The 72,089-nt window shown below is 40.2% G+C and overlaps 1 protein-coding gene across 1 annotated transcript; it reads right to left on the bottom strand.

The window, feature by feature from the left end:
* Positions 1-27,334: 27,334 nt before the first annotated feature.
* Positions 27,335-69,042, bottom strand: LOC114663977 (C-C chemokine receptor type 4-like). The gene is made up of 2 exons (XM_028817953.2): positions 68,976-69,042; positions 27,335-28,588 (listed from the first exon to the last, which is right to left on the bottom strand). The coding sequence occupies exon 2, from the start codon at positions 28,577-28,579 to the stop codon at positions 27,506-27,508; it is 1,074 nt and encodes a 357-aa protein (XP_028673786.2). The 5' UTR covers positions 28,580-28,588; positions 68,976-69,042; the 3' UTR covers positions 27,335-27,505.
* Between the last annotated feature and the right edge of the window lie 3,047 nt (positions 69,043-72,089).

The following is a 72,089-nucleotide window of genomic DNA, read 5'->3' as shown; positions in this document are numbered from 1 at the left end:
GTGGTCAGAGATTGTGCGCTGCTCTACGTAGTGAATAAGCAAAACCTATTTTTCTATTTACACACGTATTTCCTTTCTTTTAGATCATGTCTGGCTCTGCTGTTTCTCATCATAAGTGCATAAACAACCCTGATTCATTTTGTTATATCTGTGGCAGTTTCACCATTCCCAGTCAAAGGGCGAACATCAGCACATTTGTAGAGCAAGCCTATTTGGCATAATTCAAAGTTAAACTTGGTGATCAAGATAAGTCTTGGGCCCCTCATAAGGTGTGCAAACAGTTTGTTGAGGGTTTACGGATGTGGATGTGTATACCTATGTTACTTTTGTACAGTGAAAACTTCAGGATATAACAAGAAAAATAAATGATAACATAGAGTATCCTAGTCTACCATCGGCTATATGCCCAGTGGCTCATTCAGAAGAAATCCCACTGCCAGTTTTCATTACACTACCCTCTCTTGAAGAACATGATTATGGAGATGAACTAGGTGACAACATTGATGAAGAGTTTGAAATTGAAGAGGACTCTGTTTGTAAGGGATTTGATCAGCATGAGTTGAGTGATTTGGCACGTGATTTGGGACTATCGAAGAAGGCTTCAGAACTCCTAGCATCAAGACTGCGTGAGAAAAACTTACTTGAAAAAGGAACAAAGGTATCTCACTTTCGAACCAGAGAAATTGCATTTCTGCAGTACTTTAGAACTGACAATGGCTTTCTGCAGTGCCATAACATACCTGGTTTAATGGAGGAATTGGGAATTCCAATCTACAACTCAACTGAATGGCGACTATTCATTGATAGCTCAAAGCGGAGCTTAAAGTGTGTCATCCTTCACACTGGCAATATATTTGGGTCAGACCCAATTGGCCATTCAGTTTCTTTTTGTGAAGAATATGCAGACATAAAGAGAGTCATTGAGTTGTTGCAATATCACCAACACAATTGGGTCATCTGTGTTGACCTTAAAATGGTATGCTTCCTTCTTGGTCAGCAACGCGGATATACCAAGTATCCCTGTTATCTGTGCATGTGGAACAGCAGAGCTCGTGAGAGGCATTGGGTGGAAAGGAATTGGCCTCCAAGATCTGCCCCAAAACCAGGTGATCCAACCATTCTACATGAGCCACTTGTTGATAGAAAGAATATTATATTCCCGCCTCTGCACATGAAACTGGGTCTGATGAAGCAGTTCGTTAAAGCTTTGCCAACTGACTCTTTCAAGTACCTCATTTTGGCATTTCCTAACCCGTCATTTGAAAAAATAAAGGCCGGTGTGTTTGATGTTCCACAGATTCGGCAGCTCATCAAAGATGAACATTTCAATCAGGACAATGTCAGAAGTCGAAAAGAATGCTTGGTTATCATTCAAAGCCATTGTCAGGGACTTTTTTGGAAACTCACGAGCAAATAATTACACAGAAATTGTCCAGAAATACTTGGAGAGCTACAAAATGCTTGGTTGCAATATGAGCATCAAGGTGTATTTTCTGCATAGCCATCTTTCTAATGTCCCGGAAAACCTTGGTGCAATCAGTGATGAGCAAGGTGAACGATTCCACCAAGATTTGAAGGTCATGGAAGGACGGTATCAAGGTAGATGGGATGTACATATGATGGCTGACTATTATTGGAGCATCCAGTGGGATTGTCCTAACACTGAACACTCCAGGAAAAGCTATAAGCATACATTTTTACCTTAACCGCTTACCCAATTAATTTTCAACTGTTTTACTGTCAAAAAAATGTCATAGAGTAACAATAAATCCTTTGTATGAACAAAAGAAATTTAAATAAACAGTACATTCAAGTTATTATTTCATTATTTTTTCATTGTATGTAAAATTTGTATGTTTTTTGACAAAAATGGAGGGTACCCTTTATCATAAAAACTGGATGTGATAGCAAAAAACTGGGATAATTTCTGGATTCACCACCCAAAAGTTAGTAAAAAACAAGTGTAAGATCTGACTCAACAAAAAATGCATTCCCCAGTGTTATGATAATCATCATTAAAATTATTATTTGATGGGTTAATTTTTAACGGTGCTGTGCCATGGTCAACAGATGCCACCTCTTATTGGCTGTCACTGCACATTTGATCTTTGCACTGTCTTTGTTTAACCGTTCTTCCTTTTCCTACTTACGTTCACACTTTTTATATCCTATCAGGGTGTCATCACATTACTTTGTGCAGCCTAGTTGCAAAAAAACAAAAAAAAAAAAAACATAAAATAATTTAAATTCAAAGGTCATAAAAGAACAGCAGAGGAGCAGCAGCCCGTCCTATGGCCTCCAGGGTTTTTGTACTCGACTCCATGTTATGATTAATTTCCTGTTTCGCTTTTCTCGGTTTTATTGTCTAAGTTGTACACATTAGATTAGTTAAAAAAAAGTCCCCATTGTTCATGCATTTTACTGATTTTGCAGTTTTGTGCAATGTGTGCGGGCTGTGGGTGTATTTGCATGATCTCTCAACTGATGTGAGCTCGGGCACATCCACGTAGTCTCGTTTCTATCTGTAAAGATAAAACTGTGAAAATAAAAAACAAAGAAGAAAAAAATCACAATTTAGCATTAAATAATAAAAAAAAAGAGTTCATGTAAAGTGAGGAGTATTTACACTGGCATCTGGCTGGCACATGAGTTCCTCCTCCATAATGGTTTATACAGTACGGTAGGTACAACCTCACCAGGTGACTGAATGGTCGCCCTGCTAAAATGAGATGCATACACACCTGACTAAGGGTCCCCAATGCCCTCCTCTTTAACCCCTGACCATGTGGCCCAGCTACATTAAGAGGAAAAAGACGCTGCATTTAAATAATGCTTTACATAGAGAGAGGGGAGCCACTTAAACCACCACCAATGCACAGCATCTACCCAGGTGAGGTGACAGCAGCCATTTTCATGTCAGTAAACTCACCACATATTAGTTATTATATAGTGAAGGGGTGAGAAATCAAGCAAAATTACAACTTTTATTGGCTAACTTAAAAGATTACAATATGCAAGCAAATCAGGCCCCTTCTTCAAGGGAGATGTAATACAGAAACTGGAGTTCCCTCTGTTTATATAGACACTAGGACAAGTAACAACCTTGGTAAATCTTTAAGTGAGACATCTTCAATGTAAAAAATTAACAGACCTTTTCAGGCTAAGAGTCATTTACCAAGAGAGGAGAACAATGTATGGTCAAGATCTTTGGAAAGGCAGTCAGAATTTCAGCTTTATTGCACAGCGTAGGAAGCAACTGCAAGAGCACATAAAGTCTGTCTCAGTTCATGACATGAGCCCTGAGCGTTCGGTGAGCCCCAAATTTATTACAATATTTATCACAATATGTCCCCCCTTCACGCCAGTTTCCCAACATCTACTGTACAGGGTTGCTCATGATGATGACCTCATTCAGCACCTTTTCTCACCACAATAAAATACAATACAATACAATACAGTTTATTTTTGTATAGCCCAAAATCACACAAGAAGTGGCGCAATGGGCTTTAACAGGCCCTGCCTCTTGACCGCTCCTCAGCTTTGACTCTCTAAGTGGACAAGGAAAAACTCCCAAAAAAACCATTGTATGGAAAAAATGGAAGAAACCTCGGGAAAGGCCGTTCAAAGAGAGACCCCTTTCCAGGTAGGTTGGGCGTGCAGTGGGTGGTCAAAAAGAAGGGGGCCAATACAATACAATGCACAGAAAAAAACAAATCCTTATTACAGTATAAAACTAAAAATTTTAGAAGTACGGAGCAGAATTTAACAGTAGATGATATCACATAATATGATTTGACAATCACTTGGTGTTGCAGACCTTCTCATAACAATACCATCACCCCCATAGTCTTCACCCTATATAGTCTCCTTCCTAGTAGACCTTCTCATAACAAATCTCCTTTCCAGTCCATCTTATCCATCTTACCCCTCCCTTCGTCTCCCGTCCTAATCCTGAGCTGTTAAAGATCGATGGCCTTCTGGTTAATCAATTCTGAGGCCAGGTTTATACTTCACGCCACGTGATGCGTGCTCCAGCCGGCGCTTCTGCTACGCAAGCGTTGTACTGTTTATACTTGCGCACTTTACGTAAATCTGGAAGAATCCACCAGGTGGCAGTGCAAGATATCATCACGGTGAGAACAGGTTCGGCTTCGCTGTGTTGTGAATTTCCTGGAACAGCCATTAAATTCCGATGACACCTTACCGCATGTAAGAAAGGCGCTATATTGCGCCCGACATGACACAGATTGACACGGAGGCACATGTAAAAATAAAGAAACTATTTATTTTTCTTCAGCTGGAGGGCACGTCTCCCCCGTAATCCCTCCAGCCATAACACAGTCCCAAACACAGTACACTAAGCACTTTCACCACAAAATCACGCCTTCCTCTTCCACCACCACCACTCCTCTGCAAGCTTTGTCCTCCTCCTCCTGACTCTGGCTGCTGAGTGGTGGTCGCTGACTCCTTTTATAGCCCGCCTGGAAATGCTCCAGGTGCTTGATCGCAGAGTTCCGGGTGTGACAAATACGCTGCCCACACGGGCTCAGGAGTCCCAGGTACAGCACCCCCTGGTGGTGCTTGCGGGACACAACAGGGCTGCATCCAACTCCAAGTCCAATGGAGCCCTGCGGGAACCCAAGGCACCACTCCATCCCAGGGGGAGCGGCCATCTAGCGTCCGGGGGGGGTATTGCACTGTCCCGGGCTGCTCCCCCTGAATATAGTGTGCAGGGGCGTCCCGGCTGGGCATGGACCCCGGCCACCTGCAATACGCAATATCTCTGAAAAGGATGTTTAATGATTGAATCCATCAATCCAGGGATGTGTCCATTCCAGCAAGCATTGGGCACGAGGCTGAAACAATCCCTGGACGGGGTATCAGCTCATCGCAAGGTGAATACAAACACAGACACTGGCATCATTTTAGCGTCTCCAAATCTGCATATCTTTGATAGATAGATAGATAGATAGATAGATAGATAGATAGATAGATAGATAGATAGATAGATAGATAGATAGATAGATAGATAGATAGATAGATAGATAGATAGATAGATACTTTTTTAATCCCAATGGGAAATTCACATTATCCAGCAGCAGCATACTGATACAATAAATAATATTGAATTAAAGATTGATAATAATAATAATGCAGGTGAAAAACAGACAATAACTTTGTATAATGTTAAATATTAACGTTTACTCCCCCGGGTGGAATTGAAGAGTCGCATAGTTTGGGGGAGGAACGATCTTCTCAATCTGTCAGTGGAGCAGGACAGTGACAGCAGTCTGTCGCTGAAGCTGCTCCTCTGTCTAGAGATGATCCTGTTTAGTGGATGCAGTGGATTCTCCATAATTGATAGGAGCCTGCTGAGCGCCCTTCACTCTGCCACAGATGTTAAACTGTCCAGCTCCATGCCAACAATAGAGCCTGCCTTCCTCACCAGTTTGTCCAGGCGTGAGGCGTCTTTCTTTTTTATGCTGCCTCCCCAGCACACCACCGCATAGAAGAGGGTGCTCGCCACAACCGTCTGATAGAACATCTGCAGCATCTTATTGCAGATGTTGAAGGACGCCAGCCTTCTAAGGAAGTATAGTTGGCTCTGTCCTTTCTTGCACAAAGCATCAGTATTGGCAGTCCAGTCTAATTTATCATCCAGCTGCACTCCCAGATATTTATAGGTCTGCACCATCTGTACACAGTCACCTTTGATGATCATGGGGTCCATGAGGGGACCTTTGGAAGGAAACCGGAGCCCACTGTGGAAACCCAGTAGGAAAACCTGGAAACTCCAGGCAGGGAACACCAGTGACGTGACTCCCTGTGAGACAGCAGTGCTACCACTCCACCACCGTGTCACCCCGATGTGTGTAATTATTAACAGTATTCATTATTTAAATGAAATTAATACTTAATACATACTTTAATGCATTTCATTGTGAAAGTGATATCAAGTATAAATCTAAGGATTCTAAATGTCCAGAGAGTTGGAATATCATACATTTAATGTGCTCAGTGTGGCGATCTATTGCTGTCAGGTCAGGAGGAAGCCCCAGAAAAAAAAAAAACGGCACAAAAGATGGCATGTGAGACTTTTAAAATGTATTGTGTCATTATGATGGGGAATATGTGATGCTTGAATATAAAAGCACTAGGAACGCATTTGTATGTCGGCATTTTGTGGTCAGCAACACAGGAACGCTGCAGAGGACTGTACTTTCTCCGGTCCTGTTCAGCCTATATACATCGGACTTCCAATACAACTCGGAGTCCTGCCATGTGCAAAAGTTCGCTGACGACACTGATATCGTGGGCTGCATCAGGAGTGGGCAGGAGGAGGAGTATAGGAACCTAATCAAGGACTTTGTTAAATGGTGCAACTCAAACCACCTACACCTGAACACCAGCAAAACCAAGGAGCTGGTGGTGGATTTTAGGAGGACCAGGCCCATCATGGAACCCATGATCATCAGAGGTGACTATGTGCAGAGGGTTCAGACCTATAAATACCTGGGAGTGCAGCTGGATGATAAATTGGATTGGACTGCCAATACTGATGCCCTGTGTAAGAAAGGACAGAGCCGACTATACTTCCTTAGAAGGCTGGCATCCTTCAACATCTGCAATAAGATGCTGTAGATGTTCTATCAGAAGGTTGTGGCGAGCACCCTCTCAGTGGTGTGCTGGGGAGGCAGCATAAAGAAAAGGGACGCCTCACGCATGGACAAACTGGTGAGGAAGGCAGGCTCTATTGTAGGCATGAAGCTGGACAGTTTGACATCCATGGCAGAGTGACGGGCGCTGAGCAGACTCCTGTCAATCATGGAGAATCCACTGCATCCAATGAACAGGATCATCTCCAGACAGAGGAGCAGCTTCAGCGACAGACTGCTGTCACCATCCTGCTCCACTGACAGACTGAGGAGATTGTTACTCCCCCACACTATTCGACTCTTCAATTCCACCCTGGGGGGGTAAACGTTAATATTATACAAAGTTACTGTCTGTTATACCTGCATTGTTATCACTCTTTAATTTAATATTGTTTTTTTATCAGTATGCTACTGCTGGAGTATGTGAATTTCCCCTTGGGATTAATAAAGTATCTATCTATCTATCTATCTATCTATCTATCTATCTATCTATCTATCTATCTATCTATCTATCTATCTATCTATCTATCTATCTATCTATCTATCTATCTATCTATCTATCTATCTATCTATCTATCTATCTATCTATCTATCTATCTACAGAAAGGTTTTTCCCTTGAATCAGGTTGTAACGGTTGTCTTGAATATGTGTGTGTGTGTGATAGATAGATAGATAGATAGATAGATAGATAGATAGATAGATAGATAGATAGATAGATAGATAGATAGATAGATAGATAGATAGATAGATAGATAGATAGATAGATAGATAGATAGATAGATAGATACTTTATTAATCCCAATGGGAAATTCACATGTGTGTGTGTGTGTGTCACTGGCAGTTTGCACCTTTCCCCATTCCTGATAAGGCCTGCCAAAAGTACATGGGGAAGGGTGCAACTGGCTTGGAAGGCCAATCAGACTGCACGGGGAGGAGCCAACCTTATGTAAATGTCAGTCAGTCAGTCAGTCATTTCCCAACCCGCTATATCCTAACACAGGGTCACGGGGGTCCACTGGAGCCAATCCCAGCCAATACAGGGAGCAAGGCAGGAACAAATCCCGCAGGACACACACACACCCACACACCAAGCACACACACTAGGGACAAATTTAGGATCGCCAATGCACCTAACCAGCATGTCTTTGGACTGTGGGAGGAAACTAGAGCACCCAGAGGAAACCCATGCAGACACGGGGAGAACATGCAAACTCCATGCAGGGAGGACCCAGGAAGCAAACCCAGGTCTCTTTACTGTGAGGCAGCAATGCTACCACTGCTCCACCATGCATATGTGTGGCAGGAAAAAGATGAAGAAAGAGAAGAGAACGCCAGACCGAAAGGAGAAGCAGACGCCATACAAGAAAAAGGCAAGAGGGAAAAGCTATTCACCCTGCATGGAAAACATCAAGTGAAGGTTAATTTCTAGACAAATTATTTTCTTTTTCTGGTGAATGAAGTGAAGGCATTCGGGAGAGGACCTGACGGGCCAGCACAAGGGACTGTTTAGCAGTACGTTTCCCTGAACAGGAGGTACAGCTCAGCACATCATTCCCCACCACAGACTGTAGATCATCCCTAACAGTAAATATTTAAAGGACTCTGAATGAATTCAATTATTTTAATCTCTTTCTCATATTTATGTATTAGTGGCGTATGTGGTTGAGTGTTTTGTGCTGTGAAGTGTGTGTAATTTCTTACAGTAATCATTTTGTTCACTTAACTCTGCCTGTGTTTCTGTACTTGGGGTGGTGTAGTAGGGAAGTAGTGTTGGTCATTCACATCCCAGATCATTTCTTTAGTTTTTTTCCATTCTTTTTGCTGCTACTCTAGGACGCCAAAGCATTGTCACACACGTGCCAGTAGGAGGCAGCTAAAGGGCTTAGAGAATAGTACTGACTCACCCGACCAGGGGGCGACAGGGTGCACTAACTTTCTTTCTGAGTTCCCTGCAGGCCTTTCCCGGGAAATCCCGCCAGGTTTCGGTGCCTCGACTCTGAACATGTCACTTCCTGTCCCGGCCCCGAGGATGACGTCACTTCCCCGAGACTCCCTATAAAACCTCACTCCCCTCCACAGGAGGGCAGTTCTGTTTTGGACTCTGATCTGTGCACACCAGTGCTATCACTTGTTTTTTCAATTTTGCAGCCAGGATACACAATATACAGGTGGCTGCCCCAAACCTTGCTATGGCTCTTGTTCGAGTTTGTGACAGCATATATAATCATGCTGGCTCAGGGAACGGTATAATGTTATGTTTATTTTTAACAAGTGCAATGTGCTCTTTGCACACACATGACAAACCATTATCTGTCAAAAGAGTATTTTTAGGAGACGCTTCAACTACAGACGGTTCATCGCAATCAGAAGCTTGGTGTCTGTCAGACCAGGTTAACAAGACCACCTTTGCAGTTCAAAATCAACGCCCCTACTTTGATCTCCACTGTTATGAACACTCAGAGCTCCAAAGTATGTAAGTCCTGACAGCTCCAAAAATTACCTCCAAGAAGGCTACACCGTCAAAAAAATGCAACTGATATACATAAATAAAACCAAAATGTGAAAAATGATGTACATAATCAATATAAATAAATTCATCAAAACTGAACAAGAGTCATGAAACATGAATTTGAACCCATGGCTGCGACATGACATAGAGAACTCACTAAACCAGGGGTCTCCAACACGTCACTCGTGAACTACCGGTGGCTCAAAACCTCTTTCCAAGTAGCTTGCCAAAGGGTTAATGAATCCTACATAAATTTGAAAACTTGATTAGTCAAATTAGTGGTGGGCGATCTTTCCAAAAAATCATATCGCAATCTTTTTAACACAAAATCACGATCCACAATCTCTCTTTTCAATGTGGCATACACTTAAGAGAATATCCAGACTCAGACTCATCAAGACCTAAGTAACACTTTATTTTAAATATCAAACAAAGTTAAATTAAATTGTTCTCTCGTTCGCTAGCTAAGCGGAATTAAGAACCACGCCCCAAAGCTGGCGCGTGAGTGAAGATGGCCCCGTCCCCCTCGGCCCACTGCGTGTTTCTTAGATTCACACAAATACATCGGTACCGAACTCTGATAAATAGAGAAATGAGAGAAGTTGCAAAATCAACCAGAATGTTCAAGCAAATTATAGAAGAAAACCCGATCTAAATCCATTACGTAGTTGTCTTGTGAAAAGCGGACAGACAGACAGACAGACAGACATTGGATTTTATTTATTATATATTAGTAAACCTTCAAAATAATGTGCAGTTAAAGTCTCAACAGCATTCTCAGCATTTCTGGAGCTTAGTAGAGCCAGATAACTATAAGAATCTTCACCAAGCAGCTCTGAAAATGTCTGCTTTGTTTGGGTCTCCATACCTCTGTGAGTCTGACATTAATGTCATGAAATCAAAGTTCAGAACACGACTGACAGATGAACATTTGAATGACTCCAGAAGAGTGAACCTGAGTAGTTCCACTCCACCAGACACCTCAGTGTCAGTCATTTGACTAAATAACACATCACACATGCAACTGGACCTGTGAATAAAGTGAAACAGTGACATGTGACACAATAACAAATGAATAAGTCAGATCTGTGGATTTGGAATTGCATTGTTTGGTTTTGACAGCATTCATGTTTTAATTCAATAGTCTGAGATACACTAGAAAATGCATACAGACGTACAAAATGCACTTGCAGATGAACTAAATATTTTTTGTGATGTTTTAATGCAAAATGTGAGTTGTGGGCACCAACATCTTGTAAATGTTCAGGCAAAACAAGCTTATTCAGTTTCTTTGGGTTGAGATAAGCTATGAGAATAAAACATTAGAAAACATGAGGTGCTCTCGGCCATTTTCATTTTGTAAATGTAGCTCTCAGGGGAAAAAAGGTTGGAGACCCCTGCACTAAACACTCCCAACTACATTTGAAATGAACCACCAGCAACTGTTGGAGACCCTGTGCATTTATAGGGTGGAGGACAGTTCTTGCAGGTGATTGGCAGGTGGCTCCACCCCTTGGGGAACAACACAGAAAACACATGGAATGGAACAAAGGACAGGCATAGAGAACAAAGCATATAATAAATGAAAGTAACACTCACATAAAACAGTGACCCAAAAAATACACAAAGCAAGGAAATGAACCCCAGCCCGAGAGGAACCCTGGCCTGAATATAACACGCACATTCAAATGAGCCACCCTAGACTTCAATTCTTTTGTAGTGCTGGGGAGCGGTCCCTTAGCTGTGATGGATGAATGGATCCACTTCTTGAGGGATCCATCCACAACAATCAAGGTACATATGAGAAAATTGGAAGACACACACAAATACTAAATAATATCTAAACAGAATAAAAATAAGCAGTGTGACCACCAGGGGGCGTTGCAGCACCCCCAAATCCCAGACCCAACCTCACAAACATAAGTCTCGGGTGCAAATAAATGATTTATTGCACAAAATACCTTCACAGGTCATTAAAAATCATAAACACAGATACTTTTCCATTCCTTCCTCCAGGTGAGTGTTGTCCTGCTCCTCTCCTGACTCCCACTCCCTGTACTGAAGTGGAGCTGCTTCCTTTATCTAGGACTCAGGAGTACTTCTGGTGTCATGAGATTGTCCCTCGGTTAGGCAGAAGTCCCATAAAGTAGGATACAGTAATCCCTTCAGCTCCCCCCTGGCAGCACCCAACCAGAACCCAACAGGGCTGTTCCATGGGACTACAGTTCTCGACATGCCCTGTTTGGTATCTGTAGAGGTACTGTAACCCAGAAATGGTGGCACCTAGCATTTTGGGGGAGACAATAACCCAAGTAGATTGCATTCCTCTGTCCTTCCATTGTACTGGCATCCTGGCTGGTTAAGAATTGTCAAGCCCTTCTGGGATGCCAGTATATCCTTTCCTGTCCATTTACTGGCTATGGAAGGGACCACCTGGCCTAGTCAGTGTGGAACTCTCCTGTCCAGGCAAGGAAACTTGAACTAACCCAGCCAGGCCATGTCTGCCATCCACTACAACAGATAATACGTAATTAAACAAATAATAAATGAACAGAGAAATTTTACAAAAAACAATAGAAAAATAATGAAAAGAACAAAGAGCACTTTAAACATGAACCAGGAGAGGAACCTTGGCTTGACCATGACAGAGGTCAATCAGAGGGAAGGTGACTGACTGATTGGGAAACTGGTTGAAGCAAAAAGCTGCAGTCACGGTGGTCCCCCGGGACTGGGATCAGAAGCCACCAGTCTACATCCTGCTATGCACGCGCTAAAATGTCTTTGCTGATTTGCAGTTGTTGAACAGCTTTGTGTACTGCACGGATCAAGTCAAGTTGCACGTTTGCAGATCTGAAAGTCACCGTGGTGCTGCAGCACCAAGTTTACCGGCTGTGGTTAAGGTGTCAGTGTCACTGTACTGTATTTGCACTGTAAGATGCCGTAAATGTGCCTACGTTCAGTTACAAGCCAACGTCATAATCAATAAATGCTGAGTGTGGTGAATATCTGGTAAAATTATGACACGTACAGTATTAGTGGGTTATGAACGTATTGTACTCAGGACACTTGTAATCCTGGACATTGTAATGCAAATTTAATTCTAAACAGATACATTTCCCATTTTTACCCATCAATCTACACCCCATAACCCATAATGACACAGTGAAAACATGTCTTCAGAAAGGTCTGCAAATTTATTAAAAATCAAAAACTGAACTCTCATTGATAAGAGTATTCAGACCCTTCATTTGGTACTTTGGTAGCAATTCCAGCATTGGATTTTTCCTGCCTTGCACCCTAGGTTGGCTGGGACACGCTCCAGCATCCCCCCTAAGACCCTGTTCAGAAATAAGCAGGTTAGAATTTGACATGACACACACACACCGGCCACTTTATTAGGTACACCTTACTAGTACCGGGTTGGACCCCCTTTAGCCTTCAGAACTGCCCTAATTCTCCATGGCAAAGATTCAACAAAGTGCTGGAATCATTCCTCACATTTTGGTCCATATTGACATGATAGCATCATGCACTTGCTGCAGATTTGTCAGCTGCACATCCATGATGTGAATCTCCCACTCCACCACATGCCAACGGTGCTTTTCTGGATTGAGATCTGGTGACTGCGGAGACCATTTGCAGTCCAGTGAACTCATTGTCATGTTTTAGAAACCAGTTGGAGATGATGTGAGCTTTGTGACGTGGCACGTTATCCTGCTGGAAGGAGCCATCAGAAGATGGTGGTCATAAAGGGATGGACATGGTCAGCAACAACACTCAGGTAGGCTGTGGCATTTAAATGATGCTCAGTTGGTACTAAGGGGCCCAAAGTGTGCCAAGGAAATACCCCCCACACCTTTACACCACCAACACCACCACCAGCCTGAGCTGTTGATACAAGGCAGGATGGATCCATGCTTTCATGTTGATGACGTCAAATTCTGACCTTGAATGTCACAGCAGAAATCGAGACTCATCAGATCAGGCAACGTTTTTCCAATCTTTTGTTGTCCAGTTTTGGTGAGCCCGTGTGAGTTGTGGCCTCAGTCGCCTGTTCTTAGCTGACAGGAGTGTCACCCGCTGTGGTCTCCTGCTGCTGTAGCCCACCTGCTTCAAGGTTTGACGTGTTGTGTGTTCAGAGCTGCTCTTCTGCACACCTCTGTTGTAACGAGTGCTTATTTGAGTTCCTGTTGCCTTACTGTCAGCTCAGACCAGTCTGGCCTTTCTCCTCTTGACCTCTGGCATCAACAAGGCATTTTTGCCCAGAGAACTGCCGCTCACTGATATTTTCCCCTTTTCAGACCATTCTCTGTAAACACTAGAGATGGTTGTGTGTGACAATCCCAGAAGATCAGCAGTTTCTGAAATACTCAGACCAGCCAGTCTGGCACCAACAGTCACATTCAAAGTCACTTCAGTCTCCTTTCTTCTTCCTCATTCTGATGCACAGCAGGTTTTCTTGATGATGTCTACAGGACGAAATGCATTGAGTTGCTGCCATGTGATTGGCTGATTAGAGATTTGCCTTAACCAGCAGTTGAACAGGTGTACCTAATAAACTGGCAGGAGTGTATTGATAAATCATTTTTCTTGATCAATATTTGCATCAGCTCAAACGAAACTGATTTAATGTTTAAACGGGGGAAAATGTTTATTAGTAAAATCATTTCTGTTCCTCAGGGTAGCTGTGCTTGGGGTCGGTTAGTTGGAAACGCAGACAAGGAAGGCGCGAAAGGAGACGAAAAAAAAGGGCGGGAGTGGCGCGTGCCGGCATGGAGAAAGGGCTTGTGGGTAATTTTGTTCTCCGTGAGTGGAGTGTGAATGTAAAAACAGAGTGAAGGACGCGGCAGGTGTTTGAATGATTTGGTGAACCGATTTGAAGACGGATTGGGAGCTATTGGGACACTACAGTCAAGAAAGAAAGGAAAAAAAAAACGTTTTAATCAGACCGGGGATATTCAAGTCTGGGCTTTAAGAAGTTTAAAGCGCTGCTAGGAATCGTGCCTGCTGATTTTCTCAGTCTTGATGGAGCATGTTGGGAACAGTAAGGCGGTAAGTAAAGGATTTTCTTTCTTTTTCATCATGTCATCTAAATTCCAACGCGCCCGCCGTTGATAGATGGTTACCAGAAACTTTAAAAACTCCAGTCACTTTACTATTATAATATGATAATTGTGTGTATATATTTATATAATAATAATAATAATAATACATTTTATTTATACAAGGCGCCTTTCAGAGAACTCAAGGACACCGAACAAACAATAAATAAATAAATAAATAAAAGACACAATTATAAACAACTTAAAACATCAAAAAAATCTAAAAATTAAAACCAAACAAAACCACTATAATCAGAAGGAAAAAGAAAAAGCCATTTTAAACAGATGTGTTTTAAGTTTACATTTGAAGGATGAATATGATTTGATATTTCGGAGCTCCGCAGGTAATGAATTCCAGAGCTTGGGAGCAGAACGGCTGAAGGCTCTGCTCCCCATGGTGGTTAGACGGGCGGGAGGGACGGTCAGATGGGTGGAGGAAGAGGATCTAAGGTTACGGGATGGAATGGCAACATGAAGAAGGTCAGACAGATATAGAGGGGCGAGGTTATGGATGGTCTTCTTAAATGTTAATAGCAGAATCTTAAAATCACTACGAAACTTAATTGGGAGCCAATGAAGCTGCTGCAAGACCGGAGTAATATGGTGAATAGATGGGGTTCGAGTAATGACACGTGCTGCAGAATTCTGGACTAACTGAAGCTTATGAAGAGATTTATTAGGGAGACCAAAGAGGAGTGAATACATATATATATATATATATATATATATATATATATATATATATATATATATATATATATATATATATATATTCATCTCTTTATCTTCTTACTTAATTAAAGAATTATATTAAAGTTTAGCAGTGGCGTAGCTTGGGGTTGGTGGTGATTACAAGGGGGGGACATCTGTCCCCGGGCGCAGCATCCAGGGGGCGCCAAATTGATGTTACGAAATTTTACAATGAAATGTTTTCCATTCTTAAATGGACTAAAACGTAAATAAAAAACATACCCAACAGACAATAATTTATCCCCTCCACTACTCTTAACATGCTTGACCCCCACCCAAAAACATTTTTGACGTTATTAATCAGGTCAAGGGCGGCACGGTGGCGCAGTGGGTAGCGCTGCTGCCTTGCAGTTGGGAGATCTGGGGACCCGGGTTCGCTTCCCGGGTCCTCCCTGAGTGGAGTTTGCATGTTCTCCCCGTGTCTGCGTGGGTTTCCTCCAGGCGCTCCGGTTTCCTCCCACAGTCCAAAGACATGCAGGTTAGGTGGATTGGTGATTCTAAATTGGCCCTAGTGTGTGCTTGGTGTGTGGGTGTGTTTGTGTGTGTCCTGCGGTGGGTTGGCACCCTGCCCAGGATTGGTTCCCTGCCTTGTGCCCTGTGTTGGCTGGGATTGGCTCCAGCAGACCCCCGTGACCCTGTGTTCGGATTCAGCGGGTTGGACAATGGATGGATGGATGGATTAATCAGGTCGCGCGACTGAAATGAGGCATTAGTGTATCATTGTCTAAGTTGCTGCAAACGCCATTTCTGTGTGCCAAGTGATTTGTGTTTATGTGTTTGATAGAAAATTAATTGGGGTGTGGTGAAGTATTCTAGTAATAAAAGTAGATGGCTGCAAAAGTCTAGACGTTTCTCTTTGAAGTTAATAATTACATTTAAAGCATTATACATCAAACTATTTTTTTTACTTTATACTAACTTCATTTTCAGGTTATTATATTATTACATCCAATGTAATGTTTAAGTTTTTGCAATGTTATATTTGAATAATATTTTAGAATAATTATATTTTCGAACTGCCATTGTTGTCTTAATTATTTTACTTCGTTCTATCTTTATAAATTTAGCAAAACCTTGAAAATATATACGCATAAAAGTGCTTTAAAAAATTAAAATATTTAAAAATTTTAAACTATTTAAAATAAAAAATATGAAGTTTTTTTCTAAAAATACAGTACTATTATTTAAAATCCATCCATCCATTTTACAATCCAGGGTCATGGGGGTCTGCTGGAGCCAATCCCAGCCAACACAGGGGGCAAGGCAGGGAACCAATCCCGGGCAGGGCGCCAACCCACCACAGGACACACACACAACCACACACTAGGGACAATTTAGAATCACCAATCGACCTAACCTGCATGTCTTTGGACTGTCGGAGGAAACCCACGCAGTCATGGGGAGAACATGCAAACTCCACGCAGAGAGGACCTGGGAAGCGAACCCAGGTAAATAATAAAACTATTAGTTGCTCTAATTTATATTGCTGTGCTCCAGTTAGCTCATATTTGGAAGAAAAGGCAGGCAATACGGCATAGTGATTAAGACTTTGGGCTTTAGACCCTGAGATTGTGAGTTCAAATCCCACTTCTAATACCACAATGAGCATGTCACTTCACCTGCCTCTGCTCCAATTAGCAAAACAAAAGCAATATAACCAATCATAACTGAGATGTTGTAAATCACCTTGAATAAAGGTATCAGTTCAGTAATAAATAAAAATGTGAAGTCTTGAAAGAGATTAAAACAAGACTGGATCTCACAAAATATAGCATGCTTTTCAAAGCAAATTCTCAATTTTTACTTCAGTTGTATCTCATGTCTCCTTTTTGTCAGAAGCGTTGTCTCCTAAGGAATTTTAGGAGAACTATCTGTGACAAAGTTGATTCTTAAATGAAATATAAAACAGAGTCTCACTTTAAGTTTAATGAGCCATTAAAGATCAAACTTTGAGAAATAAAGTTTTCCAATGTGTTAGACCAATTGTAAATACCCCCAGGAATGAAAAATCAAAAAAAGACATTTCCTGGTTTTGGTTGAGTCTCACAAGGGTCTACTCTTGAGTTCCAGCAGAGATCTCACCAGATTCACAAAATGGGCTCAGATTTCCCAAGTAGTGATAGTTTTTTTTCTTTGTGCAGTTTGAAAGTATTTGCATTGTGTGCTCAATAATATAATTTGAAATGTACGGACAGTAGTAATGAAACACATTATTTCATTGAAAACATTTGTTTCATTTAAGGATCAACTTTGTCACAGATGGTCTCCTAAAATTCCTTAGGAGAACCAGTTTCAAACAAAAAGGAGACATGCGATACAACTGAGGTAAAAGGAGTCAAATTGAGAATTTGTTTTGAAACGCATGTTATATTTTGTGAAATCTCTTTCTAGTCTTTTATTTAATCTCTTTCAAGACTTCATATTTTTTACTTATTATTGGACTGATGCCTCAACCTGTCTTAGGTGACTTGCATCATTTGAGATATGATCGGTTACATTATTTTTGTTTCTCCAGTTGGCGCACAGGCAGGTGAACTGACCTTCTCATGGTCACACAGCATCAGTAGTGGGATTTGAAGCAACATCCTCAGGATGTGAAGTCCACAGTCTTAACCATTAGGCCACAATACCTGCCTTTTCTTACAGCAGGAGTATCTAATTGGAGCAAAGCAACATACAAATGAGAAAATATTAGTATTACTCAGAAGCAAGGGCTACAATTTTGTAATCCTAGTAAAGTGTTTCATTACCACAAACAACTGTCCATACATTTCACCACATATTACTGTGCACACAATGCACATACTTTTAAACTGCAAAAAAATGTCCAAACACGACTTGATAAATCTGAGCCCATTGTGTGACTTTGCTGAGATCCCAAGAGGAGACACTTGTGTGATCTCTGGGGTGTTTTTTTTTTCCTCAGGAGAAGCATGAGACACAAGAAAATGTCTCCATTTTATTTATTTCTAATCTTATTTTTGTGTAATAGAAACCTAAAAGATATTAAGAGATCTATTTTTTCACTTTTTTTTATGGGCTGTCACCATTCCCATGCAATAGAAGAGAAATGACTAAGTTCTTTCTGCACAGGGGCAACAGTGAGAGGGTTACTCTAACGATAGGATGACCAGGTGGGTCCAACATGGCATACTGCCACCATAATCTTTACCAAGATAAAGTGAATTAAAGTATAAGCATCGAAAAGAATGACAGACATTAATCAGCAAGATTTTTCTACATACATTTTGTCATTTATTTCTGGTATTCCTAATGTGCTCTAGAGTACACCTTTTAAGCATTTACAAATAGCAGATACATGTGTGTACATGATATTCATGGATACTTCAAATACAAATTACTTCAGTATTAACAGCATGTTGAATAAAAAAATATAAAAATTCTCCAAACACAAATTTATATAAAAGCATAATTTTCCTTTCATAATCAAAAAAGTTTCTCCAATAAATGAATCAAGTTAAAAAAACAAAAACAAAAAAGAAGACAAAACTCTTGGCACAGCATAATATGGAAAATCACCCAAAAGAAACCAAGATGCCAGTTTGCTGACCGTCCTGCAGTGACGCTCTGTGGGCTTTTCTGGTCAGTAAAGGGCTCGAGAAGTCCGGGCCATGTAAGAGGAAACTGGTGACAAATAAAACTGTTATAAGGTTTATCTACGTTAAAGCAAATTTAATTAATTGGGTTAAATGATGTCAACCAAGATCTTATGAGCTATAAGTTGAATTTCTCATTGGATTTATAATAGGGCTGCTCTTATTAATATTAATTAATCGAATGACTAAAAATTTTAAACAAAATTAGCTGCATATTAATTGCATTTTTATCATATTTCCTTCAAGCATTTTAGTATTTTTCTATAAAGCAGAAATAACTCAGTTATTAATTTCTAGTATAAAAACAGTTTTAATAATCTCTTGCCTATGCATATTAAATCATTCAATTTAAATGCCCAACAACCACTAAACAAAATACTTCCCCACACCCAGGGGTTGCTATCATATTTTTGGAAAACCAATACGAATGCTTTGCACTGCTGTATTACAGAACAGCATACCAAAAGCCCTAACAATTATATAAACAATTAAATATTAAAAAACCAAAACATATAATCTTGGTTCAGCTTTTGTTCACAATCAGCAGCACTGTCAGAGCTCAGGTTGTGCTTAACTACATGATCCACATGAATCAACTGGGCAGCCATTACCTCCATCCATCCATTATCCAACCCGCTATATCCTAACTACAGGGTTATGGGGGTCTGCTGGAGCCAATCCCAGCCAACACAGGGCGCAAGGCAGGAAACAAACCCCAGGCAGGGCGCCAGCCCACCACAGCACTCATTACCTACAGAGGACAAGTCATTTATTAGATTGAAAATGTGTGCAGATTTAATAGTAAAGGGTAGACTGAAATAAACTAAATATGCGTCTGATAGGGTAATCTATTTAGGTGTATTAAATTGTGCATTGTCTTAGAATATATCATTTAGTCAGTCAGTCATTTTCCAACCTGCTATATCCTAACACATGGTCACAGGGGTCCGCTGGAGCCAATCTCAGCCAGCACAGGGTGCACGACAGGAACAAATCCTGGGCAGGGTGCCAGCTCACCGCAGATATATCATTTCTGAATTATAAAATAAATAAAACTATCTTAACCTTCAACCTAAATGACTCTTCAATTCCACCCCGGGGCGGGGGGGGGGGGGGGGGGGGTAAACATTAACATTATATAAAGTTATTGTCTGTTTTCACCTGCATTATTATCCATCCATCCATCCATCTTCCAACCCGCTATATTCCTAACTACAGGGTCACGGGGGTCTGCTGGAGCCAATCCCAGCCAACACAGAGCACAAGGCAGGAACTAATCCCGGGCAGGGTGCCATCCCACCACAGGACACACACAAACACACCCACACACCAAGCACACACTAGGGCCAATTTTTAGAATCGCCAATCCACCTAACCTGCATGTCTTTGGACTGTGGGAGGAAACCGGAGCGCCCGGAGGAAACCCATGGGGAGAACATGCAAACTCCGCGCAGGGAGGACCCAGGAAGCGAACCCAGGTCCCCAGATCTCCCAACTGCGAGGCAGCAGCGCTACCCACTGCGCCACCGCGCCCCTGCATTATTATCAATCTTTAATTTAATATTGTTTTTTTTTGTATCAGTAAGGTGCTGCTGGAGTGTGTGAATTTCCCCTTGGGATTAATAAAGTATCTATCTATCTATCTATCTATCTATCTATCTATCTATCTATCTATCTATCTATCTATCTATCTATCTATCTATCTAAATGAAGGGAAATATTAGCCTGATTAATTTGCATTGATTATTGCCTCATTTTATTGGTTCTAGTATAATAAACGCTAATGTAGGTTATAATGTAGGCTACAGTAAGTAACATAAAATTAATCAACCAACAACATACCATGTCTGCTCTGGGGAATGCCCAAGTGAGGTATAAGGAATCGAGTGATTCTTCTCTGTGTCATCTGCTCTTTAGCTGCATAGACATGGGTGGCATGTGTACCACACTGTTTCAGGTCAGATATTCCTCCCATCAACACAATATTTCCACTATCTCCAAATCAGAAACTTTGCTAAACGAAAATCTGCCCAATTTTAAGTCACCTCCCACCTATTTCTATTCCAGAAGAGATATTGAACAGTCTTGAAGATGAAAATACGAGGTATCGTCAATATACTAACAACCCAATTGTGTTTCATTCACTCAGAATATAGAACCAATGTAGAAAGCACTTTAAGTCATAGAAGCTTTTATGTGTGGCACCTCTACATGATAACCACCTTTTTCAACCATCTCAAACTTACTCAGTTATTAATGTCTGGAAAATAAATGGGATTAAATCATTTAGAGATTTGTACATAAATAATGTCTTTGCATCCTATGAACAATTACACTCCAAATTTAGTCCCCCACCAACACAATTTTTCCACTATCCCCAAATTAGAAATTTTGCTAAATGAAAATCTGCCCAATTTTCCTTAACTCCCACCTTTTTCAATTCCATAACAGATATTGATCAGTCTTGGGGACTCGGACAACATTTCTATAATATATAAAACCATTTTAAAGTGCCTTCCTTTTAAAGATCCCAGAGTACAGTGGGAAAAGGATCACTTAGTCAACATTTCAGAAAAGGAATGGCAGATAGCCACGCACAGAATTCACTTGAACTCTATATGTCCAAAGCATTCAATTATTCAACTTTAAAGTTTTTAATCGATCACATCTCTCTCATTTAAAATTTGTTCCTCCCTTGCGCCCTGTGTTGGCTGGGATTGACTCCAGCAGACCCCTGTGACCCTGTGTTAGGATATAGCGGGTTGGAGAATGACTGACTGACATCTCTCTCTTGTTTAAAATTGTGCAAATGTTTCCTAGGGAAAGATTCAACCTGCGAACGTTGCAGTTGAGCTCCAGACTCAATGGGCCACATGTTCTGGGCCTGCACCAAATTAACATCATTCTGGACAAAAATCTTTAAATGCCTTTTAGGCAGCCTTGGTGTCCCAATCCCTCCTAATCCATTAACAGCTGTGTTTGGTGGGCTCCCAGTTCAGCTTAAAGTGGAGAAGGACAAACAAACTGTAATGGCCGTTACTTCATTACAAACATGTAGACTTAACTTGCTCAACTGGAAGAATCCTGACTCTCCTCTTTTAAGTCAATGAGTAACTGATGTTATATACTATTGGAAATTGTTAAAAATCAAATTCTCACTTAGAGAATCTGTTCAAAACTTTTTTTAAAACCTGGCAGGATCAAATCAATAACATCTTAGAATAAGCATTTATATTGGGGAGAAAGACTCCTTTCTCTCTTTACTACTCTCATAAGTTTTACTCAGGCTGTTGGCCTTCCTGTCTTTTTCATGGTTGGGGGTTGAATTGAATTTATTTTTGTTAAGTTTGACATGATTGTACGGAATGTTACATGCTTTTAATATTTCAGTAAAAGATAAAAAGATATCCCTCCATAGGCAACTGAAAAAGCTCTACAGTAAACGTATCTGTCGCCAGGGACAGGGCTGACCCACTGACCTTCTGTTTTGCACTCAGATCAATAGCTCGACAGCTTCTTAAATTAGCAGACACTACTATGTTTAGCATCTTGTTCTGGACATTCCACTATACTGTGCAATGTGACTTTTTTATTGTCAAAATGTGAATGCTGCATAATGGTAAGGAGTGCCTGTCCATCTGCAATATTAATGCGATACAAAAAATGAAACTCATTCAATCTGCTTGTAAAACTGCTTTGATTTTAATTGTTGTCATGCTATTCTCTGCACCTTACTGATTCAATACAGCACACCAAATTTTATTTTCCAATATGGGACGGTCCCATATTAAAAGGGACGAGTGGTGACTCTACTGGTATGTGTGAGTGGATGATCAAGCGCTATTCATAGACTTGGATTCATGTGATGCTGCTTCATTAAATGTGAAGTACGGTCAAATTTATTGGATTAAAGTAACTCATTTAGGGGTTGCATTAAAAAATTTAATCACAGAACTTTTTCACTCGTTAAACACACACAATAATGATGATTAATCAACAGATTAATATATTAATAATCTAATAACAGATTCATAATATTGAATTTGCTGTTTTTTTTATAAGGGACAGCATCTTCAGGCTTATTATGAGTTTAAGGATTGCAGGGAGATTGATAGTCCCTTGCCAGAGAATAACCAAAAGAAAAGAACAAGAATTCAGAAGCCAAAAAGACAGGAAAACTGGGCGATCACAACAGGAAATGAGAAACTGATAAACAGTAGGAGAGTCAAGAAACCAAAATAACCAATCACCACTTAACAGCCTGATTTTTGAACCAAATTTGCCACTAACTACAGAACAAAGGTTTGTTTTATCCACCAAAGGATTCTGCATGTTGCCATTTTTAACCCAGAGATTATTGGCTTGACCCCCTGTGTTAATAAATTCTCCCAGCTGGACTAGTAATGCCCTGCTGTCCCCCCAGAGGAATTAGAGGAGATGGTGGGGTAAATGGAAATCTGGGCATCGTTGCTTAGACTGCTGCCCCCGTCACCCAGACCAGATAAGTGGTATAAAATGGATGGAATGCATGGATGGTCATGTTTCTTTATTTCCCAAGTTTGTTACTAAACCTTCGTTTATAAGGATTTCTCATTTTATCTTTTGTTTGCAATCCCAAGTTTGATGGTTTTCTCCCTTGTAAGGCATATTTTGAATTTTTAAAGGTGGCAGTTGGGGCATTAGCTCAACTGGGGTAAACTTCTTTTGGGCTTGCTAGTGAAAGCCCTGGCCGGTGGGTCTTTCAGCAAGTCTGTGACTCCGTCTCACAACAATGCTGCCAACTGTGTGATTGTATACAAGGGTGTCCATAAAGTCCGTGTGCAATTTAAAATAGTTGTAACTTTGTAAGCATATGTGATAGAATTTGTAAAAAGGATTACAAAGCTTGAAGTATCTAGTTTTTTTTTTGTCTTTAGAAGTTTTATTTTTGCTGTATTTGGGGAACTGAAAATCCACATGAGTCTGTTGGACATGAAAGAGAGTCTCCCAAAGTTAATGTGTGGTGTGCTTTGGGGAAAAATCGAGTCTTAGGGCCATTCTTTTTTGAAGTGTGTAGCTATTTAGAAATGCTGCAAAATTACTTTATTTTACAACTTGAACAAGTAGGACTGATAGAGAATACAACAAGATGGTGCTCCTTATCACTTTGATTTGCATGTTAGTTTCTTCATCAGAAATTCCCTAACAGATGGATTGGAAGAGGTGGACCATTTTCTTGGCCTCCACATTCGGCAGATTTGACTCCATTGGATTTCTTTTTATGGGGACATATGAAAACTAATGTTTATTCAACCAAACCTCGCTCTTTAGAAGACTTGCAAGCTAAGATAACTGATATGATTACTGGTATTACTGAAAATCAGCTTGAAAATGTTTTCATAGATCTACAGAATCGTATTACCCTTTGTGTTATTAATGATGGTGGACATGTTGAAAATTAACAAGAACAAGTGTTTCTTCTTTCTAATCATTTTTACAGATTCTTTCTATCACATATACTTACAAAGTTACAACTATTTAAAATTGCACACGGACCTTATGGACACCCTGTATATTGTTGTGTGTACTAGTTATTTATCTTTTGTATATATTCATTATACTTATCTAAATTTAATATGTTTTTCTTTGAATGTTACTGTTTCATTGACATGTTGTAAAGCACTTTGAGCTCCTTCATTTTTATGAAAATGTGACATAGATATATACCCTATATATGTTATATTCAATGTATAATGTTGTCTTTTTTTGTCTGTTGTTGCCATTACCTTACTGTCACTGGTCTATGGATGTTGTGTAAGCTGTGACTATTTCTGAGTTTCAACTTTAATTTCAAGCCATGATTACTGCTCAATTTTCACATTCAATTTAAGATGAAAGGATTTGCACTGACATAGAATTAAATTGAACTGACTTGGAATAAAGTGGAATTGAAAAGGCAAAAGTGTCAAACATCCATCCATCCATTTTCCAACCCGCTGAATCCAAACACAGGGTCACGGGGGTCTGCTGGAGCCAATCCCAGCCAACACAGGGCACAAGGCAGGGAACCAATCCTGGGCAGGGCACCAACCCACCGCAGGACACACACAAACACACACCAAGCACACACTAGGGCCAATTTAGAATCACCAATCCACCTAACCTGCATGTCTTTGGACTGTGGGAGGAAACCGGAGCGCCCGGAGGAAACCCATGCAGACACGGGGAGCGAACCCGCGTCTCCTAACTGCGAGGCAGCAGCGCTACCACTGCGCCACCGTGCCACCTAAGTGTCAAACAGAACTGAGCTAAAAAAATTAGAATGGAATCGAACCAGCCTGAATTGAAATAGAATTGAATTTAAAATGAACCATTTATCATTTTCGACTGCTTCCAAATGTTTACATTTTTTATTTGAAATTGTGACTGTGAATTATTTTGTTTGATCTAAAGTTGCGATTATTTGCATATTTTTAGATTTGATTTAGAAGGAAAGGAATTGCCAAAATTTCACTGAAATAAAACTAAACTAAACTGAACTGAATTCAATTGATGTGGAATCAAAAATGAAGTGCAGTCAAGTAGAACTGAATTATAAAAAACAAATTAGAGGAATCAAAATGACCAAAATTGAAACAGAGTTTGAATTAAACTGAATTAAAATATCATTGAATTTAAAATGAACAATTTAGAATTTTGGCTATTTCTGAATTTTGATGTTTGACTTCAAGTTGTGACTTATTTGTGAACTTTTATATTTAAGTTCTGACTACTTCAGAATGTTTGTGTTTGATCTAAACACATGATTATTTGTGAAGTTTGACAGTTAATTAATAATTGTGTTTATCTGTAAACTTTGACATTTGATTTGAAGTAGTGACTATTTGTGAATTTACACATTTAATCTGAAAGTGACTATCTTTGAATTTTTGTGTCTGATCTGAGGTTATGGTTATTTGAACATTTTTGAAAGTTTAATTTGAAGTGGCAACTATTTAGGCATTTTGGCTTTACTTTTAACTACATTGTAATTTTTTACATTTGATTTATGGGGAAATGGTTTTATTGCACATATAACTAAATTGAACCAAATTGATCTGAAGTGGAATAGAAAGGGAATAAGAGTCAAATAGAACTGAATTTTAAAAAAATGGAATCAAACTGACCTAAAGTAAAATTGAATTTGAACTGACCTGAATTAGAATAGAATCAAATTTGTTTTGAAACCATTAACGTGTGTGAATTTTGACATTTTTATTTAAAGTCATAACAATTTCTGTGTTTTCGTGTTTGAGCTGAAGCTAGTTATTTGATTATTTGTACAGTAAATTGAACATTAATTAAATTGAAGGGGTGACTATTTTCAAATTTTGATTTGCGTGACTATTTATACATTTTCATGTTTGATCTGAAGTCATGAATATTTGTAAATTTTGACAGTTGATTTAAAATTATGGCTAGTTATAAATTTTGACATTTCATTTGAAGTGGTGGGTATTTGTAAATTTTAATATTTAAGTAGTGACTATTTTTGAAATTTGCCATTTTTATTTCAAGTCATAACAGTGAAATTTCTTATTTGATCTGAAGTCGTGATTATTTGTAAATTTAGGCCTTTTTTTCAACATTGATTGTGGCTATTCATAAATTTTCACATTTGATTGGAAGCAGTGGGTGGCACGGTGGCGCAGTGGGTAGCACTGCTGCCTCACAGTTAGGAGACCTGGGTCCTCCCTTGCTTGGAGTTTGCATGTTCTCCCCGTGTCTGCGTGGGTTTTCTCCCAAAGTCCAAAGACATGCAGGTTAGGTGCATTGGTGATTCTAAATTGTCCCTAGTGTGTGTGTGCGTGCGTGTGCGTGTGGTGGGCTGGTGCCCTGCCCGGGGTTTTGTTTCCTGCCTTGCGCCCTGTGTTGGATGGGATTGGCTCCAGCAGACCCCCGTGACCCTGTGTTCGGATTCAGCGGGTTGGAAAATGGATGGATGGATGGATAATGGATGGATGGATGGATGGATGGATTTGAAGCAGTGACCATTTCTGAATCTTCCCATTTCATCTGAAGTAATAATTTATGAATTTTCATGTTTTTATCTGCATTGACCACTTGTGAATTTCTTTGTTTCATTTGAAGTGATAATTACATTTATACTTGATTTGAAATTACGCTTCAGGAAAGGTTCACGTGCGACTTCAAGTTGTTCCACTTAATTTGAAATTAGACCACTTGCTGCCTCGACTCCTCACTCTTTGTTTCTAAAGACTTTCCTCCTCATGACCAGTAGCCCATTAGGTGGAGCACCACAGGATATTTCTGTAGAAATAAAAACTTGAACATCAAATCAATATGCTTCCAAGAATTCATATCAAAACTCTATAATCCTCCTCCTTCTTAAAAAGAAATTCAAAAAATCCCATTGTTTCTTAGTTTGTTTGGACTTCAAGGGTCCAGGTTTTGCAATAGTAATATACCATCCACCCGTTTTCTCATTTAGTATAGCCTTTACATTGAATCCTTTGACTGATCACAAGGCAAAAGCTATCTCTGGATGGAAAGCCAAGTGAGACCTGTCATTCAATCTGATAGCATAGCTGAATAGTGGAAGTACACGGAAGATCTTGGATGAAATTCATAGGGACACATGAAGAACATGAATGTATACTCTGGAGAGGAGTGGAATTGAGGATGTGGCACCCCATTGTGAAATAGCAATACGTCTTCACTGTTTCTGCTTAGTCCAGTTGAGGGCTCTTGTGTGGGTACAACAAATCAGAACCAGTCATCATGGAGCAAGTTTATAATTATATTTAGGAAGTTGCATTTTCTGGATCCTTCCTTTTATAGGACTTAAAAGTAAAACAGAGAATTCGACCACTTGCAGGTGACATTACACCTTATAACAATCGAGTGATGTTCATCTCTCCGCTTGACTTAGAATAGGTGGAACTTCCACTTTCGGATACTTCGAATGTTCGGACTTTGCAATTGTTGCACCAGTTGCATTTGGTCAAGCATCTGTTCAGCATCCTGAAGACCGACTTCTTGAACTCCTGTCCAGCTAAGGCATAGATGAGCGGGTTGAGGCAGCAGTGGGTCAGACCCAGGGTCTCCACCCACTGCATGGCATAGTCGAGGTTTTTGCTCCATGTGCAGTCCAGGAAGAAGCCAAACTTTTGTAATGAACGCAGAAAAATGACAATATTGTATGGAATCCAGAAGACGAAAAAAACAAGGACAACAACGAAAATTAGCTTGACCGCTCTCTCCTTTTTGTAATTTCTGCATTTCATTAATGTCAAAAGGATTCTGGTATAACAGTAACCCATGATGGTCAGTGGAAGGAGCAGGCCCAAGATGTTGAACTGGAAGTTAATCAGAAGGTTCCAGCCAGTCTGATGCTCAAGAAATTCATCTTCACACTTTGGCTGAAGTGATTGATATTTCAATTTACGGAACACCATTGAAGGAGTTGAGGCGCAGAGGCTCAGTACCCACAAGAAAATGCTGATGCCCACGCTGTGGGATTTGGATCTCAACTTCATGGCATTCACAGCAAACACTATTGCCATAAACCTGTCGATGCTCATGATGGTGATGAAAAAGATGCTCGCATAGAAGCCGGTTAGATAAAAGCCGGTGACAACTTTGCATAGAAAGCTCCCAAAGATCCAAGTGTCATGAGCGGCATAGTGTGACCAAAAAGGAAGTGAAGTGATAAAGAGCAAGTCAGAAATGGCAAGGTTCAGCAGATACACATCAGTCATCGAGCGCAGCTTTTTGTACAGCAGCAATACGCAGACCACTAGGCCATTGCCGAGGAGACCCACCAGGAACACCAAACTGTACAGGACGGGGAGGAACCAGGCAGAGAAAGATTTGACATCTGACTTATTGCATGGGATATATGACTCTAAGTCACTGTAATCAAATTCGGTGGTAGAAGAATCAGGTTCAGTACTGTTCATCATTTCATAATCCTGGAAAGAAACAGAAAAGCCTGTTAGTTCATGCGTCCCTTGTCTTTAGAGATCTCACCTGAAGAAATTCAGTTAACTCTTGATTAGAATTGAATTGAACTGAATTAAAATAATCCAAATTAGAATCGAATTGAACAGATTAACATTAGAAATATACTGAAATGAACTAATGAAAATACACAATGAATTGAACTGAAATTAATTAATCAAAATTAAAGCTGAATTGAGCTGAACTAGACACACTTAGAAATAAATTAACCAAAATTAGAACTGAAGTGAACTGAATAGAGGAGGTCTGTGTACTTTTTGGTATTTGAAATTTCGTTTCAGAAAATATCATTTAAAAAAGAAAAAGAGACACTTTTGATTTTCAACGTAAAAGGGAAAAATGAAAAATGGGAAAACAATTATGTTTTTCCTTTTGTTCTTTCGCACATCAGAAAAGAAAAATGCAAGAAATGAGAATGAGAAAACGCCCTTTATTTATTTTGTCTGAACCGGATGTTTTTATAGGTCAACAACCTGGTCAGGTAATGTGCTACTTGCAGCAAATACTGATCACTGGTGTGTAGACTGGACCATCATCATGACGTTGGAACAGTACTCAGACGTGATTTTAGAGATGGCAAAACAAGGCCAGTCATCGAAAATTATATCTGAGCGTCTGTCATATGAACACAGAGAAGCAAGAGGGTTTTCTGCGAGAAATGTTAGAAAGATTTGTGCTAAGCAAATCTCGGGCTGTCGACTCTCTGACACACATTTGGAGATAGAGGTGACAAAAGCTATAAATGTGTCTGTTTTGTTGTTTTTGAGCTATTACACTTTCATTATTTGAATCACAAATAAATCCAGAAAAGTATGTGTAATTTTAAGTTTATGACTGCTATTTGTTACCATAGAATTAAAAAATACCTTATTTTCCCTCATTTTATTCTTTAATCAAAAATCTAAATCTGAAAATTCCTTTCATTTTCGTTTTTTCGCTTTTGCTTCAAAAAAGAAAATTCAAATACCAAAAAGTACACGGACCGTTTTCTTCTTCTCGTTTCTTTCATTTTTCTTTTCTGATGTGCGAAAGAACAAAAGGAAAAAAATAATTGTTTTGTCTTTTTTCATTTTTCCCTTTTAAGTTGAAAATCAAATAAGTGTCTCTTTTTCTTTTTTAAATGATATTTTCTGAAACAAAATTTCAAATACCAAAAGGTACACGGACCAAATTCAAATTGAATTGGATTAATTAATTTAGAAATTAACAGAATAAAAACATAATTTAACTGAAACCAATTTAAGTTAAATAGATTTAAATGTTATGAAACCGAAATAGAATTGAATTTAGAAAATGTTATAGTTAGGGTTTTGGACATCTTGAAATTATTATTTTCATCAAGTTATACTTCCCTCTGTATATTTGTGGCCCATAGAATGCATTTTGATTGTTAGTTTTTTCAAATATTGATTTTAGTGAGAAATTTTTTTTTTTTTTCCCATGATGCCATTTTGTACTATTTCTGCTGTTAGTGTAGCGGTTGACAAGGGATGATTTTGCATTACATCTGGGTTTATAGGGTATAAAGTTCAGCCCCTTGACTTCTGAATGATCTGAATTAGCAGATAGTACAAAGACTCTTCCTTGGCTAAAGAGGTGTTCCTGATCTGCGACTTTGAGTTTAGGTTACGTTTTGGTGTTGCACTTGTTTTTGTTTTTTGTCTACCTGGTCAGCAGTCTTTTGCCACAGCTCATCTCCTGTCTGTGTGCCTGTTCTGTCTTCTTTTCCCTCAAATTGTGCTTTTTTCCAGCACATAACAATAGTGGACATTTATAATTCATTTTAAACTAGAATTGAACTAGAATTGAAAAGGGGACTGGATTCAGAAGTGAACTGAACTAAATTGTATTCACCAACATTACAATTGAGTTTAATTGGAATAGACTGGAGATGGATGATACCAAACAGAACTGAAGTAGAAAAAAATAGAATTTAAATATTTAGAGACTTCTGCTTGCCTAACTCTGACTACTTTAATATTGAAGATTACCACACTCAGTTATGCTTTCACTGCTATTACGTCCATCTGTCCATTTTCTACGCAAGGCGTTTTTGGTTTACATTTTAACTTCAGTCACTTCAATCATTTGAGTCCCAGTTGTGCCCACTGCTAGTTCTTGGCCTGTTATTTCTTCTGTCCTTGTGCCCTACAATTTTTCACCTGTGTCAGAATAAAAAGGCAGCTAGCATGCTAAAGTACTTCCCAGGAGGATGGAGACTGATGCCATCTGCACATCATTTTCTATTTACTGTTAAAGAAAAGGAGGAGCAGGAGATTGGGGGTCAAAGGGTTCAGACATTAACAACATCTCATTAGCAGGCAGGGGCCTCAGCACCAAGTGTAGCTCATCAAACCACATGTGAGAGCCAAAGCACAAACCAGAGATGAAGCCAAGAAAAGAAGACGGGTGTGAAAATCAAATTGTTTTCTGCTTGTCCATGGACAAGTAAACTTAGAAAATCCACTTGTCCGCCAGTTAAATTCACTTGCCCATAAACAAATAACAAAAGCGAAAAATAATTTATTTTTTCTGATCTCGTTTATTGATACCAAAACTGCCTTCCATTTTAAAACTGAAAAAAGTTCTTTCAGGGAGTAGTATTTTGCCACCTTGCTCTAGAACATTATATAAAAGATTCCTTTATCATTTTAACTCAGTAATAAACAATGCCTTCATTATAGCTACACTAGTTCTGTTTCACATATTACAGTTACATCTCGTCCGCGATGCTACTTGCTTCAGTTTCAGCAACACGCATATAGCGAGAAAAACGTGCTTATCGCAGTGCATTATGGGTTACGTAGGTAATTCCTAATGACGTTTTCGAAATTCCGCAAAATGGTACATTTCCAAAGAAGTAAATATTACCAATGTTGTCAGGAAAAAATAATCGCATCTAAGTGAAGATTTTTATAGATATTTCATAACATTTGGAAACCGTTAGAATGTTTTCTTCTTTATTTTTAATAAACCAACTTGTTTTATATGAAAAATTCTCTAATCAAAAACGATCTATAGCCAGCTCATCAAAATTGAAGTCACACAATAAATTTCTTAACTCCTCAATATATCACAACCTACGCGAAATTGCAAATTTCAGGAAAGATTAACTGCCTAACAAGCTTTGTTATGTGGTGAAAACATTTGCATTGTAAGTAAAATGACCGCATTTTTATGTAGAAACAATTAATTTTATCAATAATATATAAAAGTTAACGATTATAATGAAAAATCATCAGATTACATCGTAATGTTGGCATGAAAAAAAATGACTGCATCTCCAAGCGTGTAAATAGTAGGGTAAAATACTAATGTAAGACCGTAAGAGTGCTTCCCCTTTGAAAAATCAGCTGTCATTTTGTAAACAATATTGAGGACCAATTTGAGACATGAAGAACATGCCTAAGTAGACTGTTTCCGCACGAAGTACAGTGCACCCGGAAAGTATTCACAGCGCATCACTTTTTCCGCATTTTGTTATGTTACAGCCTTATTCCAAAATGGATTAAATTCATTTTTTTCCTCAGAATTCTACACACAACACCCCATAATGACTACGTGAAAAAAGTTTACTTGAGATTTTTGCAAATTTATTAAAAATAAAAAAATTGAGAAAGCACATGTACATAAGTATTTACAGCCTTTGCCATGTCGACCTTGTCCCTTGGGGAATCCTGTGGGAGGTACTCTGAGAGTATGGGGTACTGGACCCCCTGATAAGAGCTGTTCGGTCCCTGTACGATCGGTGCCAGAGCTTGGTCCGCATTGCCGGCAGTAAGTCGAACCCATTTCCAGTGAGAGTTGGACTCCGCCAGGGCTGCCCTTTGTCACCAATTCTGTTCATAACTTTTATGGAAAGGTAGGGTGAGAAGCTCAGTCATCCGGGAGGGGTCAGAGTAGAGCCGCTGCTCCTCCGCATCGAGAGGAGTCAGATGAGGTGGCTCGGGCATCTGATCAGGATGCCTCCTGGACGCCTCCCTGGTGAGGTGTTCCGGGCACGTCTAACCAGGAGGAGGCCCAGGGGAAGACCCAGGACATGCTGGAGGGACTATGTCTCTCGGCTAGCCTGGGAACGCCTTGGGATTCCCCCGGAAGAGCTAGAAGAAGTAGCGGGGGAGAGGGAAGTCTGGGCATCTCTGCTCAAGCTGCTGCCTCCGCGACCCAACCTCGGATAAGCGGAAGAGAATGGATGGATGGATGGAGCCTTTGCCATGAAGCTCAAAATTGAGCTCAGGTGCATCCTGTTTCCCCTGATCATCCTTGAGATGTTTCTGCAGCTTAATTGGAGTCCACCTGTGGTAAATTCAGTTGATTGGACATGATTTGGAAAGGCACACACCTGTCTATATAAGGTCCCACAGTTGACAGTTCATGTCAGAGTACAAATCAAGCATGAAGTCAAAGGAATTGTCTGTAGACCTCCGAGACAGGATTGTCTCAAGGCACAAATCTGGGGAAGGTTACAGAAAAATTTCTGTTGCTTTGATGGTCCCAATGAGCACAGTGGCCTCCATCATCCGTAAGTGGAAGAAGTTCGAAACCACCAGGACTCTTCCTAGAGCTGGCCAGCCATCTAAACTGAGCGATCGGGGGAGAAGGGCCTTAGTCAGGGAGGTGACCAAGAACCTGATGGTCACTCTGTCAGAGCTCCAGAGGTCATCTGTGGAGAGAGGAGAACCTTCCAGAAGGACAACCATCTCTGCAGCAATCCACCAATCAGGCCTGTATGGTAGAGTGGCCAGACTGAAGCCACTCCTTAGTAAAAGGCACATGGCAGCCCGCCTGAAGTTTGCCAAAAGGCACCTGAAGGACTCAGACCATGAGAAAGAAAATTCTCTGGTCTGATGAGACAAAGATTGAACTCTTTGGTGTGAATGCCAGGCATCATGTTTGGAGGAAACCAGGCACCACTCATCACCAGGCCAATACCATCCCTACAGTGAAGCATGGTGGTGGCAGCATCATTCTGTGGGGATGTTTTTCAGCGGCAGGGACTGGGAGACTAGTCAGGATAAAGGGAAAGATGACTGCAGCAATGTACAGAGACATCCTGGATGAAAACCTGCTCCAGAGCGCTCTTGACCTCAGACTGGGGCGACGGTTCATCTTTCAGCAGGACAACGACTCTAAGCACAAAGCCAAGATATCAAAGGAGTGGCTTCAGGACAACTCTGTGAATGTCCTTGAGTGGCCCAGCCAGAGCCCAGACTTGAATCTGATTGAACATCTCTGGAGAGATCTTAAAATGGCTGTGCACCGACGCTTCCCATCCAACCTGATGGAGCTTGAGAGGTGCTGCAAAGAGGAATGGGCGAAACTGGCCAAGGATAGGTGTGCCAAGCTTGTGGCATCATATTCAAAAAGACTTGAGGCTGGAATTGCTGCCAAAGGGGCATCAACAAAGTATTGAGCAAAGGCTGTGAATACTTATGGACATGGGATTTCTCAGTTTTTTTATTTTTTAATAAATTTGCAAAAACCTCAAGTAAACTTTTTTCACGTTTTCATTATGGTGTGTTATGTGTGTAATTCTGAAGAAAAAAATGAATTTAATCCATTTTGGAATAAGGCTGTAACATAACAAAATGTGGAAAAAGTGATGCGCTGTGAATACTTTCCGGATGCACTGTACATACCCAAATGTTTTAAATTTGAAAGTAGTGCTAAAAATGTGCCCTGCACAGCACATATAATTCTTTTTTCTCCAGAAAATTGCACTTGTCCGCGGACAACTGAAACCAGAAAAACACGCTTGTCCGACGGTCAATTTACCAGTGTCGGACCAGTCGGGTGTTGGATTTCTGCACCCCTGGGAGAAAAGTTTCCAACACTAATTTGTTATTCTTAGGCCCACCTGTACTAATATTTATTGAGTTTAGAGTTATATTTGCAAGGTTAATCCAATGATAACAAGTAGCTGCACATTGCTATCTTAAACAGCCCAACACAATGACATAACCTATTGTGATGATGATCAATCTTGTGAATTGCAATGGACTGCAAACATTCTGGCTACAGCCATCCAAAAAACTAAAATAAAATAAATAAAACACAAAATGTTGGCACCCACATCAAAACAATCATCCAAAAAGGTGCTGCAGTGGCATAGCAGAATAACTAAATAAATAAACTAGTGGCAATAGGCGTATAGCCTCTGTCAAAACAGGACAGACAGGGAAATTATGGAGGAGGGAAGATAAATGAAAACGTCAGAAAAGCAGGTAAACATCAAAACCAGGAGATCAGAGACCAAGACTTAAAAGCAAAGTGCAAATGAAAATCATAGGTGAAAATTAAATCTGAAATTCTTAATCCTTCCATTTTTCTAAATAAGAAAACATCCACACAAAAAAAATCCACAATCTTGGACAAAACAAAAGTGCATGACCTTTACACTGTCACGACAATGACACCATGCATTATGTACTTCCAAAAATACCCAAAGTAAAGCAGAGAATGTTGCAAAATAAAATAAATGCTATGGAGAGTCATAACATAACAAACATTCAAAGTACAGGGTGGTGCACGAAAAAACGAAATGTCTCCTACCGGCTGGCTTAAGCTGTTATACAGGCGGGTGCCGTTGCGATCACGGAGCCTCGTTGTGGGGTCAGCAGCCCCAACTGTGCATTAGTAAGGAAACTGTGAGCCAGTAGGGTACAGACGTGCGTGAAAGAGATCCAGAAGATGTATTCTCTGCAACAGAGGTTTGGAATAGTGGAGGCGTATGTGTCTACCGGTTCTTTTAAAGAAACATGGGACATTTACGCACAGAAGTTTCCTGGCATAAACCTACCAGCAAAAAGCAGTATTCACGAGTTGGTGAAGAAGTGGCATAAGACTGAGTCAGTTGCAAACTGCAAAAAGAATCGGGCCCCATACGTTCGTACACCTACGGTTGTAGCAGATATTCAGGAACGAATGGCCAGAAGCCCTAGGAAATCAACACGTAAATTGGCACAACAAGCAAATGTTTCGCGCAGGTCTTGTCAACGTGTGTTGCACTCACTACAAATCCAGTGGTACAGAATGACTTGTGTCCAAGAAATGAAGGATCATGAAAAGGAAAAGCATGTATTGTATTGCACGTGGCTCCTTCAAACAATTGCAGTTGGATTTTTGTATTGCATATCTTTCATTTTGTGTACGGGCTAAGAAACGATATTGGAGTCGGAAATAGTTTGGTTTTTTGTGTGCCACCCCACCTGGTATAAAACAAATTAAATCAGAAGAATTACACACACCTCATATCTTCTAAAGCAAGTCACAACAATTTGCCAAGTATGCAGTGTAGCCCTCTAGTGGCCAGACATGAAAACCCAAGTATCTTCATACATGGCCTACCTACTTTTCACTGCCTGATGTCTGATTGGGAGACAAAAAACTAAACAGACTTGAATGTTTTGGAGATTCAGAGTATCCAACACATCCTGCACAAACTCAGAATGACATGAATGTACGCTGCTCATTGGATCATAAGCTGGACAGATTCAGCCAGAAATGGATCATTTTTTCAGTGGCTACCTCCTGAAAACACCCATTTGTTCATTTTCTGTGCAGGTTTCAGGGGTTAACGGGTGCTTATCCTGGCACAAAGCCATCACTGGGCACACTGGTGCCTACACTCACTAACTCACTCAATTATACTGCACCAGCCAGAATTTACATGGAGAATTTAAATCATTTACCTGGAGTGCCCATGAGGTTCCTTGGCACAGGATGGTCCAATGTGGCACTACTGTACTGTCCGTCTTACACTTCTGATTTTTACTTAAAATCTCACTTAAAATGTACTCAAAGAAATAAGGAATTTTTGTCAATGGAGAATGTACAGACTATAAAAGCTTAACTTAATACGGTGCCTTTTATAGCAACTCCCTCCCAACCCACATGGTGAATCTCAAAGTACATACGGAAACAGCATGTTGCAGAGTGGCCACCACAAAGTCAACATACTAAATGAGCAGTACAACAAAATACAGAGGTCTCCATCCATTGTGGTCATCAGATGGAATAAACAAAAAGACTTTCTTTTATATAGTGCCTTTCACAGTGAGCACAAATCCAAACCTGTGCAGTGAAAAGGAGAGATACACTAAACTCTTTGAGAAATGGCCAGATAGTATAGTGAAACAAACTCATATGTCCTGTGTGACCTGTTAAGGGCCCTAAAACCCCAGACACAACTAGCGCAGAGGCAGTCCTGGGTTCAAATGAACCATTTTTTAAATAAATTAAATACTTCTTATATGTTTCTTCATTAACAAGCATTAAATATTTCCTTTTTCTCCCCTCCATGCCCACCTAGGTAAGTCTTGTCCTTCTACTCACCACACTCCAAATTACCTGGGCAATGTAAATGATTCACTTTTAAACCCAACCCTGGAGTGTTTTGGGTGCCACACCATTGTTTCCAGGAAGCACTTCTGGGTCAGCCAGAACGACCTTGGAACAGAAGATTAAACTCCCCCTGGCAGCACCCATGGAACTAAACAGGGCAGCCCTATGGAACCACAGTGCCCATGTGTTGAATTTCAGACAGGGTTCCTTTCCTGGTTGGGATTCAAATTCTAGTTTTATTTTTATTTTCGTTCATTGTTGAGTATTTGATTTGTGTTAATATTACTTTTGTTCATTATTTGCTTTAGTGTGCATGCTTGCATTATGTGACTTGTGTTTTGTAGGTGGTTCTCCAAGAGTTGGTGCCGACTGCCCTCACTCAGCCCTATAAAGGCAGGTGGCAATCCACACATGTGCTCATTATGTTGTGAGCTCTCTTGTTATTATTATGATTTTCTGTGCTTTGTCATTTAGTGGATATTTTGAAGCTGTGCTCTGTTTTTTGACTTTATGTTGGATTTCGAAGTGGGACTTTGTTTGCCTTTGTGTTTTCAGGTAATCCCTTTTTGCCTTTTGTGCTCCAACGAGCTTCTTTTTGTTACAGCGTATTCTTGTAAGAATAAATCTTTTATTTATAAAGATTCTGTGTTTGCCCTTCTCACTAGCCAGGTTTGACTGTTTTTTTCCTCTAGTGGGCATTTTTGGAAGTTGCTTGGGACTTTAGGTGCTTTAGGAACTCTCAAGTTCATAACATCATGCTGCTCTATGGGCATCCAGAAGGATTCGGCCACCCAGTGTGCTGGGGGACAACCTGAGCATAGGAGTCAGTCTCCCTCTGTTTCTGCTTTCTTCTGGCCTTCAAATTGGGAAAGTAATTGCAACCCATGCTGGTCATGGATGCTTCTAAATTAAAGTCAGCCTTCCACTATGCTGGCCTCTCAGCCAGGTAAGGAATTTCCTCCATTGCTGCTGAGACAAAAGTCCCAGTGTGCTAAATGCCACAGTGTCCCTCCATGCCAGTATCCCTGCTAGATCAGGAAATGCCAAGCCTATCTCCCTCACTATCCATTATAATGACCTCTTAGACAGGCAAGGGAAGGAGGTCCATCCCAGCTGGGTTGCTAGTCCATCCATGACACTAAATGTAAATTGCAAAGTTCCCACGACAAAAGGCAGGTATTGGGTGACACACAGTAAGCCAGAAAACAGCTTACTCTACTGCTTTCTGATTTAAATATCCTACACTTTGTTATTTTCCACAATGGGCAGACATTAATAAAAATGAAGTCATTCTGTGTGTGTAAGAAATCCTGTGAAGTGTGTCCTTTACTTCTGTGGCTGGAGACGTTCTGAGTAATTTAGAATTTGAGCAAAATGAGGTACGGGTAACCAAAAGATGGGGCTTTACTGCCCTCTAGTGGTGTGCCTAATTCAGAATTCAACTTCACACTTTACTGACTTTCATCAAAGCTGAAAAGACAGCAAACAAAACTCTACACTGGCATGCTGGATTGAAAATATTAATAATTCTACAATTTTACTTGATAGAGTCTTATCTTAAATTTTACTGACTGTTTTAGTTCAGCAAGTTGTTTCTTTTATAATGCTCTTGATAATAGGTCCTTTCAAAAAGCTACACAGATCATCCCAGCAGTAGTCAGATTAGAAATCAGGAAAGAAATGGTGAAGTTTCAAACAAAAAAGTTAAAAAAAATAAGCAAACAAAGGTCACACGAACAACTGTTTCCCCTCAGGGATTAACAAAGTATATAAAATCAAAAAATAAAAAATAAATAAATAACAGTGTATACCTGTAAATAAGCTCTTTAGTTGGATTGTCATTGTTTTCTGTTCTGAAGTAACATGGCTGTCTATTGCTAATCTGAGCAGTGTCCTGGAATGTAAAAGGTGTAAAATCATCCATCAAGCGTCCCATGCGGACCTTTTGTGGAGTATATGTTTTTATTTTATTCATGGTTTAAAACTGCTATCTCATTTTTGTGTGAGTGGCTTTAATAACTCTTCATAAATCAATTTGTGATCTTTGTTCTTGAAAAGTGCTTTTTGCCATATATACTCGCGTTTAAGTTCTCCCACAGATAAGTCGGGACTTGATTTTACCGTATAATTTTCGGTATTGTATAATGTCGGTCATATAAGTCGAATGCGGAAAACTCAGGCTATTGGTCCAAGAGATTATGATATGCTAACAGCCGCCCACCTGAGAGAGTAACCACAGAGCACATGGCCTTTTTTTATGTATTGTGCCTATGTGACCACACGGTAATACCCAAACCAAGTTTGCACTGTTTTGTGTTTTTTGTATCTCACACCCTCATACACCTTTATTGTAAGAGCATCCCTTATCTACGATGAAGTGTTCGATCAGAAGAAAATATGAAGCTAGTTTTAAATTAAAAGTCGTTGAAGTAGCAAAAAAAATTGGTAACTGCGCTGCTGCAACAAAATTCGATGCATCTGAGAAACTGTCGGGGTCTGATTTTATGATGGTTTTTTCGGGTTTCAAGGCCCGACTTATACGCGAGTATATATGTTAAAAAAATGTATTTACTTACTTACTAGAATTAGTTCAATGGAGATAACCTGTTTGAGGTTTCAGTTGATTGTAGTATAAATGCACCTGAAAGTGGAAAATGCAACTCATAGTGAGTCAGCATGATGGCCTGATCTTACAATGAAGACAAGACAATACAACAAGCAACTCTATGAAAAGCACAAGTCAGAGAGGAGGGAGACATGAAAAATATCAAAGTCACTGAATATCCAGCATAATCAGTCACGAAGAAATGGAAAGATTTTGGCACAGTTGGAAATCTGCCGGCCATTCAAAAAAACTGAAGAAGCTGAGTGAGGGAGACTACCAAGAAGCCTCTGAGGACTCTGAAGGAGTCACACACAACTGTGCCTGGGGGCTTCACCAATGGCCAAGTGAAAATAAAAACACCCTGGACATCTCGACAGAAGGCACATGGGAGACTCTCAGGTCAGCTCGAAAATATATTCTGTGGTCTGATAAAGAAAGTGAGCATTTTGGCCATCAGACTAAACAGATTATCACAAACACACCATCTCCGCCATGAAGCACGGTGGTGGCAGCATCAGACTGTGTAGGATGCTTCTTTGCATCAAGACCTGTAAGGTTTGTGAGGGGAAAATGAATGCAGCAAAATGAAAACCTGATGAATTCTGTTAGACACCAGCACCTTGGGATAAGATTTGTTTAATAGCCAGACAGGGAGCCCAATGTTAAAGTCCTGGTGTGGACAAGACAGAGTCCAGATCTTAATCCAAAGAAGAATTTGTGGCTGACACTTGACGCCTGAAAAGCTTGTGAAGTTTTGTGAGGAAGAATGGACAAAAATGGCAGAGCTGATAGAGGGAGAGAGACCTGTGCACCACTACTCAGGGCTTTCATAGCTACTATACTGTATCTACCAAATACTAACTTGAAGGGGTGAACACTTAATATCAATGACATTGTGTTTTATATCTTCCTATTATATAACAAAATCTTGTGACGAGACAAGACTTTTTGGAAGACTTTGGAAGTCCCACGAGTTGAGACCTTGGCCATGAGATTTTTTTCAAGTCCCGCCCTCCTCTCAACCATTTACAGTTAATGGGCCGTGCCCACGGCCCTCTCGTCTCTCATTCGTGTGAATACTTTTGTCAGACACAGTTCTTGCTCTCTCAGCTCTTATAAATTTTTACGTTTTCCTCACTTTAAGTTCGAAATAAAAGAAGACTTATTATGTCCAAATCTTATTGAAGAATTTCATTGCGAAGGGTTATCAACAGAAAAAATGAGTATCCTAGCACCAAGAAATGATGAAGTCAAACGAATTAATGCGAAAAATGTTGATCAGTTACACGGCAAATTGGTTAAATGCATATCAATAGACTATGCTGAAACAGTTGGTGGTGATGGTGCGGAAGATGAAAACATCAACTTCCAATATTCTGAAGAATATTGAATAGAATATTCCGGTCTTCCACTGCATGAATTACTGTAGAAAGAAGGTTGTAGGTAATGTAGTACATCTTCATGGGATAACATTAGACACTAAAGGAGATCTTGATATGCCATTCATATTAAAACCTTAACAGTTTCCCGTTAGAATAGCTTTTGCAAAGACAATTTACAAATCTCAGAGACAAATATTCAAAAAAGTCATTTTATTTAACAGGAAGAAAGAATCAAAATTCACTCACGGGCAGTTATATGTTGCATTGTCATGATGAAACTCCAAACACAGAATCACAATTCAATGCGATATTGACAAACATTTAATTCAAAAAATTGTTTTTACTGAAGTTTTACAGCAGGGGTGTCGAACTCCAGGCCTGGAGGGCCGCAGTGGCTACAGGTTTTCATTCTCACCCTTTTCCTAATCAGTGACCAGTTTTCACTGCTAATTGACTTCTTTTCCCTTCATTTCAATAGCCCTGTTTTTAAGGATTCAGTCCTCTGAATTGATTTGTTTCTTCATTAAATGGCAGCCAAACAGAAATGAGACGTGAAACGAGCCAACAGACGACCAGCTAAATGGGGATTTCAAACTCCAACCAATTTCACTCCAACCAGTCTCTTAATGAGAAGCTGATTTTTGCTGTTAATTAAGCCCGTTATTTAATTCTATGGCTTATTGCTGCTCTCAATCTGCCACAGCAGATATTTCCAAATTTGTTGATTTTTCTGTTTTTTCTAAGAACAGCATCAAAATGTTTTGGTGACCTCAGAGATCAACCTTACTGAGACCTTCACCTTTCTTTATTTTCAGATATTGTGTGATGGGCACAGGTGAGCTGGTCATGTGGTGGCTTGTTTGATGTCTCATTATTGTTTGGCTACTAATTAAGGAAAAAGAGACAATTAAGGGGCCTGAGTCAAGTTAATTCAAACTAAAGCAAAAGAAGTTAATTAGCAGTAAAAATGGCTCACTAATGAAGAAGATGATTAGAATGAAAACCTGCAGCCACTGCGGCCCTCGAGGACCAGAGTCAGATACCTGTGTTTTACAGTAAAAGAGTAAGTTTAAAAAGTATTTGCGTGTTAATTTCAAAGCCAAACAGAATGAAATCGTATTACGCAACGAATAACTCTCACGCAACATGATACATAATATACTTTCAAATTATTAAGTTTTACTATTTTTTAATACGGTTAATTACTTGCTGTAAGGTAAAATAGTAAATTGTACATCCGCATCCCCATATGCAAGCAGCAGAATGGGGTTGGCGAGCGAAGCGAGCAGGAGGCAAAGCCCCCTAGTTTGTGATTAATTTCGACCACTTTGCAGAGATCTGTTTTCACTTTGAAATTAACGAGAGTTTTTCTGTTTGTCAGTGACAAAATTAAATCCACTATGGTTTAGCGTTGTATAACAATAAAACGTTCAAACGTCTAAGGGGGGGGGGGGGGGGGGGGGGGGGTGAATACTTTTTACAACCACTGTACGTCTTCAAGTAACCAGTTATAATGAGATGGTGCAGATTCCACACTGGCAGTGCCCTGGCTGGGAAGTATGCCGATGTCTTTTCAAGCCTATGAGGCCTCACAGCACTGAGCTACCCAGACACGTTCACTCACTTATCATTCAGGTGTGACTCAGAAGAAAAACTGAATTAAAACAATTTAATTCAGGCCTACAGCAACCCTGAATTGTCACAACAATTGTTGAAAAGGAGAAACCAACCCTAGACATAACAAAAGTCTGTTATGGGGCCCATTCATTCACACATCCGCTTTAGGGCCACCGCACATTCACCCACCGGTCTAACGTGAATGTCAGTGGCAGAACATGCAAACTCCACACGGACGACAGCGAGGAGTTAAATTTGAGCTCGGGATTTTGGATCTGAAAAGCAGCAGCACTAATTTGCTACCCTAAATCATAAAATAAAGACATAAATAATGACAGTGTCTAAGAAACGGGCTTAACAGGAACATGCATGAGAGAGGGAGCATTGGTGAAGAAAGGATCAGACACACTTGAATACAGAAGAAAGTTGCTAAAAGTATATATGAAGGCAAGAGATTGCAAATATTTTTAAATTATTCTATTAGCTGTCCTTGACAGGTACTGTAGCTAGTTTATGTAAAACATGACATGTTCCAGCTCCAAGTGTCATGAAAAAGGGCTTTGCCCCTTCTTGATTTTCCATGCAGTGGTTAGCCTTGTTTGTCTGAAAAGGAATGGATGGATGGACAGGAGCAGAAATCAACACAAAATGAATCAAATATGTTTTTTGGAACTGTCATGCCATCTAGTGGACGAAAGAAACATTGCACATTGGTCTGCTAAGCTTTTCCATATTGGCTTTTCAGCAGCGCAGGAACCTCACACAGCAGTTTCTTTGTATGTGTGCACTCCAGTGGCGTAGCATAGTGGGGGCGGCAAAATTTCACAATAAATAATAATAATATCTTGTAAAAATTTGAACCATACCTAAATAAGGGGGCGACGGAATTTTCCTCTGCCCCGGGCGGCTGACACCCACGCTACGCCACTGGTGCACTCTGCATTCAGTCCAGAGTCTAACATTTCTTTTCACATGGATGATTTTTAAAATTTACTTTTGAAAACAATTTTAAAAATGAGGTCTTTCAGAACCACATGATTCAAACAAAGCACAGACTGGAGTCCTGAAAATTAACAAAATACTATAAAACAAAAACACAATATGTGGGGCCTGTGTGGTGATGTGTGTTAGGGGTCTGTGGCTGTGTGGCTTCTCTTTCTTCATCCTGTAAAGAACTTTGAGTGACATCATTTGTATGAAAATGTGCTCTAGAAATAAATATTGTTGTTGTGTGCGACTTTTTAGTTACATGCAGTGCGCTAAGGCTTGGATTGTGTAGATGCGCATGCTAGCCTGGCCAAGCGGGCCCCATGGTGTTTATGAGGAAATTGGCTGATCGCACATTCACATGCAGATGTGGTCAATTCAGCAGGTTCCCTCATTGTACTCTTGAGATCATAATTGAGGTGTCTCCAATCACATTGGGGTAAAAAACACCTGGGGAGACATAGTGAGGAAGAAGAAAAAAAAAGAAAGAAAAAAGGAAAGACAGATCAGGAGATTAAAAGGAAAGGAAGAGAAAACGGAGTATGGATTGTGACAGAGCCGGTGCTGTACAGAGGAGGCAAGCAGTGACAATGTCCCTGGTGGAACAAGCGGATGGTGCTTGACAGGGTAGGCTCATGCCTAGGGAGTACTCCACTAACCGCTTTGAGAGATCTCACGGATGCTGAGAGACAATAGCGGGAGAAGCAAGCAGGGCTTGTGGGGTCCCTGCAGCTGCTGAGGGTTAGTGGCAGGGACACGAGCGACACGAGCCAGTTAACAGTTGACTGCACTTGCCAGAGGACGTCTCCCCTTGCTGAGCAGACCGTAGAGGGAAAGCGGAGAAGATGTCATTTTAGATGGTTGCACCCAGGCTTACGATTCTTTTTTATGGATGGAATCTGTCTGTGTTTTAACCTTTGATTTCAACCTGTTTTTTGGATTATTTGTTTACTGAATTTTAAGCTCCAGGAATGCTGCTTTTTAATTTGATTATTTATTAATTTATTGTAGATCTGCAATATACTTTGCTGTGGACACTCTGTTTGCTGAGTGAATAAAAGCACTTTGTACGGTATACTCATGTGTCTGAACCTCTCTTAACCAGTGTGTTTCTCTCAAACACGTTCCTATAAGTCCCATGTCTCAGTCTGTGTCATTATTTTCGAGGCATCCCTGCTTGTCTCTGGTCCACTTATACTTCTCAGTTTTGATGATGACTCTCAGCATGCCTCCTATACCTTCACTCCTTTTTGTGTGTCTCACTCTCGCACTCTCAATCACACCACCAAAACCAAACTGACCAATCACACCAAAGACAAACTGACCAATCAGATTGCTCATAGGGACTGGAGGGCACACACACACACACACAGAGCTTAGTGTTTTATTGTATAGTAGATAAAAAGCTGGAATATCCCATTGACACAAGTATTCAAAGCTTTTACACAGTACTTTGTAAAACACCTGGATTTCACCACTCATATAAACCAATGTGTTTCTTTGTGCTGGTCCCAAGCCGAGATAAATGGGGAGGGTTATATCAGGAAGGGCATCCGGTGTAAAATTTTGCCAAATCCATATGCGGACAGATGATCCGCTGTGGCAATCCCTAATGGGAGCAGCTGAAAGAAGAAGAAGATTGTACTATTGTCACTAGGGATTGTGTGACATTAAACTGTTTTTACACGTGTAATTGGAGTAATTTTTTAAATTTCACAGTAAAAAAAAATTTGTAAGTTTATTCTGGACACCAATGTATTATCAGGGTGTTATTTTTATATACTAATTAAATGTATTTTAATGTACTAATTGTAATATACTAATTAAAAAATGGATTTTCTCTAAAAGAAATTTATTTGAGTTACCTTGTAGTTGGCACACAGAACCGAAAATTCTTGGTGCACCCCTGCTGTGAGGTAACACACCTGTGTCTGCAAGTCAGAGCTGCACAATTCATTGAAACTGAATGTCACAGTTTGTCTTCGTAGTGGTGAGATGTTAATCACTGAGAGAAATCCAGGTGATTGTGGTTCTACATAAATAAATAATTTTTATGTAAAAGACTAGGGGGCTTCGCTCGCCAACCCCTCCACCCCCAAGCACTACGGGCCATTGAAAAGAGGGGGGCTGAATGCACCCCAAGGAGACGCGGCCATCCCTCCGAAAACCCCTCTTAAATGGTGATACAGTACAATAGGAAAGAAATACAGTGTTGTTAAAACCTCCTGTTTGCTCGATCAGCTGCTGGCTTGCTGCCTCTGCCGTGTCGCGTGATCTGCACTTCGTGCGGTGCTGCGATCTTTTAAAAACCTGTACAGCACCTTCCTGTCCCCCAGACATCCTCAAACACTATGCAATCTCGTTTTGCCGTTCCGTTATTTCACCGAGTAATATTTTCCATTTGTTTGTGCTGATGCGATCTTTACTCTCATTTTTGTGAGACTTTCAAAGGTTGTAAGTATGACGTTACTTGTCCGTCTTGCGGGATGTGAAAGTCTCTCTGTTTCTCTTCAGAAGATCTCTCTTCCAAAGATCAAGTCTCGTAAGATTTTTTTTTTTATAATCGAGAGAAATGTTATTTAAAATATGGCTAACAGCAAAAAAAAAACAGATTAAACATGAAATATTCTGTTCACGGGCGGCACGGTGGCGCAGTGGGTAGCGCTGCTGCCTTGCAGTTAGGAGACCTGGGTTCGCTCCCTGGGTCATCCCTGCGTGGAGTTTGCATGTTCTCCCCGTGTCTGTGTGGGTTTCCTCTGGGTGTTTCCTGCGGTGGGCTGGTGCCCTGCCATGGGTTTGTTTCCTGCCTTGAGCCCAGTGTTGGCTGGGATTGGCTCCAACAGACCCTTGTTACCCTGTAGTTAGGATATAGCGGGTTGGATAATGGATGGATATTCTGTTCTGTGACACTAATCTGATTTTTCATTCTGATTTCAATTGCCCACTATCCTCCGTACCCATGAATTTGCTCATATTTAGCACTGTAACCCCAGAGACAGTTTACAAGATAACTCATAGTTGGCATTTGTCTGTAGAGCACCAACTACTAGTTGATTCATATTTAGCATTCCTCATGTTAAAGCAGAATTCACTTATGCAGGTTTCTCTGTGAGGACTTGTTTTGACTTCATTTTTATTTTCATTTCATTTCATTCTTTCTGGGGCGCAGTGGTGGCTCTGAGGCTAAGGATTTGCACTGGCAATTGGAAGGTTGTTGATTCGAATCCTGTAAATGGCAAAAGTGACTCTACTCCAGGGGTCTCCCAACACGTCGCTCGTAACTCCTTTCCAAGTAACTTGCCAAAGGGTTAATGAATCCTACATAAATTTGAAAACTTGATTAGTCAAATTAGGGGTGGGCGATCTTTCCAAAAAATCATATCACGATCCTTTTAACACAAAGTCATGATCCACAATCTGAATTGCAATCTCTCTTTTCAATGTGGTATACACTTAAGAGAATATCCGGATTCAAACTCATCAAGACCTAAGTAACACTTTATTTTAAATATCAAACAAAGTTGAATTCAATTGTTCTCTCATTCGCTAGCTAAGCGGAGTTAAGGATCACACACCAAAGCTGGCGAGTGAGTGAGGAAGGACCTGTCCCCCTTCGGCCCATTGCGTGTTTCTCGGATTCGCAAATAAATCGGTATGGCAAGCAATCTCTGATACATAGCGAAATGAGAGAAGTGACAAATTCAACTGGAATGTTCAAGCAAATTATAGAAAGAAACCGATCTAAATCCGTTAAGTAGTTCTCTCGTGAAAAGCGGACAGACAGACGGACAGACAGACATTGGATTTTATTTATTATATATTAGTAAACGTGCAGTTAAAGTCTCAACAGCATTTTCAACATTTCTGGAGCTTAGTAGAGCCAGATAACTATAAGAATCTTCACCAAGTAGCTCTGAAAATGTCTGCTTTGTTTGGGTCTCCGTACCTCTGTGAGTTGGACATGAATGTCATGAAATCAAAGTTCACAACAAGACTGATAGACGAACATTTAAAGGACTCCATCAGAGTGAACCTGAGGGGCTCCACTCCACCAGACACCTGCCTCTCTTGTTGACTCCATGCAGTCTGATTAACTAAAAAACACATCACACATGCAACTGGTCCTGTGAATAAAGTGAAACAGTGACATGTGACAAAATGACAAAGGAATAAGTTATATCTGTGGATTTGGAATTGCATTGTTTTGTTTTGACAGCATTCATGTTTTAATTCAATAGTGTGAGATACACTAGAAAATGCATACAGACGTACAAAATGCACTTGCAGGTGAACTAAATATTTTCTATGATGTTTTAATGCAAAATGTGAGTTGTGGACAACAACATTTTGTAAATGTTCAGGCAAAACAGGCTAATTCAGTTTGTTTGGATTGAAATAAGCTATGAGAATAAACGTTAGAAAACATTTTTTCATTTTGTAAAAGTAGCTTTCAGGGGAAAAAAGGTTGGAGACCCCTGCTCTACTCCATTAGGCCCTTGATCAAGGCCCTTAATCTGTAATCGCTCCGTCCTGGGGATGACGTTAATCTGCATCCAGCCCTGCATGTAGGCCTTCCAACTTGCAGGGAAAACCTGGGGGTTGGTGGCAGAATTGGCACTCCAGCCACCATTAAAAACCTCACACTGGTCCATTCCAACTGAACTTGTGTGGTGCTGAGGGTTATAATCTGGGATCCTGAGTTGGTTTGTCATGTGGTGGGTGCGACATTGTGCTGTATCAGTGCCAGTATTGCATCACATGGCTACGGTCGCTGTTTCCGTGATGTCACCAGAACTGAAGTACAAATACTCCATTGTGAATTATCCCACAGTTAGATAAAGAAAACATTTTGTTAGTTCCATTGTGAATTATCCCACAGTTAGATAAAGAAAACATTTTCTTAGTATCAGTTAGTTTCTTTTTTTTCAAGTAGGCTAAGTGTCAGGTATCGTTTTTGGTTTTTGAACTCTTTTTTTTGTCTTTGTTTCTGTTCCTGTTTTTAACCCTTGGTTTGGGTCACCTTTCTGGCTTTAACTCATCTCTCATTTTAGTGACTATGATTTTCACCTTAAGTTACCATCTTCTGGTCAGTTCAAGTGCTCACAATGACCCTTCGACACATTGATGTTTTAACACTTAGTGAGAAATGTGCAAGTAAGAACTTCATTGTATTGTAGGTGTTTGGATGCTTAAGCAGAGACACCATGAAAATTGTAAGGCGTCGGTAAAAAGCCAAGCATAATTCTGAAACTGGGAGTCTATCCCATCTTCTTTGTAAGACGAAAATCAGAACCAAAAGTTGTAGTTAAAACAATGAGAGCCAGGGATCTAAACAATGTAAGACTCATCACCATAGAATTGTTTGTTTATCCGTAATCTCCGTTGATCTGTAATTTAAATGGCCTGACTGCTGTATTGTTTGCATCTGTGACGCAAAATGGCACGTATCTATCATTAATTACCATAATAATCCATAAACAACATCTCTGCATCTCATTTGAAAAAACTAATAGTGTCAGATAGATGGAACAAAAATATACTGTAAGTTCTAGATATAAAAACCAAATAAATTACAGAAACAACAGAGTTGAATGAAGTAATATTCAAAACTCCATAATCAAAATGGAAAAATCCACAAGCAAACTGCAGTAAAAATGAAAGCAAATCATAACAGCAAGCACATGAATTTGAACCTAAGAAAGAGAGGTATCAGAATATCTGTTTGTCTGCTCATTGTCTGCAGGGTTTATTTATTTATTTTGTATTTAGTTTGCATTAACTGCTTTATTCATCCCACAAAAGAATAATCGCCCATTCATATAATATATAGAGAGATAGATAGATAGATAGATAGATAGATAGATAGATAGATAGATAGATAGATAGATAGATAGATAGATAGATAGATAGATAGATACTTTATTAATCCCAATGGGAAATTCACAGTGTGAATTACATAACCCACAGTGTGAATTAATAACAATAATTAAAGGAGCAGGGTCCTCATTTATAAAGCTTTCGTATGCACAAAAAGAGCGTTGAAATGTGCAAACATCGGGATTTATTAAAGAAAACTTGACAGGAGAACAAATGTATATTTACGGCAACTCCGATCCATCTGTACACAACACTTCTGAGAAACTGGGAAATGATGACACCCCCTGATCAAGTAGGGAAATGCAGCCAAATCAGGTAAATGATCCATCCATCCATCCATTATCCAACCCACTGAATCCGAACACAGGGTCACGGGGGTCTGCTGGAGCCAATCCCAGCCAAAACACGGCACAAGGCAGGAACCAATCCCGGGCAGGTTGCCAACCCACCGCAGAGGTAAATGATGACTTATGTAATAATTCATTTCACCAAGAAGTTATTATAATAAACGTTGAGGTGACAAATATATTAAAGAATATGATCCACAGACTGTATTTTAGTTCCCTTTTAGGAGGTCCAATGTTGCGTATGAAGACCTTTTTTGTTTTATTTTTCAGTAGTTTACACTACCTGTTGTCACTTCTCAGGGAGCTGGCCAACATTTCAGGGATATCTCAGCCAAACTTCACTCCATCATGCCTGCTGTGCTGGAAGCCATTAACTAACCAACAAGGCGATACATTCAGTTTTCGTATGGTTTGGGCACACATAAATAAAACACGACATATTTAAAATTAGGGTTATGGTTAACTAAAACCCAGCAACAGAGTATGGGGAGGGTTCCGTCAGGAAGGGCATCCAGTGTAAAATTTTTCCAGTTTCAATATGCGGACAACGATACAATATTTAAAATACTTAAAACCTGGCATGCGCACATTTCTATGCAATTTACACTTTATATATCACACTTATCATGTAAATGTCCATACGTGAATGCAACTCAAACTTCGCCTGGCTCCACCCTGAAACAGCCTTATATGAACCGTGCTAACCAACTTCATACATATGCAGTTACAACGCTGCAAACCTTCATTGGTTGGTAGTGCAGTCACATGATGCATCCTGTAGGGCAGTGGTTCTCAAACTGTGGGGCGGGCCCCCCTAGGGGGGCGCGAAGTAACAAAAGGGAGGCGCGAAGATGTGAAAAGAAGAATTGAAAATATGACAAATACATCTATTGAAACCAAAACAAATTAACTTAAACTACATTCTGATACTAGAAAAATAAATATAGAGTTAGATAAATGTCGATAAAAGTTAAGTAGGTATAATAAAATATGCATCTATGATATATCATTAATTAAAAAAGAACAAATTGGTATTAGTGGGCTCCTTTCAAAAAAACGTTAGGGGGACGTGATTAAAACTGTTATGAAAACATGGGTCGCAAATACTTAAAGGTTGAGAAACGCTGCTGTAGGGAGAGATAGATGTTCTCGTCTCTAAATTAGACGCATGCAAAGAATCATTATTTGGTGACCTAACAACAAGCATGAATATGTTCAACATGTTACTGCTGCCTTAAATACAAGCTTTATAAACGAGGCTCCTGGATCTTTGGGCCTGGAATGTGCAGAGTCCTGAGTTGTCATAGATAACACCCAGGGTGCCTAAGAGAGACCAGGATTGGAAAGAAATGGACTGTCCACCAATACAGAAAATCTCATTATGAAATGCAGAGCTGTTTTGGTGACATGAGGGGGACATACATTATATTATATTATCAATAGAATTTACAGTATTTTTAAAAGTACATTGTACAAGAAATGGTCTATCCTCCAATGGAGAAAGTCTCATCATGAAATACAGAGCTGTTTTGGTGGCATGAGGGGGACATACAATATATTAGGCAGGTGGGTTTAATATTGTATTGCATGGTATATTATAAATAGAATTTACAGTATATTTAAAGTACATTGTACAAGAAATGGACTGTCCACCATTACAGAAAATCTCATTATAAAATACAGAACTGTTTTGGTGAAATGAGGGGGATATACATTTTATTATATTATAAATAGAATTTACAGTATATTTAAAAGTACATTGTACAACTAATGGACTGTCCATCAATACAGAAAGTATCATTATGAAATACAGTGGCACGCAAACATGACAAAAGATTTATACGCATATTTATCCATTCAGTATTTTCAATGTGAATTCAAGTATTTTGGAAAGTATTTTCATATGCTGTAACAATACATTTCCAACGTCCAAATAATCCATGATTTGTGAGTTCTTTATATCTCTCTGGATATAAAAAGCCCCCATTGTAAGGCCAAAGCCTTAGAAAAAAATTAAGACAAAGAAGCACTTTCTGATGTGAGAAACAAAGTCATTGAAATGCACAAGGCAGGAAATGACTACAATGGCTGTCAGAACACACAGTGCATCACAGCTTGCAGGTAGCTGCAGACCGGTCAGAGAGCCCATGCTAGCCCTGTCCACCTATAATGGGCACAAGAGCATCAGAATTCAACCTTGAAGCAATGGAAGAAGGTGTCCTGGTCTGACAAATAACATTTTCTTTTAGATCATGTCGTCCGTGTGTGTCGTTTACCTTTGGAAGAGATGGCAAGCCGACAGAAGCAGTGTGATGGTTTGGGCGATGTTCTGCCAGAAAACCTTAGATCCTGGCATTCACATGGATGTTACTTTGACACGTACCACCTACCTAAAGATTGTTGCAGACAATGTACATCAGCATGGCAATGACATTCCCTGATGGCAGGTGCCTCAGTCAGCAGTATAATGTGCCTAGCTACACAGCGAAAATTGTTCTGGAAGGGTTTGAGGAACATGACAAAGGGTTCAAGGTGTTGACTTGGCCTCCAAAATTCCTCAGATGTCAATCTGATCGAGCATCTGTGGGATATGGTGGACAAACAAGTCTGATCTACGGAGGCCCCACCTTGCAACTTACAGAACTTAAATGATTTGCTGTACCATCCTGGTACACATACCGCAGGGCACCTTCAGTGGTCTTGTGGATTCCATGCCTCGATGGGTCAGAGCTGTTTTGGTGGCATGATGGGGACATACAATATATTAGGCAAGTGGGTTTAATGTTGTATTGTTCGGCATATTATAAACAGAATTTACAGGATATTAAAAAAGTACATTCTAATAGTTTTCCAAAATGCATCTTACGTGCATTTTAGTATGCATTTCAGCGTATTATTCTTAGTATTTTAAAATACTAGGGGGCTACGTCCCCTGATCGCTTTGCTTGCCCACCCCCGGGTTTGCTTTACCGAATATACAAGTTAAAGAAATTGTTATTTTCATGGGAATCGTTACATGTGCATTATTTTCACTTTTACTTTAAAACTTTTGTAAAAACAATATTTGTCCTTTATTTCCTGCCCTGGGCATGGTTAAATCTCTTTCTCGCAAGGTGCTCGCGTTTTGAAGGGAGGCACTGAACTCACGCTAAGGAGATACAGTCGGATCACCTGCTGTCTTGCTGCTGCTGGCGAGCTGCGTGTTCTGTTTGTCGTTGTTTTAAGAGCTGGGAGCACATGAAGTGTGTCTACCAAAAGCATTCCAACAACTGCTTGGTTAGATGTCCGTGAACTTGTTTTAAATTGTTTGTAAGTAGGGCGTGACGTGCAAAAGTCACTGTCTCACGGGTTTTGCTTCCTAAGATTGTAATGTCTAGTCTCGCGTGTCGTCAAAGTGTCTTCTCCGAGATGATCTGGTCTCGATCACTTCACTTAACCCCCTCTACCCCCCCCCCCCCCCCAGATGCACGCTAGACTCCTGCCACTTCGCGTCTCTCCCGCTTGTGTTGTGAAGGGGGGCATCATGCTAAGGAGATGCGGAAGGATCAGCTACTGGCTTTGTGCTGCTTCTGCCAAGATGTGTGTTCTGCTTGTCGCTCTGCGCGTCGATAATTTAAAAGCCTGTATAGCAGCTGTCCTTCTGTCTCACTGCCATGTCTCGCGTGACATTAAAGTGTCTCTCGTGGGACATCAAATTGTGTTCCGAGAAGATCACATCTCGTCTCCCTGGTCTCCCTGCCAGGATTTTTTTTTATAATAGAGAGATATTAGGAAATATATTTTTATATTTTGCAAGATATACTACAATATGCAAAAACTGCAATAATTGACATGTTTTACTATATATTTCAGTATACTGCAATACGACTGTAACACTTGTTTTCTTCAGATGTTTTATAGCATATTGTGAATATAATCTTATAGAAAGTAATATATTAGTAAAAATATATTTTACACTGTAGTAAGGAGCTATATTGCACACGACCTGGCACAGACTCACATGGAGGCACATGTAAAAACACAACAAAGACTTGATCACCAATTTCCGGTTGCACTTCCGGGTGGGGCTGAAGACTCGTCCAGCCGGGCTCAGGGACCCATGCAGTGTCCCCTGGCGGCCACCCCAGATCCCAACAAGGCTGTGGAGAACTCCATCTCCCATGGAGCCCTGCGGGAAACTGAGGCACCATCCAGCGTCCCGGGTAGGTATTGAGCAGTCCATGATTGCTCCCCCCCAGAACATATGTAGAAGGGGTGTCCCGACCGGGTCCGCCACAACACGTATTTAATTTCAGTAAGCAGGGCCTAAGAGTATTTGACCAAATGTTAAGGTCAATGTTAGGTAGAGAAAACCCCCATTAGACTTGTCTCAGATAAAGAACGAAGGCTTAATACGAGGTGTCTTGCCATGTCAAAGGTCCTCTGAGCTTTAGTTTAACTTTATCGGTTTGAATGCCAGGGTGCCAATCAACAAAAATTACAAAATTCAAGAAAAATGAATTTGACCTTTATAAAATGTGTGTTTATCTACAATCACATTGCTCATTTATGCTCTGTATTTTTGTTTTCTGTTGACAAGTCTCTATTTTTTGAAGCCAAAGTGAGAAACAGGATGTTTGTGCTTGCTGCCATAACTGAACTGTGAAACTGAGAGAGTGCCAGAGCCAGGGCTGGGGTGACAAAAGTTTAAGTGGCCATTAAGTCAGCTTCTTCTTCTTTTTCTTTGTGTTCATCTTTTTCCACTTCTGTGTGGGTTTGATGTGTTTCCCCAACCTTTTATGTCATAAATGGTTTTGACATTAACCCTCCCTAATTATCAGGGCCTGGCGCTGGTGCCATGTTAAGCTTGTTTGCCGCCTTGGTTGTAGCATACTGTACCAAAACAGAATCAAAAGGTTAAAGTGCAACAAATGCAGTTTGGCAAAGAGTCCTACCATGGGCACTGCTGCCACCAATAATACTATGTATGTGCAAAAGTTTTAGGCCACCCAGTAAAATGATTTAATAATCTAGTGATCTGGGCAGTAAGTATTAACATGCTTGTGAAAACACAATATGAGGTTAGAATAAGCACAAATAAACTACCAAGAATGTCTTCTGTTTTTTTAAAAACTTGTTGTGAGATGGCCACAGTAACACAGGTTAAGCCCCCACTCCTCTGCTCAAGGCAGCACCGCCATTCTGTGTGTTTGTGAAATCTCACCAGAGACCTAGGACAGCACCCCTGAAGATCTGAGTAGTGGAGTCAGGTGTGTTCATCGGGTTCTGTCATATAATTAGACAGCACTGCTGTAGAATGACCAGTTTATGGGTGGCGTTCATTTGACCAGGGTCTCCAGAAATGTGACTGTGTCCGACTTTGTCTGTTCTAACTGAGTTGGGACCACCCAGAAGTTTATTTTTCCTATTGATGCTGCTGACTACTGTTCCTCCATTGTCAATTGGCCTCAGCTCAGTGGTGTTAATGGGCAGTCAGTGCTGGGCTTCTGTTATGTTAATCCGTTTCAGACTATCTAGTTTCCTGTCTGTTTAAACAAATCTTTGTCTTTATGTGTAATCGTCATTTAATTAGCAATTAGTAAAGTTTAAAATTGCATTTATCTGTGAACTTGCTGCAGCCACTTAAGCTGAGATGGGGGTGATGAGTACTACAAAATACAAAAATTCATAAATATAGAAATTGATTGGATATCATTTAGCAAAGGCACATGTGCACCAGTGTTTAGAAGGTCCCAAAATTCACACAGCAAGTCAGGGAAAAAAATCCAGCCATGAAGTCCAAGGTACTCTCTGTAGACCCCCACCAATCAAATTGTGCTGAGGCAAAGCTCAGGGCAAGGGGATAAAACCATTTCTAAAGCCTTGAGCGCTCCCAGGAGCACGGTGGGTTCAGGAATTAGGAAATGGAAGAAGTTTGGAACCACCGGGACTCTTCCTAGAGTTGGCCTTCTGACCATACTGACTAACTGAGCAAGAAGGATCTAAATCCATGAAGTAGTTCTCTCGTGAAAAGCAGACAGACATACAGACAACCGTTGGACTTTTTTTATATATATACTAGCCGTCTCCCGCGTAGTAGTGAAACAGGACAGTGAGGGGGGCCCCACCCGGCTCCCCACTCTTGACGTCACAATTCCCCCTCCCCTCGGCCGGCAACCTCTGTCTCAGATTAGTGTGAATAAATCACTGCCGCAAGCGAACTGATTCTTAGTGCGATGAGAGAAGTCACAAAATCAACTATAATGTTCAAGCAAAATATAGAATAAAACCCGATGTAAATCCTTTAAGTAGTTCTCGCGTGAAATGTGGACAGACATACAGACAGACAGACGTTGGATTTTACATATAGAGAGAGATAGGGAAAGAATTGTTATCATCCAAAAATTTGATTTCGAGATTTTAATAAATCTCGGCATCTTAGACCTTTTGAAAATACAATGTTTGGAATTGTGTCTGTCTGTGTGTGTGTGTGTATAAAGATGATAACTTGAGTGCGCTTTCACTTCAGTAAATCAAATTTTGCATACATATTTTGTCCTCACAGGTGGCGCAGTGGTAGTGCTGCTGCTTTGCAGTAAGAAGATTGTGAGTTCGCTTCCCGGTTCCTCCCTGTGTGGATAGTGCTTTGAGTACTGAGAAAAGCGCTATATAAATGTAATGAATTATTATTATTATACAAGTATTAGGTACAAAACGCAGATTTCTTTCAACTTTTGGGCTATTTCCGCTAACCGGAAGTGGTACTTGACCTTTTATTCATGCAGCTGAAGAGTGAGATTTATTCAGCTTTACTTTTATAATAATTGTTCAAAATATTATGAACTTGATTTAATTTGTCATTGATGGATCTTTAATGTACATCATGTAAAAATATAATCATTGCCTTGCGGTTTACTCCTCAAATATCCATCCCCATATCTGAGTATACGAGAAAGTCGAGGGGAGACCACTTCCGGTTTTTGACAATGATTTTCAGGTTTTGTTTTTTGGTTTCTTGACGTTTGGTTTTGATCTCTGCGTGTATCTTAGATTACGTCCCATTTTCTAGCCCTCATCTTTTAAATACAGTAATACAATACTGTCTCTGCGTTTGAGATAGTACAGCTTGTAGCTTGAAAGTACATCTTATGAGAAGGGCCTGGGAGTCATTGTGGACTCCTCGTTATCTACATCCACCCAGTGAACAGCAGTGATGAAGAAGACTAAGATGGTAAGTTATGTAGTTCTCTGAAGTGCAGAGTACAAATCAAGAAGCTGTTTAACACACTAGTTTATAGGGTCAGTACTGTCACATGTACAGAGAACAGTGACATTCTTACTTGCATGTGCTAAACAGCATTCAACATGTCACTACTCTCCAACACCATGATCAGCGGAACTCCACCTGCATGTGGTTTTGGTCTCCATATTCCAAAAAAAAACCTAGCAATGTTAGAGAAAGCACAGAGCAGAGCAAACAGACTGCATAGGGCACTAAGATGTCTGAGCTGTGTGGAGAGACAGAAGGACTTGATTAAGAGGGGGTACGATTGATTTTTTTTTTAATTATTATTATTACCACGCTTCTTTTAACTTCACCTGCTTATTCTCTGGTACAAATCTTCTAATCGATATTTAACCCACTTCCTATTGTCCAAATGACTTGAAATTTTGCACACTTACTCACTTCCAGTGACAAATCAGTTTCAGTAGTTGATCAATTAATCCATGTTAATTAAAAAATGAAATTTTCATATGAAGAATAGTTAAAGATTTCACCAATAGATGGCGCTAGTAACGGATAGAAATATTAAAGGAAGAGTTACAAAATTATACTAAAACAAACCCAAGACTAAAAAAGTTGAAAATAATATATATATAAAAAAATACTTTTTAAAAAACACAGTTATATTAAGTTAAAAAGTGTACTAAAAAGTAAAAAATAAATCTCTCACACATCACTCGTAAAATACAAGCGTGGGCGCTTTGCTTTTCATCAATCAACATTCAAAAGACACTTCTTAAAATCTTAGTAAAAGCACCCACCTTTTATTTTACGAGTGGTGTATGAGAGACTTATTTTTTACTTTTTAGTACACTTTTTAACTTAATATAAGCGTGGTTTTTAAAAAGTATTTTTTTATATATATATTTTAATTGTGAAGGAATTAGTACAGTATATCCCAGTTGTGCTGGTGCCCTGCCCGGAGTTTGTTTCCAGCCTTGGGCCCTGTGTTGGCTGGGCATGGCTCCAGCAGACCCCCGTGACCCTGTAGTTAGAATATAGCAGTTTGGATAATGGATGGATGGATCCCAGTTGTTACTTTACGATAAATTCTTCCATGAGGAAGCGGTTGAAAACTTGTTAAAGGCAGGTTTCACACAAATGTAAGAAAGGGTTAGGGTTATGGTTAGGGTTAGTTTTCTTCACACAAAGAACCACAAAAGCATGGGATAAATAAGCAAATGATGTGGAGGAGAGCAGAACTTTAAGGACCTTCAAATCTAAACATTATTATTCAATTGCAAAAGTTGTTTTTGCAGTAAAGCAATAAGAAGAAGGGAGCATAAAGCAATGGGGCGACCACCAGTGGCAGAAAGTGTTTATAAGCAAGTTAAGTCCAAATGTGAAATTGCTGGTTCACAAGGACATTGATATGTCACAAGTTAGTGAGAGCTAGGTGGATCCCTGCCAGCAGCCTTCTGTGAAGCTGTGCTGTTGAGGAACAGACAGGTGAATTTTTACTGAGCTAACCAGAAGTGGTGCTTAAAAATAAATAAATAAAAATAAACTTAGCTACCAAATCCTAACGATAGAAAAGAATCAGTGTTGAGAAAAAAAAAACTGGCGTAATAGGCGGCCAAGGCCATTACCTGGCTGGGACGCCAACTATATGGAAGGACTAGGGGAGAGAGCATCAGCAAGGCAATACCTTCCCCAGGACGCTAGAGGGCAGCCCTCCTGGGCGGCTGTGGCACCACAGATTCCTGCAGGGCACGCCGAGACTTGGAGTTTGGTGTAGCTTTGTTGGGTTCCGTGGGGGCCGCCAGGGTTGAGCTGCAGAGCCCTGTCATGGACTTCCACCACACCTGGTAATTCTAATGAGCCACCTGGAGCACTCCCAGGAGTAGAATAAAAGGAGCCGCCTCACTCCATTCGAGGAGCCAGAGTCGGGAGGAAGAAGGATGACGCTTGTGAGGGAGGAGTGGAGGCGGAAAGATCATGAATTGGAAGGGAAGGAAGGAAGGAGAACGGACTGTATAGTGCTTTGTTGTACTGTGCTGTGGGAACAAAGAAAAACTACTCCACCATGAGAATAAAGTGTGCCGTGTGCTGGAACTCGTGTCTCTGCCTGTCTGTGTCGGGTTAGGGTGGCTGTACGTGCCCCGGTGGTCCACACAAGCAAAGAAGTCAAATTGAACGAAACTCGCGAGAAGCTCAAAAGCAAATAATTTTTTTAAGAGGTTCTACCTACAGATCAGATAATTAATGGAGCCCCCAGCCAGCCTCTTATCCTGTCACACCGATTACCTGTTGGTCGTGACCCTGAAGCCATAACCCTATAAATCTGGGATGTGGTGCTAATGAGGGCACTCAAATTGGTAGCGATTAAAAGGACCCACAAACAGCGGTCAAAATGTTAACATTTACAAAATAAAATGCTTAGAACTGAGGTCAGACAGTTCCATCTTGGTTCAATCAGTCCAGATACTCTTGTCTCCCATAGTCTGAGAGTCTTTCAGATGCCTTTTTGCAAACTCCAAGTGGGTGTTCATGTAACGTCTGCCCACTCTACCATGTTGCACTAATGGTTTTCCTTCTGGAAGTTTCCCCATCTCCACACAGGTTCTCTGGAGCTCAAGATTATTATTAGAATTGTTAGATCACTCTCCCAGGTTCACTTCGGGTCCTACCTGTGTGGAGTTTGCATGTTCTCCCCTGGTCTGCGTGGGTTTCCTCCCACAGTCCAAAGACATGCAGGTTAGGTGCATTGCCAATCCTAAATTGTCCGTGGTTGTGTGCTTGGTGTGTGTGTACCCTGCAGTGGGTTGGCACCCTGCCTGGGTTTGTTCCTGCCTTGCACCCTGTGTTGGCTGGAATTGGCTCCAGCAGACCACCGTGACCCTGTAGTTAGGATATAGCAGGTTGGATGATGGATGGATGGATGAATAGATCACTCTAGACGAGTACGAGCCATTCAGCCCAACAAAGCTCGCCAGGCTTATCCACATAATTCTTCCAAAATAGAATCAAGTCAAGTTTTGTGAGTCCCTAAAATCCTGCTGTCTACTGCGTAGAAAGGGATGCATCTGAGCCAAAGCAAAGCAAATCCTTGTGTCCATGGGATATTTTAGTTTTTAATTTTTAATACATATGCAAACAATTCCCAAAATCCTGTTTTTTCTTTGTCATTCTGGGGTATTGATTCTACTTGCTGAAGGAAAACATGAATTTAAGTGATTTTAGCACAGGGCTGGAACATAACAAAAAGTGAAGGCGTCTGAATACTTTCTGAAGGCCTTGTAATTTTCATATTAGCAAGGGTATTTTGTTTCTGATTTACGGTATAAAAACTTCTAGATTTTCTTAATGACTACAATTTGGGGTTTTGTTTTTGGTTTAGCGGTTGATTTACTAGGCGTCACATTTATGGAACGGGTGGTGCAGTGGTAGCGCTGCTGCCTCGCAGTAAGAAGACCTAGGTTCACTTCCCGGTTCCTCCCTGCGTGGAGTTTGCATGTTCTCCCTGTGTCTGCGTGGGTTTCCTCCCACAGTCCAAAGACATGCAGGTTAGGTGCATTGGTGATCCTAAATTGGCCCTAGTGTGTGCTTGGTGTGTGTGCCCTGTGGTGGGCTGGCGCCCTGCCCGGGGTTTGTTCCTTCCTTGCACTTTATGCTGGCTGGGATTGACTCCAGCAGACCCCTGTGACCCTGTGTTAGGATATAGCGGGTTGGAAAATGACTGATAACTGACATTTATGGAACAAGCTGGTTTTTCACTCATGTTTCTTCTCCTGGTCTCTTTTCAATCCACCTGCTTTTTTTAGCAGAACACCCAGACTGCTGCCTACTCCATCATGCTCCACTGTCTGCCTAAATGAGGTGACATCATGGTACTTGGGAAATTGTTAACCATGATGAAAGTTGCAAGAAACCTATGTAATCAGTCCCCTAGTCCTACAATTTGATACATTCAGAGACCAAGACTTGCTGTCTGACTAGACGTCATGTCTATGGGAAATTATTAATACTAAAATTAAAAGCAATCCTTTGATAACAGGGATGAGACAGAGGAGAGGAGTCAGGTGGAGAACTTTGTTTCTTGATGCAGAAAGAATTCTCTGCAACTTAACTTCAGCAAAAGCAAAGAAGTGCTTATTGACTTTTGCCGCACCAAAGAGCTTCTACATTAAAATTATACAAAGTTATTGTCTGTCTGTATACCTGCATTGTTATCGGCATTGTTATCACTCTTTAATTTAATATTGTTCTTTATCAGTATGCTGCTGCTGGAGTATGTGAATTTCCCCTTGGGATTAATAAAGTATCTATCTATCTATCTATCTATCTATCTATCTATCTATCTATCTATCTATCTATCTATCTATCTATCTATCTGTCTATCTATCTATCTATCTATCTATCTATCTATCTATCTATCTATCTATCTATCTATCTATCTATCTATCTATCTATCTATCTATCTATCTATCTATCTAAGTTCAGTCACTATTCAGGGAGTGGATATGGAAGTGGTGCACCGGTACAAGTACTAGGGGGTCCACATCAAAACCAGGCTGGACTGGTCTCGTCACACAGTGGGTGACATGATGGCCAAGTGGTTATCACTGCTGCCTCACAGATCCAACATTCTGGGTTTGACTCCTGTACTTGGCTGCTGCCCACGTGGAGTCTGCACATTCTCTTAGGGTCTTCCTCCAGGTGCTCTAATTTCCCAATCACTTCTTCAAAAACATACAGATTAGCTTAACTGGTGATTCCAAACTGAACCTGTAAGGCCTGGCACCCCATCCTGGCCTCGACTTGCAAGGACCCCAAGTGTCTTTGCCTTGCACTTGATGCTGCCAGGATAGAAGTCAGAAGCATATTTAAAAGGCCTGTGATCAGAGGGAGGATTCTTTTACACTTTATCTAATTTTTAATTCATCAAATGTAGACCTTGTCACACACGTGCGCATGGGAGGCAGCTAAAGGGCTCGAGGGAAGGCAGTTCTGAGGCATGCCGGGATGTGGCAGAGTGCACTGATTCTTTTTTTCCCTTGCCTGTAGACCATTCCCGGGAGATCTCACCTGGCTCTCATGACGTCACTTCTGGGACCGAGCCAATGGAAGAAGACCTTACCGGCTCCAGCCCCTGTGATGTCACCTCCGGACTTGAACCAATGGCAGATGATCCTGAGCCAGACCCATATGACCTCACTTCCTGTCTTCCCCTTTAAAAGTCTAACCGTTTCCTCTATGTGTCAGTCTTGTTGTGGACTCTGTTGTAAGCACATCAGTGCTCTTTATTTTGCATTTACGACTTTGCAGCCAGGATACCTCATTATACGGGTGGCTGCCCCAAACCTTTATCTGTGTGATGTCTCGTTATTGCGACAACCTCCAATCAAGCAGGAAGGACCTTTTGATTTACAGATGAGCAGCAATGATAATAAGCCATCCGCCTCAGGGGACCAAACTTTGATGGCAAAAATAGAAGCTAGCACATCCTTACATCAAGATTAAGGGGTGTGTGGGTGGCAGAGGTGTAAGGAGCCACAGGCTTAGTGATTTAAGTGCACCACCAACCAACCCAAATATACTATATGAATGATGAAAGGCATTTATTGATAAAATTGATAAAACTGGAATTTTAGTGATCTTACCAAAGAATTGTTGATGCCAGGGCACTTCTGAGATTTTTTTTTAGTAGAGAATTATTGATGCCAGGGCATTTTGGAATTTTTATAAGAGTGTCTGTATAAAAAGTGTTGCCATTTCTACATGGTGAGACCAAAATATATGCAAAAACCTTTCTGCGCTTTTTTTATATCTGAATTGTTTAACTTGTAATTTTAAACTGTGGAGCAAAGGAATAAGTCAAGGAAAATGTGTCTGTGTACTAAACATTATGGGAGACACTGCTGCAGCCACACATCACACAAACACTTGTCCTTTTATTAAGGTCAGTTAGTCGATTTCTGCAGTTACTCTCTGTTGGACGTATTCAGCGTTAACATTTGTAGAGGACCATCTATTGGAGTATATTTTGTAATGCATATAATAATACAATGCATTGCATTTATCATTCCAACATATGGTGCATCATAAACATTTGAAGCAATAAAATTCATTGCATTTTGCATTCCAGCAGATGGTGCTTTGCAAACATTACCACTTCTTTAACCTCATAATAAATGTCATATATCAGAGACATAGCAACCACAGGGGCACACAAATACACAGACAGTCACACAGGCATTTGCTCTTTAATTAAGGTGGATCAGCTGATTTCTGTCTGTCTGGCAGTTGCTCTCTATTGGACGTATTCAGCGTTAATGTTTACAGAGAACCATCTATTGAAATGATTTTTTGTAATACATGTAGTAATAAAAGCTCCAGCAGACCCCCGTGACCCTGTGTTCGAATTCAGCGGGTTGGATAATGGATGGATGGATAAAAGCTTTGCAGTTAGGAGACCCGGACCGGGTTTGCTTCCCGGGTCCTCCCTGCGTGGAGTTTGCATGTTCTCCCCTTGTCTGCGTGGGTTTCCTCGAGGTGCTCTGGTTTCCTCCCACAGTCCTAAGACATGCAGGTTAGGTGCATTGCCAATCCTAAATTGTCCCTAGTGTGTGGTTGGTGTGTGTGTGTGTGTGTGTGTGTCCTGCGGTGGGCTGGCGCCCTGCCCAACATTTGTTTCCTGCCTTGTGCCCTGTGTTGGCTGGGATCGGCTCCAGCAGACCCCCGTGACCCTGTAGTTAGGATATAGCGGGTTGGATAATGGATGGTTGGACAATGCATTGCATTTGCCATTCCAGCAGATGGTGCACTACAAACATTTGAAGCAATAAAATGCAGAGAATTTCTCATTCCAACAGATGGTGCACTGCAAAGTTTAGCACTGCTTTTAGCTCATAATAAATGTCATATATTAGAGACACAGGGGCACACAAATAACGCAGACAATCACACAGGCATTTGTTCTTTAAGGTTGGATAAGCTGATTTCTGTCTGTCTGGCAGTTACTCTCTGTTGGACGTATTCAGCGTTAACGTTTGCAGAGCGCCATCTATTGAAATGTTTTTTTGTAATGCATGTAGTAATAAAATGTATTGTGTTTCTCATTACAACAGGTGGCACATTGCTCATTGCATTGTACTAATACAGTGCATTGCATTTGTCATTCCAGCAGATGGTGCACTACAAACATTTGAAGCAATAAATTGCAGAGCATTTCTCATTGCAGCAGATGGTGCACTGCAAAATTTAGCACTGTTTTTACCCCATACTAAATGGTATATAACAGAGACATAGCAACCAGAGGGACATACAAATACACAGACATGTGTCCTCTTATTAAGGAGGATAAGCTGATTTCTGTCCCTCCAGCAGTTACTCTCTGTTGGATGTACTCGGCATTAACGTTTGCAGGGAACCATCTCTTGGAATGTTTTTTGTAATGTATGTAGTAATAAAATGTATTGCTTTTGTCAGGTGGTGCATTACAAACATTTACAGTAACACAATGCATTGCATTTGTCATTCCAACAGATGTTGCATGCATCGCAAACGTTAGGACAGCTTTTATCTTATGCTAAATGGCATATAAGAGAGACTTGGCAACAGGACGGACACGCAAATACATAAATACTCCTTTTATTAAGGAGGATTAGCGGATTTCTTTCCAGTTTCTCTCTCTTGGATGTATTCAGCAATAATGTTTGCAGGGCACCATCTATTGGAATGCATTTTTTATTGCATGTAGTAATGAAATGAGTTCTGAGCAGAACTTCTGACAAGTTCAGAACGCTCAACATTTTTAATCTTATGTCAGTGGCTGCACATATTGCACATTGAATATGGAAGCGTATCCGGCTGAATGTAATAATGGTGCCCACTCGTCGCCTCATCGGATATTGACGCTACCTGACCTTGCCTTTTGGACAGTGTTTGGAAAGTGTTAAGCCTATCGTGGAGCGCCAAGTATAAAAACGGACGGATGTGTTCACAACGTTGCCGGGCAGGGGTTCGGTCAGTTATTGGAAAACCGAAGACCACCAACACGGAATTCTGTCAAAGGGCACTCCACTCGGATTTAGATCGGAACGGGTCTCGTTTATTGTTCACCCTTCCATTACATTTCAGAATCGTATGAATTTTCGTTTAGGAGTGATGAATACCAATAAGATTTCCGGCCAGCCCGTTCAAATGTTCAAAAATGTTTAGTGCGCACCTCGCGCTGCCGCATCATTTTAGTTTAGCGTAATTTTGTATAGCGCCCTTTACACCGTGCAGGCTCAGTGCACTGTAACGGCATTAGGTCCCCAGGCAAATTACATTTACAAACGTTATAAATTCACCTGTTATCATAGTGTGGAAGATTCCATTTGCGACTCAGTCGTCGAATTTAGGACGGTACGGTGGCGCAGTGTCTCGCGGTGCCGCATCAGTTCAGTTTATTTTTCTGTTCACGGAGTGAAGGCTCAACACGTTGTAACAAGTTAAGTAACATGCAATTCAAAACTTTGTGTACTGTATCACAGCTCCTGCCTTCTCCAGGGTTTACGACTCCAACGTTTGATTAGGCAGGCAGTGTGGTGTAGTGGTTACTGCTCTAGACTTAAAACTCTGTGGTTTTGTGTTCAAGTCCTGGTACTGACACCGTGTGACCCTGCGCAACTCACTTCAGCTGCCTGTTCTTCAACTGAAAGATAAGAGGAATAGAAACATATTTCAAATGTTGTAATAATTAAAAGTCTTAGCCGCATTGTAATAATTAAGTGCGGAAGTGGGTGCGAGTTTGAATTCTGCCTCCCTTAAGACCCCAGGCGGGTGTGATGAATGTATTGAAATGAACGACACGTGCCTACGCCATCTCCCCCGGTCAAACGTTTATCTGTCCTTTGACCCTAACCTTTAACATGAAGACATTTGTAACGCATTTTCAAAGAAAGAGAAACGGAAGACAGCGCGCTGAATGCGAGGCCGCTGCCAGACTTCCTCAGAACCGTTGCACAAGTGACTTTCTATTAAATATTGTAGCCGCGCCTGGGGAACCGTTTTGGTTCCAAAAAAAACCATCCAGACGAAAATTCCCAAAAGAATCTTAGATCCGTGATAGGTCCCATAAATAAGCACTCGCTGCCTACGATAACTCAAACTACGTTCGTTTTTTATGGTTCCGTTGTATCCTTTCAGATAAGCAACTATATATTAAATATTTCTGTTTTGTCCACATTTTATCTTTTCAAAGCCCAAAATACCAATGCAAATACGCATAGAGCCCATTCCAGAATTAAGTACTTCTTTGTCAAGCAGTGGAACCGCTCAACCCAGTAAACCGCTTCAAACTGCTCACTAAATATCATGTCAAGTTTCGAACTTTATCGCACCATACAACCCATAACCCCCAAACCAACACCCCCACAAAGTGTTTCAGACGCCAAACACACTTGCTATGCTGGTCCATCGTGCCCAGCGCTCCTACGTGAGGCCGCGCATGCGCATCCATTACAGCGAAAACGGACAGGCGTGGAAGGAACTTTTTATTTTATTATTTTCCAAGAAAATCTTACATATTAAAACCACAACTAACACCTTCTGCATTGTAAAGTCGGAAGTTTGAAAATGACTGAATTCTTCGAAAATGAGATTAACAAAGAGCAGATGATTTGCAAAATGACTGAAACAGAGATGATGCCGTGTTGGGTAACAAATATTACTAGATGTCAAATTGAGATGTTTAGGCAGTGGTTTGAACTTTAAGGCATGAAGGCGACGCTCAAAAAAGCGAAGCATGAAATTTGATGACTTCATACGAGTCAGAATGTTAAAAAAGGAAGAAAAGTAAAGAGCTTTTATGTAAACAGTCTGCGTGTTCCATTAACGAGTGGCTTACTCCGGCTAGTTCTAGAATGACACTTTCATCTGGCGTTTGGACGAGAGGTTGACGTTGGTCCTTGTCATATGCTTGATAACAACGTGAAATTCGTCCATCCATTCTCTTAAAGTAATTGAGTCGGGGTGTTGTTTGAAGGGATGGCGCCTGCCACAGCGAGATCGGGCAGAAATGCCCAGTATGTGCCCCTTCACAAACACGAAAGCATTTAAGTACAGGGCGCTAGTTGGACGGGGAATTTCCCAAGTGGAATTTAAGAAATAATAATAATAATAATACATTTCATTTATAGTCTATATATTTTTAGTTCGTTAGAAAAATGGGGAGGCATTTACCAAACACTGATCATTCCACATGAGACTTGCTTTTCATTATTAGGAGGTGGCACCGAGTTAAATTAGTCGATTCCTTAGACACCTAAGCTATTTTCATATATTAGTTAGTTGGCATCAATTTGTTAAAATAAATGAGAAAAAGAACTGTTAAGGCAGTACATCTATCTATCTATCTATCTATCTATCTATCTATCTATCTATCTATCTATCTATCTATCTATCTGTCTACCTTGTACACTCGATAGATAGTGATTTTCCTACATATCAATTTATTATATGGTATCTTTCCTATATTATCTATTTATCTGTGTATGTATTACATAGCGCCTTTCCTATAATAGACAGGTAGATAAGTGCCCTTTCTGTCTATGTATGTATAAAAGATTAAGATTTGGAGAAAAATAAAATATGCACAGAAAACCTTACTCTGTCAAAAAGTTTATTTTAGTACCATACAATTAATTCAGCTAAAAAGACTTTGCAAATTCATTTTGTTTTATCAGCATAGCAAGGACAAGTATTATAGGTACTAATTGTGGTAAGTTATGCTAAGCAATACTTTAACTTGAGTGTTTAATAAGCATACATAAGATGTGTCCGTTCATGAACATGAAAGCATTAAAGTGTAGACACAATCTCTGTCTGGGAAACAGTAAAATGAAAACAGAATATACACTTTATTTATTTATTTATTTATTTATGTATTTATTTATTTATTTTTTATTTTGGGGGTCCTTTATCCCAAAAGCGATTCGTCTAGGTAACGTCTCACTAAAACTGCGACTTCTCTTTTTTTATCTTTTAGCCATGTCAGAAGTTTATCCTTCTTGTTTTCTTTCTTTTTAATCATTCTGATGTGTATTTGTTGTTTCTTATCATACAACAACATTTATTTATCTATTTATTTGTTTATTGAGCTTCTGTAAAAAGCCAAATTTCCCACTGGGGACATATAAACTGCTATCTATCTGTCTATTTTATACTATTGAAAAAAATACTCCATAGTTAGCATGAGTAAAGTGAAAGCAAAATACACTGATATAATGCAAATCTTGTTTATTATTGCATTCATATTTATATTATTTATTGCTGTTCAGATCTGTCTGCCTCTATGCTTATTTATTTAATGCATTTAATATATGTACATTTGTCTATCTATCTGTTATATAGTGTAAGTACATTAATTAAACATTTAAGGTAAGGTGGTTATATTCATGGATCATAGTGCTCTATCTATCTATCTATCTATCTATCTATCTATCTATCTATCTATCTATCATATAGTGCCTTTCAAATTTCTTACCTCAAAAAACATAAAGGTCATATCCTGTCTATCGTACAGTGCCTGTCATATCTCTCTTTCAATCTTTTTTTTCTGCCACATAGCCCAATTATAAATGTCTAGGTAATTCTTACTTCGTAAAATATAAATGCATATCTTATCTTTCATATAGTGTGTTTCATATCTCTCTCAATGTGTCTTTTTTTCTGCCACAATTCTTAATTCATAAAACATAAAAGCACATCCAGATTATCAGGAAACAAACATCAAGTGTTTTTTTTAATTTCTAAAAGAATACAATTATAAGAAAAAAATTCAATATTCCGCTAACAATGCTGCTATTCAGAGTTATATCGGCCTTAAGGCTGTTATTTGGATATGGCACAATATTCCATTTTTGAAAGACTTTCTTGTCAGACTCTGGTGTCCTTTTTGTTCTGAGTTATTAAAAAGAAATGGCCCACCTTAAGCTTATGTGTCAATCAGGATAATGTTCTGGCTGTCACACACCGACCGGCGCTGCCTGCAGATGGTTTCCATATGAAAAGCATGGCTGTGATAAGACATATAAAAGCACATCAAATAGCTTCCTGTTTCTTAAAAAAAATCAAAATAGCATTGCAGTGCATGCACTTACAGTGTAAAAAAATTGTACAAAAAATGTGGTATCTATCAAAATATTTTAAGAGACAAACTTAACAAAGCAAGTGTAAACAAAATACTGAATGTTTTGGTAACATCACTTTATATAAAGGAAGCAATTTGGATGAGCTGTAAAATAAAAAAAAAAAATATATATATATATATATACAGCATATATCTCTTTATGCTTTTATTTCAGATAGCAATCAGTATATGACACCTGACTACAGAGATGAAGGCTCCTTTAACGCTCCTGCATGATGGCAGAGATAAAGCTCAGGGGCTTCCCGAGCTCGAGTGCTCAGCCATTTCGTTGACTCACTCCCTCCTACGAAGCCCTCCTCGACTTTTCTCTTTTCACAGCACCCTCTGTTTCGGGCTATGGATGAGTTACTATGAAAATTATGTCTTATCAGCTAAGTTTTCCTGGAATGTTTCTAAAATAAGCATTGATACTTTTGCATGCAAAGACAGGAGATTGTTTGGTTTGTTTTATTTTTTATTTAACTGTAGTTTTCTGTCTATTTAAACAACATGTCTAACAACACTCCTTAAGATTGACAAAGGATCAACTGTTAGTGACTCTGAAAACACTTCATTTCAATGTTTATTTCCCATTTTTGACTTCCTCTTTCTGAATCTATGTTTACTGTTTCTTACAATCACCTTGGCACCACTTTCAAAACCTTGAAGTCATTTTTCAAAACCCTAGACCCAAAATTCAAAGCGGTCGCCAGTTGTAACACAGGCTGTCCGACATTCAAAACATTGCGTTTTGCATTCATATTGTTGAAGAAACCTCACACTTACAGAATCATGCAGACATTTCTTCAGATCAACCACACACATAACATTAGAACACTCTAGACGAGAACAGGCCATTCGGCCCAACAAAGCTCGCCAGTCCTGTCTACTTATTTCTTCCAAAAAAAACATCAAGTCGAGTTTTGAAAGTCCCTAAAGTCTTACTATCTACCACACTACTTGGTAGCTTATTCCAAGTGTCTATCGTTCTTTGTGTAAAGAAAAACGTTTACCCTTCACAAATTTCCAACTGTGTCCCCGTGTTCTTGATGAACTCATTTTAAAATAACCGTCTCAATCCCTTCATCATTTTAAACATTTCAGTCAGGTCTCTTCTTAATCTTCTTTGTCTTAAACTGTAAAGGCTCAGCTCTTCTAATCTTTCCTCATAACTCATCCCCTATAGCCCTGAATCCGCTTAGTTGCTGTTCTCTGGACCCTTTCTTGTGCTGCTATGTCCTTTTTGTAGCCTGGAGACCAAAACTGCACCCAGTACTCCAAATGAGGCCTCACCAGTGTGTTATAAAGGTTGAGCAGAACCTCCTGTGACTTGTACTCCACACATAAAGGCGCTATATAACCTGACAGTCTGTTAGCCTTCTTAATGGCTTCTGAACACTGTTGGGAAGTCAATAGCTTAGAGTCCACTACGACTCCTAAATCCTTCTCATAAGGTGGACTCTCGATTTCCTGGCCGCCCATTGTGTATTCAAACCTCACATTTTTACTTCCTTTGTGTAATTCTTTACATTTACTGACATTAAATTTCATCTGCCAAAAATCTGCCCAAGCTTGTGTCTGCTATCCAAGTCGTTCTGTGATGATATAATGGATTTCAAATTATCTGCTAATCTACCTATCTTGGTATCATCTGCAGACTTAACCAGCTTGTTACTTTCAGTTAGCTCCATAAATATTTGGACAGAGACAACTTTTTTCTAATTTTGGTTCTGTACATCACCACAATGAATTTTAAACGAAACAACTCAGATGCAGTTGAAGTGCAGACTTTCAGCTTTAATTCAGTGGGGTGAACAAAACGATTGCATAAAAATGTGAGGCAACTAAAGCATTTTTTGAACACAATCCCTTCATTTCAGAGGCTCAAAAGTAATTAGACAATTTAAATAACCGGAAATCAAATGTGCATTTCTAATACTTGGTTGAAAACCCTTTGCTGGCAATGACAGCCTGAAGTCTTGAACTCCTGGACATCACCAGATGTTGGGTTTCCTCCTTTTTGAATGCTCTGCCAGGCCTTTACTGCAGCGGCTTTCAGTTGCTGTTTGTTTGTGGGCCTTTCTGTCTGAAGTTTAGTCTTCAACAAGTGAAATGCCTGCTCAGTTGGGTTAAGATCAGGTGACTGACTTGGCCATTCAAGAATTTTCCACTTCTTTACTTTAATAAACTCCTGGGTTGCTTTGGCTGTATGTTTTGGGTCATTGTCCATCTGTATCATGAAACGCCACCCAATCAATGTGACTGCTGTATTTAGCTGGATTTGAGCAGACAGTATGTCTCTGAACACCTCAGAATTCATTCGGCTGCTTCTGTCCTGTGTCACATCATCAATAAACACTAGTGTCCCAGTGCCACTGGCAGCCATGCACGCCCAAGCCATCACACTGCCTCCCTCCACCGTGTTTTACAGATGATGTGGTATGCTTTGGATAATGAGCTGTTCCACGCCTTCTCCATACTTTTTTCTTGCCATCATTCTGGTAGAGGTTGATCTTGGTTTCATCTGTCCAAAGAATGTTTTTCCAGAACTGTGCTGGCTTTTTTAGATGTTCTTTAGCAAAGTCCAATCTAGCCTTTCTATTCTTGAGGTTTATGAGTGGCTTGCACCTTGCAGTGCACCCTCTGTATTTACTTTCATGCGATCTTCTCTTTATGGTAGACTTGGATATCGATACGCCTACTCCCTGGAGAGTGTTGTTCACTTGGTTGGCTGTTGTGAAGGGGTTTCTCTTCACCATGGAAATGATTCTGCGATCATCCACCACTGTTGTCTTCCGTGGACGTCCAGGTCTTTTTACGTTGCTGAGTTCACCAGTGCTTTCCTGCTTTCTTTCTCAGGATGTACCAAACTGTAGATTTTGCCACTCGTAATATTGTAGCAATTTCTCCGA

This window comes from Erpetoichthys calabaricus, chromosome 13, assembly GCF_900747795.2.
Source record: "Erpetoichthys calabaricus chromosome 13, fErpCal1.3, whole genome shotgun sequence".
NCBI lineage: Eukaryota > Metazoa > Chordata > Cladistia > Polypteriformes > Polypteridae > Erpetoichthys > Erpetoichthys calabaricus.
Note: the sequence above shows the minus strand (reverse complement) of the source record. Positions and strands in the feature narration are given on the sequence as shown.

Bases quoted from the DNA above. Each gene is read 5' to 3' on its own strand.
- LOC114663977 (XM_028817953.2), bottom strand. From the start codon at position 28,579: ATGATGAACAGTACTGAACCTGATTCTTCTACCACCGAATTTGATTAC.